Source organism: Arachis stenosperma, chromosome 2, assembly GCF_014773155.1.
Source record: "Arachis stenosperma cultivar V10309 chromosome 2, arast.V10309.gnm1.PFL2, whole genome shotgun sequence".
In the NCBI taxonomy this organism is placed as follows: Eukaryota; Viridiplantae; Streptophyta; class Magnoliopsida; order Fabales; family Fabaceae; genus Arachis; species Arachis stenosperma.
The window spans coordinates 112,543,531-112,615,619 of NC_080378.1; the positions used below are offsets into that span (position 1 = coordinate 112,543,531).

Consider the following 72,089-nt stretch of genomic DNA (forward strand, 5'->3'; position numbering starts at 1 on the left):
ACAAATTCTAAATACCAGAAATTGATTAACAATTTTATTAAATATCAAGGATATGAATATAATAAAAAATAATAAAAATAAAATACAATAAAAAACATAAAATAAATTAAACTTTTAAACTCTACGAATTTCGATAATTATCGTCTTTCTCGTGCATAAGCGGAGTAGGTAGGATTTGATTATGAAGTTATTGTTAAAGAATAGGTGTAGATGGTTGCAAGACTTTGCCATTCTTTCGCCACAGGTTTAGGAGGTCAAGGGTAAGGTTAATTTTATTTTCTGAATTTAGAGAGAGAGAGAGAGAGAGAGAGAGAGAGAGAGAGAGAGAGAGAGAGAGAGAGAGAGAGAGAGAGAGAGAGAGAGAGAGAGAGAGAGAGAGAGAGAGAGAGAGAGAGAGAGAGAGAGAGAGAGAGAGAGAGAGAGAGAGAGAGAGAGAGAGAGAGAGAGAGATATCTTTCAACACTTCTTTCACATAGTAGTTGTTTTTTTTTTTTTAGTTTTATCCAAACGGTATCCCCCAACCCGATAGGTTAAGGACTAATCCGTCGCAGATCTGAGCTCCATTTAAGGGTCTGCCGCTGGCCAATGAGTTGCTGCATGCACAAGGCGGGGTTCGAACTCCCAACACTTGCTTAAACGGACGAGTGAACTGACTACTCGACCAATTCAAATTGGTTTTTCACATAGTAGTTGTTGTTATTATTATTATTATTATTATTATTAGACGGGGACTAAGCCCAAAGAGGGAGAAGTCAGCATTCCAATCCATTTGATTAACACAACATAATACTTATCTGATTAATCTATTTTATCTGTTACAGTTTGCTGTTTTTACTTCTAGTCAGAGTTGCCGTTCTTTGGGAAACAACTTGACACATGCCCACCAACTAGTTTTTCCAGGTTGCTTCAGCATATAAGGAAAATTATTCCTTTCATCACCGTAGCACTGCCCAAAAAAATAATCAAAGTCCGCAATAAATCAATAATAAAATTTGTTTTTAATAATATTATAAATTTTTTTATAAAATATCAAATATATATTTTTAAACCTGATGATTACTTTTTTTAGTACAGGTTTTTATTATAAAATATTTAATAATAAACTTAAATTTGATTTCTAATCTTTTTAATATTTTTTATTAATTTAAAATATAATTATGAAATAAACTAATAAACTAATTTCTCAAAACATAAGATTTCTAAAAGAGTATTGTATTTAAAAAAGTAAAGTTAAAAATAAGGATAAAATTGGAGCAGTTAATATAGGTTAAACTTGTTTAATCAGTGTGTTTATCTAATTTGTTGGATTGAGTTCAAGTCCACAAAAGAGACTCGATCCACCAAATCCAATCCATCCTTAACAGATCTATTCCCAACTAAAAAAATTGTAGATAGGGGCAGCGGATTTTTGTTAAATAAATAAAATACAAATATAGATAATTTAATTTAGAACGTTTTTACTGATTTGTATTGCATTACTTATCTCGTTTACAGTATAAATGAAATAAGTGTATGCACATTGTAAATGAGATAAGACATGTTTACCGTTTTACGTATCACATTTGCACACGTGTTATGACATGTAACTTATCTCGTTTATAGTGTGTAACATGCATCTTGGGAATTCCCTCCCTGTTCTTCTCAACAGCAGCTAGCAATCATTGAGAAAATCGATTACCAACTGCCATTTGTGTCTGTGCCTCCTTGTTTTTCCTGACGAACAACTGTTGCAGCCTCTCGTAAGTGTATCGAACGATGGCTGAACTCAGTAAATACTACGTATCCTGTAGAATTGCATTCATGCACTCAAAGAGGTTAGTTGTCATGTGCCCAAATATGTGATCGCTATCACAATGTTGTAACCATATTTTCTTGTTGAATTTACCGGCCTAGTCTACCATCTAATACGATAAACCTCTCAAAGCATCCATGTACTACTTATACCCAGCCTTGCTTGGACTAATAAGAACATTCATGAGATATCGCTTTTCCTCAGCATATTTGAAACGAGACATAAAGTTCGCGGCCATGTTCCTGACACAATAAGCATGGTACGCTTTAGGAGGCTTCCAACCACTATCATCGGCTCTAAGGGCAGCTTTGATCGCCTGTGATCTATTAGATGTGATAAAAAATTCTTCTTGTGGTGTCACATGTCGTCTCAAGTTGGTAAGAAAGAACAATTAGGACTTCATAGTCTCAAACTCAACAATTACAAATGCCACATGAAGAATGTTACTGTTACCATCTTGTGGCACTATAATTAGCAACACACCACCTTATTTTTCATACAGATGCATGTCATCGACGGAGACGAAGGGATTGCAATGCTTGAAAGCCTATACACAGGGAAGAAAAGCCTAGAATACTTTATCAAATTGGCTGCAGTCGTGTACCACCAAGTGCCCATCATACTGCGATACCGCCCTGAAATCACATATTGTTTTGGGACAAATCTGCAATACTTGCAGCAACCTCGACACCTTATTATATGACTCCTCCCAATTACCGTATATTTGCACAATTGCCTTTTGCTTCGCTATTCAGACCTTTTTGTATGAGGATTTGAAGTGACAGCTTTGTCTAACTACACATTGTAGAACATGGATAGCGATTGATAGGTTGGACTATATGAGGGGCAGGATGACACTACAAATGAGGTTGCTATCTAACTGTCGATGGTCCTGGAATATGGTGGGGCTAAACAGGTGTGCGCACCGCCAAATTTATGCATCTTCCTAACGAAATAAAATATAATTGATATGCATTTATAACAAAAATAATGATGATAAATAAGAATATACACTACAATTAAACCTGGCCTTACTAATATCCGAGATTCTGTCGCAGGACAACACGGAGACTCCAAAGACATTCTGATGCAAATTTCCTGCAAGGCACATGATACTTTGATCGATTTGACTCCACAACTCGGTACTCAACACTTCTCCGAATGCTGTAATTCTTCACACCTTGCATGATTGTTTCTTTGCTTTTGAATCTGTGACCATTGACCAATGCAGAACCACACATCATCGTGTATGTTGTAATCGTTCCCACCCATATTAAAAAAATAGAGTTTTCTTGTACATCACAGACAAATCCAATGTATGATAGTGACTGGGTACAATCGATAAGGCTAGAATTGGCGGGATAGACAAGATATCGAACTGAAGAACCGACCGAAGTCTCTGGTACAAACTCTTCCTCCTCCTCCTCCTCATCATCATCATCACCATCACCATCACCATCACCATCACCATCACCATCACCATCATCATCATACTCCTCACTATCTACGTCCATGTATCCTACATCTCGTTTACTATATAAATGAAATAAGTGTGTGTATATGTCGTTTACACTATAAACACAAGCGTGATACATGGGAGAGAACGATCAATACATATCTGTAAACGAGATATATACACACTTATTTTGTTTATACGGTAAATGAGATAAGTAATACGATGCAAATTGATAAAAATGCGGTGAAAATTCAGGTGTAGTCGACTTAATGTGAAATTGATAGCTGATAGCCGTTAGATGAAAAATTTGTCAAATCAGTCAAATCATTTAACGGCTCTGAGTTATCAACTTTACGTGAAGTCAACTGCACCTGAATTTCTACCTAAAAATGCTCCAAATTAACTAAATTTATAAATAAAATATATTTTATTTATTTAAAAAAAATCCCAAGGCAGCCTGTCTTCTTTTTTTGTTTTTCTCTTTTTCTTAAAAAACATGAAAGAATTTCAAATTGCAGTTTAACCCAACCCAATATCTAGTCGGACTCGCACAAAAAGGATCATAGATTAACCCATAAACCCAATAATCCCTATCCAACAACAAAAAAAGAGATTTACCCAACCAAATAATGATCCGACCTGGTTCAATTTTACATTACTGACTAACTACTGACTACTGAGTGCTGGCTTCATTTAATTAATTCCCAATCTGACAAGAACTGCGCTGAATACCCGACTGAAACAGAGCTCCGCCTGAGTGAGGTCCGCTGGCCCGCCGTCGTCCGGTACTCTTCTTTCTCGTTGGCTCATCGCTCACTCTGCTGTGAATCCTTCTCGTCATTGCTGCGTTTTCTTCTCCACCGTCATCGCTCCCTGGCGCCGCCGCTTACTCCTCTCGCCGCTGGCCTGCTGCTGCCTCCTTCCCTCCGCCGCGCAGTGCTCACTGCCGACTGTAATCACTGCTTCTTCCTCGTCGTCCAGGAAAGTTTTTCCTTTTTTTTTTATATTTTCCTTCGATGGATGAAAGACTTTGGGATTGCATTGCTTGCTTGCTGCTCTGTGATCTATTTGCATGCTTTTTGTAATCTCTTTAAACGTTTACTTTTCACTTTGGTATTGCTTCTTGAGAGAACTGTGAATCTGTGATGTGATTTCTAACATTTTGTTAAAAGAGTGAGGTTTTTATAGTGAGTTAATATGATGACTTTGCCACTTTGGTTTGAGTCTTTGAGAGTTGAATGGAATCGAAATATGGAATCAGGTTCTCTTTGTTCAAAATTTTGGTCCAAAAGCTGTTTTGTTTAAACGAATGTCAGCGCTCCATTTATAGTTCATTTTTGGCAATTTGAGAAGCCAGCTCGGCTCGGCTCAGTTCCTCTCAGCTAAGCTCATATTCCTATATCGCTCTTCATCGTTTAGTTTCTGCTGCATCAATCAAATATCCATCCATGTTTGCTTCGGTGAGCGACAGCACTATCCTTGTTTTGCGCCACTGCCGCTTCTTACTTCCACGTCTCACCGTTTCCGTTTCCATTACCGTTACCGTTACCTCACCGTCTCCTCTCTTATTCTCTCCGTCTTCCTCCTCTTACTTTCCTCCAACAATGAACAACAAAAGCAAAAACCCCAATACCTCTTCCTTCTCCTCCTACGCTCACTCCTCTTCCAGGTTCTTCTCTCTCTCTCTCTCTCTCCAACAAACAATTATCCTTCTTTATAGCTATTATCGAATTAAAATTCGTTTCTTTTGCATCTTGCTGTTTAAGCTTGCTCAGAATCATTGCGTTTAGCTCAAATTTCCCAATTTTTGCTTCTTTATTGTTTTTTAATTCTTCTTCCTTTTACTTTTGTATGACAATGGTAGGTTTTTCTAGTGAATGAAGCAGAAAGTTTTATGCTTTTAACTGATGACATTTTTGGGCTTTTGAGTGGCAGTGGAGGAAGAGGGAGTTCTTTTGATATGAGGAACGACAGGGAAAGAACAAGAGGTCGTGGCAGTGGCCGCGGTGGTGGTGGCAGCTCCGGGAAGGATGAAATTGATGCTCTTGGTAGGCTCCTGTAAGCACCAATTCGCTTTGTGCTCATTATTTTCTCTCAATTTTTGTTTTTGTGGGATAGTTCTTGATTTCTTGTAATTGTAGTCCATCAAAACAAGTTTCGGAGAAAATTTTATGTACCTTGTTTGTCTTCCTAATAGAATGAACTATTTTATAAAGTGTAAACTATGTTGTGTAGAGCAACTGCTCATAGGAAATTAGTATGTATGGTTTATGCGATGTACTAACATTATATATCACCCATTTTCTTTCTAAGGTCAAAGTTAGTGATTTTTGTATGTTTCTCTGGTAATACCTGCAGGACGAGGATTTTGCGTCATATGGCATCTGAATTGAACTTAGATATGCGCAGTGATGGTTATGTCAAAGTTCATGATCTTCTAAAGCTGAATATGAAGACATTTGCTAATATTCCATTAAGATCCCACAATATTGATGATGTTAGGGAGGTCAGTTTAATTATTCATATATTTTTTGTTTTCTTGATTGTTATTTGTTATAATTGTCATTTCTATTGTAATTTGGATTATTGTGTTGCATTTTGGAGAAGCATTTGGCTTGGGGAAAATAGCAAAATAGAAAATAGTCACATCATAGATACAAGACAAAAACGACCACTTCTATTGTTGTTTAGCATACAAGATAAATACATTGTATTGTATTCTGTCTATCGACATTTTCAACTTGTTATTTTATTTAGCATTTTATTCCTGTATCCTCTGCATAGAATTTCCTTTTCTAAATCTTTTGTTGCAGAGTGATACTAGTTTGATCTTGTAAAAGCAGTCACAATATGGTTTTCAGAATTTCTTGATCCATCCCTTCTGCAACTAACAATAGTATAAATCAATAGTTGAATGAATCGGATAGGATTGACATGTTGATTGTAGCTGGTCAAGTGTATCCCACTCTTAATTCTTAACTTACTGCTACACAATATCTGTGGCTTATCTTTTTTTATGAATTGTTATTGTATTTATAACCACTTTTTTTCTGTAAACTGTATCTATATGCTATTTATTTGTGTTTATTTAGTCACTGAAGTAAAGATTTTAATGTCTTTCATTTTCATATGAAAGTATTAACTGGAGACCTTTTATTCTAAATGATCTCGTGTTTATTCTCAGGCCGTTCGAAAGGATAATAAGCAGCGCTTCAGCCTTATAGAAGAGAATGGGGAGCTACTTATACGAGTTAACCAAGGCCATACAATAACGGTAAACTATTCTGTTTTAGTTGAATGTGGAGACATTTAAATTGCTTTTGAAGTTTTTAAGAAAATCTTCAAACCTTAAGTAATTGGATCTGTACTCTGTTATGAATATTATGTAGACATTCTCATGTCATTTTATGTTAAATTGTTCATTTGTGGAGTAATTAAAATACATGATTAACTTTTGATCTGCAAACTGTTGAAACTGAAAGCTTGTTGAAACCAATCCTTTCAGCTGAAGAAGTTCCAGGTGAATAATCAATGGAGCTGTATTTCTGTTAACTTTGCTGTCTTTGCAAGTCATATTCTCCAAATGGTTATTTTTCTTCATCCCCACTTTCTATTTTTTGTTTTTTCTTGATTTTGCTACCATATGCAGTTTGCGTGCACAGAACCTACAGAAAGAACTTGGATTCAATTCTAGAATCCGGCCTCAAGTGCATGAAGAGATTGCATGTTCATTTCTCTTGTGGTTTACCAACAGATGGAGAAATAATAAGCGGTAATGTGATTAGCTATCAAAAATTCATTTGGATATCCACCCCCCCTATTTGTTTAGGCTTGGTCATTTTCCTCCTGCAGTATTAAGGCTGGCAGTTATGTTATACAATAGCAAAGGAATACAGATGTTTTGTCTATTGTGATTAACCACTTAAGCACTTTAACTTTGGAATTTGGATGTCTTTACTCTTTACTTGTACTTATTTACAAGAGCCTGGTATAGTATAATATAATCACTAAACGTGTTAACATGAAAGTAATTCAAATAATAATTAGTCAATGATCCATAGTCTGAATAAACTGGTTACTTGGAACAAAATGCCTGTAAACTTCACTTATTTATTAGTAAATCAATTAAATTGAGCCATTCAATATTACTCTCATAAGTACCATAACTAATAATGGTTTGCATTTTTAAGCATTTGTTTACCCTTGATCATTTGTTGGGGGTGGGGGTGGCAAATGATTGGAATTCTCTTTTTTTTTTTTTGGTCAGAATTGGAAATCTCTTCTTAGCAATCAGGGTAACATGAGATATTTTTATGGATATTAAAGTACTTGCTTGGACTATTTTACTCAATTTCTTGAGGATATCTTTTCTATTGAATAACTACATCTAGCATCCTTTTAGTTTTAGTTATTCTTCTTGTATGCAACCATTTTTAGTTAAGTTTAATTTACTTAGTTTTTGTCCTTGTTTCTTACCTAGTTTTCCATTTTGATTCCCAGGTATGAGGCGAGATGTAAATATTCTGATCTTTTTAGATGTTAGAAAAGCATTGGAGGGTATGATAATATTCCAATCACAATTCTTGAAATGCTGAACTTCTTAGTTGTTTGTTGTTAATAGTAACTAAAGATATATTCCTTTTGCAATCTTATTGCAGAAGGTATGAAGCTTTTCATTTCTGACAACAAGGTGATCTTGACAGAAGGTTTTGATGGTGTTGTTCCCCCCAAGTATTTCCAAAAGATAGAATCGTGGCCTGGTAGACAACTTATTCCTCTCCAAAATAATTAGTCATAGTTGTTTATTACTGGTTTAGGATTGCAGTGTGTGGATTACTGCTTGCCTGATTGGTTGTGTAAACAATGGCAGTCTTTTCAATCTTCACCACCATTATTTGAACTTTCTTATTAGAAATTCAATTAGTCCAGCTTGAGAAACTGTCATTGTTTCCTCAGCATGGATGCTTTATACACTTGTTGAATTTAAAACAAAATGGTTTTTCGGAAGTCTAACTCATCCTATGAATTGTTAATAAAGTTTTTCCGAAGTTTCTTTTTGCATGCTCTATATATTAGATTAGACCAAGAAAAATGTCTAATGTATGATTTCAGGTAGGTGGATGGTCCATAAACTTTCTATTTGAAAGCCCTACATGGTATTGGTTACCATTAAGATTTAGTTATTCGAGTGAGAAAACTGCATAATTTGAAAGGCAATGCTATAAGTGATAAAAAACATAATACATACATAAAAATATTTGAACTGGAAGACATACTCAGTTGAAAACAAAACAGAAGATGACTTTCATACAAAAAATTAGGGCAATCACATAAGAAAATGATTAAAAAAAACATCCTAATTTTTACCTATTGCAAATATTTCTTGATTCACAAGTTGGTGAATTGAAATACCATCAAAATGCCAAAGCAATGGTGAGTTTGAAAACAAAAGCTCATTGGCTATGTCCTGGATTGAAGGTATTGATTTTGGGTTGGGATGCAAGCATGCTAGTGCTAATGTTACAACAAGTACAATATTCCGCATGTCTTTTCGAAGAAAGGGCAATGGGATACGTGAATCCAATATATCTTTGAGCATGATCTTAGGAGCATATGGTTTTGACATATTGGAAAGCAGTTCCTTAGGATGTTCCCCCATTATTGTTTCCAAAGTCACCACTCCAAAGCTATAAACATCACATTTTGTTGTCACATTGATGCTATAAGCCAACTCTACAATATGTCCAAACATTAAATAGATTATCAGTAAATTTCAATAAATAAACCAAAGTTGAATACAAGACTTCAGTAATAAATCATATGGAAATTAGGATTGGGACTAATCATTTTTATGGGAAGGAAAAAGTTCACACTTTTACCTGGAGCAACATATCCACAAGTACCAACTAGTAGAGTTTGATTAGATGAATCAGGATTAAGGAGTTTAGCTGTACCAAAATCCGATAGACAAGCCTCTAAATTTGAACTCAACAAAACATTGGAACTAGTTACATCTCGATGGACAATGGGTGGGGAACAGTGATGGTGCATATGAGTGAGAACAAATGTAGTCCCTTTGATGATGTTTACTCTTTTGTTCCAATTCAACTCTTGAGCTTCTTCATCAATGGCTAGGTTATAGAACAGGCTTCCTTTTTTCATATACTCATATCAAAAATATGCACTTATTGTGCAAACAATAACCGTAAAGCCTAATGATGTTCCGGTGGCGTATTTCACTTAAGATCTTGACCTCATTTTTGAAACACTTGTAAAATAATGGGTTTTCAGATTCTGTTCTGTGAAGTTTCTTTAGTGCCACACTTTTGCCACTAGGAAGTTTTGCTTTGTAGACACTTCCATAAGCACCTGTTCCAATGCAATATCTCATACCAAAGTCTTCTGTTGCTTTGATTATGTCTTCAAATGCAATTTTACCATCATAGTTCCAAATTGAGAAGATATCTCCATTCCTTCTTTCCTCGTATTTGCCACATATGGACAAAAAACATGAATTCCCCAACATACAAAAATGAGTGAAATCCAGATTGACCCTAAGATTAGTACAGGTAAAGGAAGATAATTATAATCATGAGTAGAAGGGCAAGGGGGGACCTGGTATCTTATTACCGATCAATGAGTCTTTTGGAAAGCCACAATAGTTGTGATCCACAACAAAGGAATTGTAAGACATATTGAGGTAAGGTACAGAATGGAGTCCCTTAGGTATGTTTCCAGAGAGGTTATTATAACTGAGGTCTACAGAAAAAAGATTGCCAATTTGAGAAGGAATGCCACCACATAAAGAGTTGTTACTTAGTTGCACAACTCTGCAATGGTTTAGAATATCAAATGGAATTGGTCCCTCAAGGTTGTTGTTGGAAATATCTAAAGTTGAAAGCCTAGAGAGTTGTCCAATCTCATATGGTATGACACCAGAAATCTTGTTGTCAGAAAGGTCTAAAACTTCCAGATGGATCAAGTGCCCTAGTTCAATAGGGATAGGACCTTCTATATGGTTTGAACCAAAGGAGAGACATTTCAAGTTCTCCAGTTGTACCAGAGTGGGTGGTATTGAACCATTGAATGAATTATTTGAAAGAGTTAACTGCTTCAAACCTTTTAAATTCTTCAATTCTACAGGAATGGGGCCTTTAAATTTGTTTGAGTCAAGGGAGAGATGAAACAAATACTTAAAGTGATTAAAAGAGGAAGGGATCATACCACTAAGAAAATTGTTTGAAACATTAAAAATCCTAAGTTGAGTGAGACTTGAAAGTGAAGCAGGCAACTCACCTTCAAGATAGTTAGAGGAGAGATCAAGATACATAAGCTTTGTAAGAGAGCTTGTTTCAGTTGGAATGATACCCTTGAGTCCCAAACCACTAAGTTTGAGACGAATTAAATTGGGGAATGCAGTAAAATTGAAGTTCCTCAATTCAGATGAAGGAATAAAAAAATAACGCCTTGTTGAAATGTCAGTGACACTACCAGCTTCATTGCACACAATCCCAGTCCAATCGCAATGTTTTGAGATGTTGCGACCTTCCGTCCAGCTGCTACGGAGCAGGGCCTTTTGTTCCTCGTTCAAGGACGAGGAATTTGATGCTGCCACCATTATGTTGGCACTCATAACAGTTAGGAGGACTAATGGAAACAAAGTTTCAACAAACGTAAACCTCAATAATGCTAATGAACTGCAACCTGAGTTTGCCATATGTGTATCTTAATTTCACTGAATTGTGTTGTATACTATACACTCTATTGGTGCTGCACATATATTTATAAGAATTTAATCTTTATGTTTTGGTCTTCCTTGTGTGTACCACTTCATTATTTGCCGTTAGACTTACATTTGATTGATTGAAAGAAAGTGTGAGAATGTGACAGTATATAGAATCACTATGGCTAGAGAAGTTGCTAGGTTCCTTCAGCAATCACTTAAGAGACTGACTATGACTATTGACTAATAATAAATGCCTTTCTACTTGTTCAGCTCCATTACTAGGCCTAGAGATTGATGAATACATAGCAATGTTAGTTAATTATACTAGCTTTTGCGACATCATTAAGGATGTGTTTAGAGTTTTGATCTTGGAAGAGAAAAATGAGAAGGAAAAACTCTGGTTTAAATTGATGAGCACGCTTGCACAAAATGTAAAAAATTTATAGTTTGAGGTAACTACACTCACTATAACTCCAATTTGGGTAGTAAAAGAGCAAAATATACCAGAAGTTATAATAGGTTATAGCACTACATTGGAAATAGAATAAACAATAAAAGTTAAGAACTATCCTTTTCCTTTTCACTAATCCAACCAAACCTTAAGGACTATAATCGTAGAAAGGAAATAAAGTGGAACATGGAATTATAGTATCTCCACAATGGAATTCTCAAGTCGTTGGTGGAACATAAAATAAGCGTGTAAGTAGCGCAAATCAAATTCTGGCAAATATATAGTCATTATTGCCTAAGGTAAAATTAAAATTTAAAATAGAATTCAAGAAGATGACTTTTTATCCTTCCATCATCTTCTTGAAGTGTTCTTGGTCACCTTGTGAGGCTTATAATGAATGCTTAACTATTATCACCTTTCTTTATATATCATTCGAAAAATATTATTGAAAACCATGACTATTAAGTATTAACGATCTATCTATTTCTACTATATAAAAGTTGATGATTCTAATTCGAAATAAGTTTTAAAGTGGTCCCTGAAATTGCACTCGAGCCTCATAGTAGTCCCTGAACTTAATAGTTACTCATATTCGTCCTTGAAGTTACACTCCGGGACTCAGATTCGTCCTTCTGGCACATTCCGTCTACCTGGCACTATCGGAAAGTTGATCTGGATTCTTTCGTGACACGTTGGCCAGGTAACGGCTAGCTGACGTGGATTAGTAAACTTGTAGGGTAAAAAACACATATAAGCCAATGGCAGACTAAAATTACACAAATAAGCCAAAACGAAAACTGCTTCATGAATCTACTAATGCACGTTTATATGTAGTTCGAACCAGCTAAATTCGAACTCCATCTCTACATAATTCGAACCAGGTGGGTTCGAATTATATACAAACACACGCACACACTAATTCGAACCAGGTGGGTTCAAATTACACACACAGTAAATTAATAATTTATTAAAAAAATTTTATTAAAAAATTTATTAAAACAATTAATAATTTAAAAATTAAAAAATATATATTTTATTTCATACATCAAAAAAAACTAACAAAATATTTAATTACGATACTTTTTTAAAATATTTGTGATCTATCAATTCGAATTCCATACAATACTCTTTTGTCCATTTTTAATAGCTCATGAATATTTTTTAATAAATTTATTTAAATTATACTACAAAAAATATTTTATCCTATGCAAAACAATTTAAAAAAATGGCTTAAAAAATGTTAGGAGTACTATAAAAATTTGTAATATTCTAATAACTTAGGTAAATACATGCATGTACTTAAATTTTAAATAAAATACTCTACATAGTCAATAATAATTTAGAAATGAAAGAAATATTTTATTCCATATAAAATAATTAAAAAATATATTTTATTCTAATACAAAATAATTTTAAAAAAATGGCTTAAAGGATGTTATGAGTACTATAAAAGTTTGTAATATTCTAGTGATTTAGATAAATACATGATAAAAATATTTTTTCTTTAATTTCTAAATTATTATTGACTATGTAGAATATTTCTTTAATGTTCTAAGTCATTAGGATATTACAAATTTTTATGTAGAGTATAATTCGAATCACCATATTATTAATTTTTTTAATAAATTTTTTAATAAATTTTTTTTAATAAATTATTAATTTACTGTGTGTGTAATTTGAACCCTGCTAGTTCGAATTAGTGTGTGCGTGTGTTTGTATATAATTCGAACCCACCTGGTTCGAATTATGTAGAAATGGAGTTCGAATTTAGCTGGTTTGAACTACATATAAACGTACATTGGTGGATTCATGAAGCAGTTTTCGTTTTGACTTATTTGTGTAATTTTAGTCTACCATTGACTTATATGTGTTTTTTACCCAAATTTTTATGGTGCAATTTACTCTCCAAATCAAAATTAAAAATTTTAATCCCAAAATTTAATTATTATTCTCTTCTCTGTAGTAGTAACCCCTCTCTTTTCTTCTCTTCTCTTCTCTTCTCCATATGGATGTGAAAAAGACTACAAATTACAACTTCATTGAAAGCACGCATATATTTTGTTAATTAAAAGTCACATACTATGTCTTTGTATTTAACATTTTATGCACTCATTTAATTCTAGTTAATTAAAATATTTTACAAAATTCAATTTTATATTTTTATATGATTTTACAAAAATCTATCTCTTGTATTTACGGAATTAAAAAGTTACATCGTTATTATTATATATTACATTACATTTCCTTTCAAATCCTGTTCCAAAATAATCATGCATCATCCTAATTTAACTGTCATTCACATAGTATTAATATAAAGTGTTATATTATGGCATTTCAAATCGTATGACATCTCCATTAAAATGACGTGTCTAAGATTTTATTATAATTAAATAAGTATTTTAAATTAATTAAGGGTAATATTAGAAAAATAAAAAATAGCAAAAATTTACCTAATTTAATATTTATTATTTTAGTCTCTAATTAATAAAAAACTAATTAAGCAAAATAAATATAATTAACTAATTTAAGACACTAATTTGATCATATTAAAATATTAATCATATCATCTTTTTGTTTGCAAATGTCATGCTGACATTTTAACATTTTATATTAGCATTAGAGATGAGTTGAGATTCACAATTTATTAATTTAGGAATCAATTTAATCATTTTTTAAAGTCAACAAATTTTTTATGAACGTTCACAATTTTAGAAACTAAACTTTGCATTATTTCTTTAATTATATATATTACATAACTTTTTTTATGTTATAATCTCACCATCTTTCTTACAAAAAAAAGGGATAAAAGTGGTTAAACTTGTTCAAATAATGATTGTTAAGAAGACTCTAGTTGTTGTTATTGTTATAAGATACTTCAACTAAAAATAAACAAAAAGAAAAATCTTGTGAATTTGGGATATAAAGATCTATGCCTGTAGAGAAAAGAGGGATTACTGTAGAGAAGAGAATAATGATTAAATTTGGGAATTAAAATTTTTTATTTTGATTCAGGGACCAAATTGCACCATAAAAGTTTACTAATCTACGTCAGCTAGCCGTTACCTGGCTAGCGTGTCATGGAGGAGTCCAGATCAGCTTTCCGGTAGTGCCAGGTGGACGGAATGTGCCGGAAGAACGAATCTAAATCCCGGAGTGCAACTTTAGGGACGAATATGGGTAACTTTTAAGTTCATGGACTACTATGAGGCTCGAGTGCAACTTCAGGGACCACTTTGAAACTTATTTCATACTAACTCTTTGTACATTAGATTTAAGCCATATTTTTTTCTCTAATAATGTCACATCATCAATTTTAATTATTTGACAAAACTTAAAAATTAATCAATCAACTTTTAGTAAAATATTTTCAAAAAAATTAAAATCATAACTCCCATAATTAATTATTTTATTACATATTATTATTTAATGAAAATATAAAGAATTAATTAAATATAATAAACATTTACATTAAAAGTGTCATAATAATATTATCATAATAAATTTTAAATTATAAATTATTCAAATTTCATACTATTTGATATACTTATATATCATACATAAGCCTATTTACTTAAAAATGATTCTATTAGATGATTAGGTATAAAATAAAAATATTTATTATATTTTTAAAACAAATTTATGAAAAAAAAATTTATTAGTTTTATTATTTATATTTTTCTATTATTTTGTAATACTTTGCATATAATTATATTTTAATATCCTTATAATTATACTTATTTCGATATGCTATTTAAATCAAAGAATCAATTTTGATTATTTTTTAATATTATTTGAGTTTGTATCACTTGAGACATTGTCTGACAGAGTGGATTACAAAAAATATTAACAGATATTTTTACTTTATACTATTTAAATTATTCTTTTTAAAAATAACTTATTCAATATATATATATATATATATATATATATATATATATACACACACAATAAATATTGTAAAAAAATTTATTCTTACTATTATAAATGTCATTGAAAAGCTATATGCAATAGAAAAAGAAGAATAAATAGATGTGAAAGAAAAATTCACAAAAAATACAAAATGTAAAATTTTTGTGCTACAACATAACAATTATTACGGATTCGAATTATAAAAAACTTCATCAAAATTCATCAAATTATACTTTATCGTAAAAAAAATTCTATCAAATTATAAATTACTACCTCAATAATTATTATAGATTCAATTAAATTAAAAGTTTTAGATCAAAGTGTTACAACAACTTTTGTGTTATTTGATAGAGAAAGAAAAAATTATTAGGCACAACTATCTTAAATCTAATTACATTCCAAGACAGTAATGATACTGAAGTACCATCCCAATTGAAAAATTTATACAACCTCACACTTATATTTGAAGTCAAAGTAAATTATTTTAACTATGTTCTCAACAATACATTATTACTAAGACATTTGTCCCAACAAAAAAATATTGAAACTCAACCCCTTGTTACAACAAATAAAACAAGTAATACTACCAAAATTTTATTTATTCAAAACATCATTTATATTGCTCATCTATATTATTCATTGATTATAAAAAATTAGGAACCAACTTCACCAACACTAAAAAAAAAAATAACTCCAATACACAACCAAAAAAAGAACAAACACCACATAAAAGGTTAAGTCTGTCAATTAAAATAAATATAAAAATAAAAAAATAAATGAAGATGTAACTTCGTATAACTTCATTATAAAAAAAATTTGTATTATAAAATATTTTAAATAAAAAATTACATCAAATTTAATATTAGTTTAATTTATATATATGTTAATTAATTTTTAAATAAATAATATTTATTAAAATATACTATATACTATCATTAATTTACACTTGACGTATCATGTGGGTCTCATCCTAGTTAAGCACGAAAGAAATGTGGTCCCCCAAGCAGCTCAAGTTGACAAGATCTTAACCTCAGTGTACGTCTAGAGAGTAGAGAAGCTATGTAAGTTTCCATATTACAATTTTTCTTTTATCTTTTATTTTTTTTAAAAAAAAGGAACATTTAAATGACGTTTTAATGCTCCAAATATTTAGTATGGCTTAGTAAGTTAGTATAGATATATTAGTAAATAAATAAGAAGGAATATTTGTACATGAGCGAAGAGAATTTTGGTGTACGAGACTACGAGGTAGTTATTTTGAGACTATAGAATTAAGAAGTGTTAATATGACTATAAATAATGCTTTTCAAAATGGAAAAAAAAAAATTGTATTGTAAAACTGAGGACATCCAACTAAGCTGGGAGAAATGTTGAGGCTCCTTCAGTTGTTGAACTCTCTGGGTATTTTAGTTGGGTCAACGGTTCAGGAGTCTATTCAGATAGCCGAAAGAAATTTTTTTTGCCTTAAAAAATAATGTAAATCAAACAATTTGATCAATTTTAACTAAATTTGTTTTGAAACCATAGCGTTACCGTTAAAGGAATCTACACCACAATATTTTTCCTTTCTATATAATTAGAACATTGAGGGATGTCATAGTTATATGCTTAAAATTCAGTCTTGCATTATTTTGTGATTCACTAAAAGTTACAACCTTCAATCTTGCATTTATATGCTGATAAAATTCAATCATATGACATGTACTTGATATTGCATCAATTGGTAGATTGAGACATCATAGAAAGACAAATTCGTGGAAGCCTTGGAAGCTGAAAACTCATTAGCCACATCCTACATTGATGGTCTGGATTTTGGGTCAGAGGAGAGGCATGCTAATGCTAGCTTTACAACAAGCACAACATCTTGCATATCTTTCCGAGATTTCGGAAGTGGAATCCGCGGATCCAACACATCTTTCACCAATAATTGTTGAGTAGATGGTTTTGACATAGTGGACATGAATTCTCCTGGGTGATGACCCATCATTGTTTCTAATGCCACCACTCCGAAACTATAAACATCACATTTTGTAGTCACACTCATGGTGTATGCCAGTTCTACATCAAAAACAGCCATAGAGAGTTACATAAATGATGATGAGGACAGTGATTTATTCGGATAATTAGAATTAGAAATTACCTGGAGCAATATATCCATAAGTGCCAACTAAAAGAGTTTGGTTAGATGAATCAGGATCAAGAAGTCTCGCTGTGCCGAAATCTGAGACACAAGCTTCTAACTCTGAATTCAGCAGAACATTGTTGCTGCTGACATCTCTATGAACAATAGGAGAAGGACAGTGATGATGCATGTGAGCAAGAGCATAAGCGGTCCCTTTGATGATATTCACCCTCTTGCTCCACTTCAACTCTTGTGCTTCCATCTCATCGGCCAAGTTACAGAACAAGCTTCCTCTTTCCAAGTATTCATACACCAAAAACATGCATCTGTTATGCAAACAATAGCCATAAAGCCTAATGATGTTCCGGTGGCGAATCTCTGTCAAGACCTCAACTTCATTGCAGAAGCTCTTGTAATAGGATGGATTTTCTGATTCTGTTTTGTGAAGCTTCTTCAATGCAACAGTTTTGCCACTTGGAAGTCGCGCTTCGTAGACGCTACCATAAGCACCGGTTCCAATGCAATATCTGATGTCAAAGTCCTCTGTGGCTTCAATGATGTCCTCAAATGCAATTTTGCCATCATAGTTCCAAATTGAGAACAAATCTCCATTTTTTGCGGCCTTATTTTCAAGCTTGCCATGATGCCTGGCACGGAAAATGCATATTCCAATCCCAACAGAACCCAATGAAATGGTAACGCAGACCAGGATTATGACCAAAACCAGTGATCGGCCAAAATGCTTATTATGATGGTCGTTTAAATGATCATCGCATTCATAATAGTCAAGAAAGGGATTGTAATCCAGATAACAGAATGGAATAGCAAACTCAAGTTCCTGTCTATTTTTGATACAAAGATTATTGTAATGAAGGTCTAAATATGAAAGGTTTCCAATTTGAGAAGGAATGGTTCCACTTAAACTGTTATTGCTTAGGTCAATATAACTAGAGTGAATAAAGATAGCAGATGGGATAACACCAGAAATTGCATTACCAGACAGATCTAAAACTTTTAGATGCAACAAATGCTCTATTTCTTTGGGGATACAACCATCTATCCTGTTGGATCCGATGGTGAGCACTTCCAAACGGGTCAAGTACTCGATTTGTTCAGGAATTGGACCAGACAAGGAATTTGAACTCAGGTTTAAGGTTAATAAATTTGTTAATTTCCCTATTTCATCAGGAACTGGACCAGATAGGGAATTTGAACTCAGGTCTAATGTTAATAAATTTGTTAATTTCCCTATTTCATCAGGAATGAAACCACTAAGCAAATTTGAATGAAGGTGGAGACTTGTCAAACGCTTCAAGTACCCAATTTGCTCAGGAATTGGACCAGACAGGAAATTTGAACTCAGGTCTAAGGTTAATAAATTTGTTAATTTCCCTATTTCATCAGGAATGAAGCCACTAAGTTCGTTTTGGGAAAGGTCCAACACAAGAAGTTGAGTTAGATTTGCTAATGTGAAAGGAACCTCGCCAAATAGTAGATTGTTGGAAAGGTTCATGTGTGTGAGACTGCTCATTTGACCAAAAATCAATGAAATGCTTCCAAAGAACTTGTTGGCACTCAAGTCCAACACAAGAAGTTGAGTTAGATTTTCCAATAATGTAAAAGGAAGCTCACCTTCTAAATAGTTGTATGATAGGTTGAGATGTTGTAGCTTCTTGAGACCACTTAGTTTAGGGAACTCACATAACCCCATTTCACTGAGATCTAGATGGACTAGATTTTGAAACACTGAAAAGTTTAGTTTCAATAAGCAGAGTTGTGTTCTGAACTCGTGGGTGAAATAACTTGGAGTTGGAGGTGAAAGCAATGTTATACTTCCAGCTTTGTTGCAGTTGACTCCGGGCCAGTTGCAACGGTTTGAGACATTATTATGTTGGTTACTCCACAACTCTTTACTAATTGAAAGCAAAGCATTGGCTTCTTGATCCAAGGGTGACAATTTGTGAGTTCCAGCATCGGTGATGATGCCAACAAAGACAAGTGGCACTAACATCAAAATAATAATGCAAGTGCATGATATAGCCATTGGAATTACAAGTGTTTGATGAATTAATGATCAAGTTATGTATTTTTCAATTATTATTCCACAACTTAAATCCTCAGGGAGAGTGGAACAAGGCTACTAATGAGTGTCATTTTCTACAACTTGAAAGCCACGACAATCAAAGTGGAACATAGCACTCTGGTTTTTCCACAATGGAATTCTCAAGTCGTTGGTGGAACATAGAATGAACGTGTAAGTCGGGCAAATCAAGTTCTGCCAAATATATAGTCATAAAGGTATGACTAAAATAGAGTTCAAGAGGATGGAATGTATACATATATAAACCGTTGATTCTTCCATCATTTTCTTGATGAGAATTCTTGGTCACCTCATGAGCCTTATAAATCAAGGAATGGTTAACAAGATTGCCACCATTCACAATAAATCAATTTTGGAAAATATTATTGAAAACTACGACGACCCATTAAGCACGAAATGAGGGTCTTGCAAGTTGCAAGCATATCAAGATCTTAATGCTTCCAAATATAAAAAATCTTTAAAAGTAAAATAAAAAAATTTATTTAGAAGGAAGGTAATGTGATTAAGTGTAATTTATTTAGATGTAATTAGAAAATAATTGAATAACTATGTACCATAAAAAATTGATATAATTGAAGGATAAAATTAAAATTTATTTTTATGTATCGTTTTTGTCCCCAATATTTTCATCCTATTTACATTTCTAACATTTCAAAATCGTCTCAATTTTTTTCCGTCATCAATTCTATTAATAGATCCCTAACGGCAGGACAACATTGAACTAATTTTAAAACGTTAGGGTATTAAATAGAACGATTTAAACGTTAGAGACAATTTTAAAACTTATCCCAAACATTGGGAACAAAAATAATACTTTACTCCAATTCTCAACTAGCTCATAATTTTGCCAACTATGATTTCCCAATTCACCTCTCTTCTACACCAACAAATTAATTAAGGTTACAATGATGCCATTTATTTAGTGATAACTAGTATTTTTATTCGTAATAATATTACAGGGATATAAATTTTTTAAAATTACGGTCCACTTTATTCTGACAGTATAGATTATGCATGGCACAAAAGATTTATAAAATCAAATTACTTTTACAAAAAAAAGTCGTAGATTGACAAAAATCTCTGGCTAAGAAGACCAAGATATTTCTAGATAAAAAATCAAGTAATAAGATTTTTAGTTATTATTTTTATATAAAAAATCTAATTTTTTATTAATAATTAATTTTAACGTTCGTTATCTAAAATTCAAAATAATTTAACGTGTATACTTTTATATTTAATTAGGTGTTAACTGTTAAGTATGTTGCACAAATAAAAATAATTAATTTTTATACTTGCTATTTAAAAATAATATTTTTTCTCTCTATGTATATAAAAATATAATTAGATATTAGCATAAAAAAATTATACTGATAATTATAAAATTAACTCAAAATTATTTTTTTAAAACAATTGAATCTTGATTCTAATTTTTAATTATTATAACATTAGTATTCTCTCCAAATTATATATAATAAATATTTGAAAGAAGAGAAATAAAAATTTAAATTAGAAAGATAAACGGTGAAAATTTAAAACTAAATAAAAAGCTAAAAAACTATGTATATAATAACAATAATAATATTTTGTATTTAAATTATATTATTTTATTAATTTTATTTTCTATAGAAGAGAAAGATAGAAAAAATAGAGAATGAGAGAAAAAAGAGAGAAAGATAAAGATAAAGAATGAGAGTGAGGGTGAGAATGAAAGTTTGTTAATTTTGGAAGAAAAAAATTATTTTAATTTTAAAAAAATATCGGATGACATATTTTGATTTATCAAATTACTAACTTAAAATATAAATTATATATAGAGTAAAAATAGTAGAGAGAAATAGAAAAATGGATAGAGGTAGATGAGAAAATTTTGGAATGGAGTTTATTAATTTTGAAAAAAAATATTTTCTCTCAATTTTAATAAGAGAGTGTCAGATCATGTGACATATTTGATTATTAAATTAGATAGTAATATATGATATATAATATAGGTATATTTCAATTTCAATTTTAATATTTTAATTTTAATTTTAAAGCAATTAAAGAATGACATGTTGCACATTTTAGTTGTCAAATTAGTAATTAGTCATTAATATTGATAATCATATATAAAATAGAAGAGTGGTTGAAGAAATGAGAGAAATAGAGAAAGGAAGAGGGAGGATGGGAGAACTTTTTAATTTTAGAGGAAAAGATTTGATTTCAATTGCAATGAGGGAGTGACATGTGACATATTTTAGATATAAAATTATTAAGGAGGAGGGAAGAATTCTTTAACTTTAGAGAAAAAGATTTAATTTCAATTACAATAAAAGAGTGACATGTGGCATATTTTGGTTGTAAAATTAGTAAAGAGAAGAGGTGAATTCTTTAATTTTAGAAAAAAAAATTAATTTCAATTACAATGAAAAAATGACATATGACATATTTTGGTTGTAAAATTAGAAATATATAATAGATATAATAGAATATAATAGATGTAATGTAAGATTAATTTTCTTAAAAGTTTAATATAATTTCCATGTACTCAAAAAGATAAGTCACTAAATTAACTATTATATATTTATATAGTATTTATATATATTCTAATATATATTAAATATTTTAAAGAGTTTAATTTTAATACACTAATAGGAATAACACGTCTTATTCAATCATGCAAATTATTTTCATTTTTTTGGATACATATTCACGTGATTATTATAAAAAATAGTTATTTTTATTGATGTGATGTTATATTATTATATACACTTATAAACTTATTTTATGTTAACAATGTATTAAAATTAAATTTATATTTTAATATATATTTTATACAAATAATTAATTAGTTGCATGCTAATTTTTTATATTAATATAATATATAATATAATTGGATAATTTTATACTATTAGACAGTTTAATCAATTATTTTTAATGAGAATGAGGGAACTTACCCTTCTAACTGGTTCTAAGGGCGTTCTCTCCATTTACTATTCCCCGGAATACCTGCGTTATTCATCTGCACCAATATTATAAAGTCCATTGCCCAACATGCATGTACATTTTTCTAATTCATTCTTTGGTAATAAACAATTTCAAATCCAATATATGACTGTAATTAATCCTTCGCACGTCTATAAACACCATATTACTATCCATCTATTTTTATTATATAAATATTAATAAATACTAATACAAATTTATTATAAAATAAATTTATGTCATATTAATTTTTGAGATTATGCCATGTAAATAATTTTATATAGATGACAATACAATTTTGCAATATAAAAGATAATAGATTTTTACATTGTAATGACACAAAACTTTAATCCTCTTAAATAATTAAATTTAATACCCGTTGTTTACTCAATTAAATTAAAAAATAATGCTTAAATAAAATTAATGTCTAAAAAACTATAATAATAAATTAATAATAATAATTTTTAGTTATAAATATTTAAAGTATATACTATTTGGTCTACTTAAATATTTTTAATAACTCTTTTTGGTTGTATGAATTGTTGAACACATTTTTAAACACATCTAGTTTTGACACAATAATATTTGCTTACAAAGTATACATTCTAATATATTATTATTAATAAAATTTATTTATAATTTTATATTATATTTTTTATTTCATTCTTAATTTTTTTTTTAATCATCTCCAAATACACTAAAGAAAAAGATCAAAATTACATTATGGAGCACTATCTACCGAAAAGTATTAGCAAACAAATATAATTCACTTCTCAAAATCTGTTTAATCCTAATTTGTTTATGAAAAAAACCCACATCAACAAATGAAGAGAAACATATAGTCATAGAATTAATTACATTATATAATAAAATATATAAAAAAATTGTTCGTTATACAAAGATACTAAAATATACACACAGATCAATAATATTTAAAAAAGAGACCAACTTGACATTATTTTATTGTTGCATATTTTTCTCTTATTTTTTTGAATAATTATATAGAATTATATATAAATTATAAATATTTTTTACAAACCAGTTTTTAACTTTAACATTAATTTATATATTATCTAACTAATCCTTAAATGATATAATATTTTTAAATTTATATTATATAATATAATTAATTTAGTTTTCTGTACAATACACGAGTCTTCATCTAGTTAGAAATTTTATTAGATTGGCGTTAGATTTGTAATAATGTGTAACAGATATTAATATTATTTAAAAATAAGAGTATATATACTCAAATAGGCCTCTAAACAATTTTGTGTTAAACGTATTTGTTTTCAAAAAAATTTTATTAGATTAAGATTTTGAACTTTATAAAAATAAGACATATAAATCTCTATTTAATCAGATCATGTTAATTTTATTTGAAAAAATAAGTCCTTATAAGTATGATAGAATGACCTACATATATTTTATTTCTATGAAGTTCAAAAACCTCAACCTAATAAAAAGATTTTAGAAACAAAAATATCTGACATAAAATATTTTAAAGATCTATTGTGTATTTTAACATATTTTTATGAGAAGTCCTATTTATATCTCAAAATATTTTAAAAGAGATTAATATTATTTTATTATTCAATTTGACACAAATAATTAATCAAACAAGTGACATAAACATTAAGAATATTATTAGGTAAGTTATATATTCTTATTTTCGTATTAGAGTAAAATAAATAAAATCTTGTATTTTTTTTCCACAAAACTTCATATACTAGTAATTAATCATCAATACACTCTAGAACGAGTGAAAGAAAAAATTTTATATTGATAATTGTTGGTAGATTAATTTTTTGTGTGTTTATTGGTGGACCAATTTTTTTTTTTTTTTTGGTATAAAGGATCAATTTTATTTACGTTTGTGCTTTATACCAAACAATTTTTTTTAAATAAATTAGCAGTTAGCACCATTCTGTATTTCTGATGAAGGAATTAGTTTTCTGACCATCTGAAAGAAAACCGAATCCCCCACAACCGGACCCCGCCCGTTAATCTCCACCCCCTCCCTTCCGTCAATGTTCTTCGCAGCTGCTTCTCCCCGACCGAATCGGTGCCCCTCGCCTCCAGAACCTCCGACCGCTCTCTGTTGTGGCCGCTACTCTCTTCGCTTCTTAATTCTATTTCTACAGCTGCGATCACTATGCCAAACACAACGATCAGAACAAGAATCAACGCCGAATAGAGGATTTTGCTTCGAATGTAATTGCAGTTCTTGAGAGGATGCTCCCCATGCTATCCCTGATGACTGCTGCTGCACAACGTAGTTATATGATGTATTTGAAGAAACTATTTCAACAAGGTAATCTTCCACATTTCACTTACTTTACTATATATATTAGTTAGTTTAAAAGATACAGCTATTGCCTATTAGCAAGATTATAACCTTTTCTTTTCAAAAAATAAAAGTATTACATCTAACATATCTAACTACACTATTGCTGTATTTCATGCGTTATATACATATATGTTTGAATAATTGAATAAGGCCAATGTGTGTTGAATAAAATTAATAAGATTATCTAAAACTAAACGCTGTGACTCCTTCACTTGTTCAACTCTTTGCTATATGTGTGTTGAACTCTTTGTTTTCCTTTCTTACCGCTATTGAGGTTCCATTCCTTGCTATATGCTTTTAATTCTAATAATTAAGTTTGTGGGTGTAAAATCAACCAATAGTCAATTATTTTTCATGTTTCTCATACCTTTTCATTTTGTATTGTTATTCTTATTCATGCCAACTGTGCTTTAAGAATCTACCCAATATTTAATCCATTGAAATCAACATGACTAGTAAAGTAAGCATAGACTTGATTTTAGGAATTGAGCTGGAAATATATGATCCTTATCCCTTTGCTCCTCATTACAGCTTAATAGGCTAATTAGGCACATTTTTTCTTACGTTGCTCAAGAATTTTGTGCTCATCAGCTTTTTTCCCCTGCTTTAGAACAATTTAATTCTTCAACTATATTCTATCATAGAGAGGAGTTTACCATATGTGAATTTCTGGTAGCACAATAAACATGGAACAAAGTAGTTGAAGGTTCTTGAACATAGTTCTTTTCTTTTGAGTTTGATCATTGATGGCAAACTTTAATGTCAATTTTGATATTTTGAATATTTCTTTTGTTATTTGACTTTTGAATTTGTAGTTAGATGAGATTTTAATATTTTGGTTGAGATAATATTTTTAATTTGCATGACGTTTTAAGATTTATGTTAAAAAATAATTATATTTTTGTGTTTATTTATATTTTATTTATTATTTTATTTTAAAATAGTTATTTCGATTAAATCACGGTTGAACTGATTAAATTAATAAACTAGTAAACTAATAGAGCAGTTCAATGATTCATTCGGTTTTTCAAACCTTGCTCATGACAGTAAAAAATTAAAAAAATTAAAAATTAAAAATTAAAAGCAATTTGTTTACCTTTAGAAATAATGTAAACCAAACAATTTGATCATTTTAAACTAAATTTGTTTTGAAACCACAGCGTTCAACCCGTTAAAGGAATCTACAGTTCTACACACACTGACACAATATCTTTCCTGTCTATATAATTAGAATAGTGAGGGATTCATACTTATATGCTTAAACTTTTCAATCATGCATTGTTTTGTGGCTCACTATAACTCAAAACTTTCAATCTTGCATATATGTGCTACTAAAATACAATCATATGATATGTACTCGATATTGCATCAGTTGGTATATTGAGACATCGTAAAAGGAAAAATTCATTGAAGCCTTGGAAGCTGAAAGCTCATTAGCCACATCCTGCATTGATGGTCTGGATTTTGGGTCAGAGGAGAGGCATGCCAATGCTAGCTTTACAACAAGCACAACATCTTGCATATCTTTCCGAGATTTCGGAAGTGGAATTCGCGGATCCAACACATCTTTCACCAATAATTGTTAAGTAGATGGCTTTGACATAGTGGAAATGAATTCTCCTGGGTGATGACCCATCATTGTTTCTAATGCCACCACTCCGAAGCTATAAACATCACATTTTGTAGTCACACTCATGGTGTATGCCAATTCTACAACAAAAACAACCATAGAGAGTTATATAAATGATGAAGAGGACAGTGATTTATTTGGATAATTAGAACTAGAAATTACCTGGAGCAACATATCCATAAGTACCAACTAGAAGAGTTTGGTTAGATGAATCAGGATCAAGAAGTCTCGCTGTGCTGAAATCTGAGAACAAGCTTCTAACTCTGAATTCAGCAGAACATTGTTGCTGCTGACATCTCTATGAACAATAGGAGAAGGACAGTGATGATGCATGTGAGCAAGAGCATAAGCTGTCCCTTTGATGATGTTCACCCTCTTGCTCCACTTCAACTCTTGTGCTTCCATCTCGTCCGCCAAGTTACAGAACAAGCTTCCTCTTTCCAAGTATTCATACACCAAAAACATGCATCGGTTATGCAAACAATAGCCATAAAGCCTAATGATGTTGCGGTGGCAAATCTCTGTCAAGACCTCAACTTCATTGCAGAAGCTCTTGTAAAATGATGGATTTTCTGATTCTGTTTTATGAAGCTTCTTCAATGCAACAGTTTTGCCACTTGGAAGTTGCGCTTCGTAGACGCTACCATAAGCGCCGGTTCCAATGTAATATCTGATATCAAAGTCCTCTGTTGCTTCAATGATATCCTCAAATGCGATTTTGCCATCATAGTTCCAAATTGAGAACAAGTCTCCATTTTTTGTGGCCTTATTTTCAAGCTTGCCATGATGCCTGGCACGGAAAATGCATATTCCAATGCCAACAGAACCCAATGAAATGGTAATGCAGACCACAATTATGACCAAAACCAATGATCGACCAAAATGCTTATTATGATGGTCGTCTAAATGATCATCGCAGTCATAATATCCATCGTCAAGAAAAGGATTGCAAGATAGATAACAGAATGGAATAACAGACTCAAGTTCCTTTCTATTTTTGATACTGAGGTTATTGAAACGAAGGTCTAAATATGAAAGGTTTCCAATTTGAGAAGGAATGCTTCCACTTAATCTGTTATTGCTTAGGTCAATATAACTAGAGTGAATAAAGAGAGCAGATGGGATTACACCAGAAATTCCATTACTAGACAGATGTAAAAACTTTAGATGCAATAAATGCTCTATTTCTTTGGGGATACAACCGTCTATCATGTTGGATCCAATGGTGAGCCTTCCAAACGGGTCAAAAGTCCTATATTTGAAGGTATAGAACCACTAAGCAAATTTGAATGAAGGTGGAGACTTGTCAAACGCTTCAAGTACCCAATTTGCTCAGGAATTGGACCAGACAGGGAATTTGAACTCAGGTCTAAGGTTAATAAATTTGTTAATTTCCCTATTTCATGAGGAATGAAGCCACTAAGTTTGTTTTGGGAAAGGTCCAACACAAGAAGTTGAGTTACATTTGCCAGTGTGAAAGGAAGATCCCCATACAGGAGATTATTGGAAAGTTTCATGTGTGTGAGACTGCTCATTTGACCCAAGATCAATGGAATGCCTTCGCTGAACGCGTTGGCACTCAAGTCCAACGTGACAAGTCTCTCCAGTTTGCTTAGTTCTTGTGGAATTGGACCACTAATGTATTGGTTATTGGAAATGTTCAACACCACAAGTTGAGTTAGATTTGTCAATAATGTTAAAGGAGCCTCACCTGAAAAACGGTTGTATGATAGGTTGAGATGTTGTAGCTTCTTGAGACCCCTTAGTTTAGGGAATTCACATAACTCCATTTTCACTGAAATCTAGACGGACTAGATTTGGAAAAACTGAAAATTTTAGTTGCATATTGCATAGTTGTGGGAAGAAGTCAGAGCTGTAATTTCTTGGAGTTGGAGGTGAAAGCGTTGTTATGCTTCCAGCTTTGTTGCACTTGATTCCGAGCCAGTCGCAACGGTTTGAGACATTATCATATTGGATACCCCACAATTCACTGATTGAAAGCAGAGCATTGGCTTCTTGATCTAAGGGTGACAATTTGGATTTGTGAGTTCCAGCATTGGTAGTGATGCTGCCAACAAATACAAGTGACACTAATATCAAAACAATGCAAGTGAATGATGTGGCCATGGCAGCTAGTGTGTGATGAATGTAATGTATTCTTCACTAATTCCACAACTTAAAGCCTCAGGAGAAGTGGAAAAAGGCTTTTGGCTTTGTCAGCAAATTATTACAATATTACCTCAGAGAAGTTGCGAGGTTTCTTCAGCGATCATCAATAATTAATGTAATTTTCTACAAGGTCAAAGTCTCTCTTTTGGAGATGACCTATGACTTATAGGCCACGGAAATCATCAAAGGTAGGATGAAGTTATCTCTGTGAATTTCTGTCCCATTAAAGTGGAACGTAGAACTTTGGTCTTTCCACGATGGGATTCTCAATTCGTTGGTGGAACATAGAATGAACGTGTAAGTTGGGCATATTAAATTCTGCGAAATATATAGTCATTATACTACACACGCGTGCATGCACGCAGACACAGTGTGTGAGGGAGAGAGAGACATATATATCAAAGGGAAAAAGTCAATCGTAAGTCCTAACTAATATTTTTTTGTCATTATTTTTATTTATCAGTCTAATTTCTTTAATTTAATAATTCAATAACATATTTTTAATCTGTATTTTTAAATATTATTAATTAATTACTTTAACATTTTTCATATTTCGAGTTCTTAATCACCTAAGACTTATAATGAACTAGATTTAGACTAGCGTGAAAAACTAATGTTATTTTTATATATAATTTTTCTGACAAATTGCATACAATAATAACAGTTTTGTCCCACTTGATAAAGTTGACTACATGAATCAAACGATATCATTAAGTTTTGTCATATATTATGTCTATAAAAAAATTATTTACTTGTAGATCTCGTTTGACCACCTCATGGACGATCTTCTTAAATAATTTTAATTATTAAATTAGTCTCCAAACTTTCATTTTGTTAAACAAATGAGTTCTCACATCTTATTGTTTGTCTTTATAAAGGAACTAATCTAAAAATTTAAAATTATTTTAGGGATTGTATGTTATTTTTAATTAAATAATAATAAAGACTAATTTATCTAATTTTTTATTAAAATTTGACGTAAAAATTAATTTGTTTAACAAAATAAAAATCTAAAAGATCAGAGACTAATTTAGTAATTAAAATTTATTAAAAATTAAATAAAAATATTATTTGTACACCAAAGTCAGTCACTAAAATTAGCCACCAATGTATTTGTGTATAAATACATGTGTGGTTTAATTTATTTTTAATGTATATTTGTATTCTAACATGTATTTTATAGTGGTGGCTGACTTTAATGACTAATTTTAGTGTATATGTAAATTAAATTGTCCAACTAAAAATTTTTTAAGGACCGATTTAGAATATTACTTTAAAAACTGAAAAAAGATTATATTTGACATTACAAACTACACTATTGCTGTATTGCATGCATTATATATCTCATTGAATAAGGGTAAATCTTGTCTTGTTGAAGAAAATTAATAAGATTTTCTAAAACTATAAAAGAAAGAGTAATGACAGATTAATTCAACAAGTCAACTATAAAAGAAAGAGTAAAGCTTCTTATAAATTCAAATAAAACACAACTCTTTCTCTATATATAAAGTTTCTTATTGGCAATATTAAACATAAAAATCCCATTGACCCTAATCTACACATTGGTAGGAACAAGCTGGAACCACTGGCTTTGAGGATCATCAAGACACTGAGAATCATCGGTTATGCAAATACATTTTGATGTCACAATCGTTGATGAGTTAGGATCCTTATTCAAGCAAAGCGTTTTGCCACTCTTGTCATCAAATGTGGCCAAATGAAGCTTGGAAAGTGACACTTGTCTCCAAGAATTGTTCTTGCTTTTGCAATCATCAGAAACAGTTACTGGAAGGCCTTCACCTGAAGATGTTAAGCACTTATTGGTGCCATTCAGAATGATTTGAGAGCCACTGTTGTGGATCCATCTATTGTGGGGATTCTTCTCACAAGTACCAAGCTCAAGTTCATTCTTTTGATTCACTTTTGTACATTGACCACTTAGAGGGTAGTACATTATGTTAGCATTCCCTGCCTTGGAAGTAGGATCTGCATTCAAACATGATTTAATTTGTGTAGATCATTATAAACATCTTGAACACATTCTATGAATTTGGTGGAAAAAAAAATTTGAGAGAAAAAATTAGAAGAAAAATTGTAGTTTAATGTAATTTTTTTGGTATAACTTTTCCCTTTAAACGCAGTGCCTAGACTAAAAGAAAGCCTTGTTGATAAAAACAAATAAATAAAGTTACTAAAAAATCCAATAGTTATTCAATAAATATTATTGGTATAAAATATAATAAGATTTGTATCATTCAATTACTAGATGATGGACCATAATATATATATTTTTTTCAATGCCAAACAACAAAAGGGTTTGTAAATCACATAACTCCAATTGCTAAATAAATTAATTTATTTAATGACAAGAAAGAGAAAGCACTTTAATTACCTTGAATCTTCATCTGCAAAAGTTGAAACTTGTCAGTGAAATTAGGGTACCTCAAATGATTCCAATCTGAATTCAAAACCCCAAATGTCTCCTCAGCATGAACATCATCACCTCTAACATAGTAGCCACCTTGGAATGCCCACAAACCCCAATCCATGTCCCTTCCAGCAAGATATGTCTGAAGACATGTCAAGAACCTGTTATCTTGAATTGACACACCAGTTTGGTCAAAACCAAACTCAGTGAAGATCAATGGTGCTGCATTCTCTCCCATTGTAAGGAATCCAGCTCTAGAATCCAACCCTCTAATGCTCAATGCACAGATTCTGTTCAATGGTTGCTTGATCCAAATGTCTTTTAATTTCAGTGTTCCAATTCCAGCCCAAGAATACAAATGTGTCTCATACACAAGTTTGTTGCCTATGTTTATGTTCAATGGTTTTCTCCTCAAGAATTGGAGCTCAGTATCAAAGTTTAAACCTGAGATAAGGACTAACACATTTGGATTTTCTTTGTGGATTGCCATTGCTGCTTGGCTCATGTATTTGTACCAATCCGCTTCATTCTGCCTTGGACCATGCAATTCATTCCTTAAGCTTTGTGCTACAACCTATTAGCAAAACACAATAGTGTACACATTAATCAAAGTTTATATGCTATGCTAATTCATCAGGGATGTAGTGCTAGTTTGACTGATTTTTTTAGTGACAAAAAAAAAATTAAATAAAATATTTAGATATGTCTTTAAAAAAAATTACTTTTATTAAGAAAAAATAAATTATTTGTTTTTGCTAAAAGTTAGCCATATCTTGCTTTTAAAAAAAAAGTAAAAATAAAAGATATTTTTAATATTTAATTTTTTTTTAAAAAAGATATCTAAATATGAAATAATTTTTGTTGATTAAAAAATAATTTTTTTAAAAAAATAAAAAAATTAAGTATTTTTTAAAAGGCAATCGAAACTAACCCATATATTCTTAGATTTGAGACGGTTAATTCTTGACTTATTTAAAGTTACATGAAATCACTAATTAAATTACATATGCATATTGAACGTCCTAAATATATTGAAAAATATTATTTATATACTAAATAATTTTGACATTAGTATAAAAATAAGTTGTTACTAATTAATTATGTATTTAAATTTTTTTAATTAATAAAATAAAAAAATATATATAATTGTTAAAAGTAATGTTAAAACAAAAATTGTAGATGTGACAGAATTAAAATATATTTATCACATAAATATTATAAATATAGCATGCTGCCTAAATCCTCATACATATTTGTTAGGTGTTTTATATAACTATGAGTCTGTTACTCTGTTGGATTTGGGATATTGTGCAAAATAAAAAAAAAATTTGAGAAATAAAGAAGGAAAGAAAGAGTAAAAATAATTAAGAATATACATACAGCAGTGTTTCGAGAAAAGTGCTTAGCAGCAAGACTAAGTCCAAGAATCCATTCTTGAGGATCAAAGTGTCTATCAAAAAAGAATCCATTCTCATCATCATCTTGACAACACCACTTAGGCTCACTAACATGATTATCAAGAAGAACCTTCACATTCTGTCTTCCAAGCTCATTCACAACAGCTTCAAACACCTGAATGTGATTCATCCCCAAAACTTGAGGGTTGTTCTTGTAAATCCCTTCAATAACCTCAGGTACATCCAATTCTACAAGGGCATCATTGACATTCTCATTGGAATACCTTGTCCACATGTATATTGCATATGTGAGCCTCACACAGTTGAAATTGTGATCAACAAGCTCTGAAACAATGTCCTTCAATGGCTGCTTGTCAAGACCTTCAGGGATCATTGGCCTTAAGTGACCAGCCCAGTTTCCACACACAAGTTTGGATCTTTGGTTTGTGTGTTCATCAATGATCCATTTTTTGTGCGTTGAGAGAGGGTATGCATTGGATTTTGATGCAAAGAGAGAGAAGAAAAACAGAGAAAAAAGAAGAGCAAAGAGTGATTTTTTTGGTGAATGCATTTTGTAACTTTTTTTTTTTTTTGATGTGTGTGGAGAAGTTTGGAAGTGCATAAAATTATTGTGTCAAGAAAGAATGTTTATATAGAAGAATTCAACAATGAGATTTTTTTTTTTTTAAATTTGAATAATGAATATAAATGATAAAACTATACTCTGTTAATTAGTCATCTTTATCTTTATCTATTTTTTGAATTTTTAAACTATACAAAATTGAATTCAATATAGCGGTAATTATTGAATGTTTCTTTTTTTTTAATTTTCTGTTTTTCATAAAGAAGCAATGTGTAACTATTTTCACTGCTATTTTTTCGTTTAAAAAAATAATTTTCTTATCATTATCTCTATCCAAATTTTATCTTCTTTTTCGTTTTGTTCTAAAGAAACAAAAAGAAGTAATATAATGTGTAAGTTTAACTGATCTTATCATGATCACACATATATAAATTGTGATATTTAACATATTGCAAAAGATTATTATTGCATATTGCACTACTAATGACATTTTCAAATCTTTTTTTTTTAATAAACTTTAATAAAGTGATACGGTAAAATAAACAGATCTATATCCTTTTTTTATGGGTATTTGTCATTTGTGTTTTATATCAAGTAATATAAATGACTTTTTTTAGCATATTTTAAAATTTTGAAAGTGCTTGATGCTTCATTTGAAATTCAAAGTAAGATTTTCAATTATTTTAAAAATGATTCAAATAATCATATATTTTTTTAGTAACAATCCTTGAGAGAGTGATAATTCTTTTATTCATTTTCTTTTTATTAGTTGTGACTCAGTATAATATTATAAATTCCTTTGGAGGATATGATGACCCATTGTTTAGGTAATTTGCATTTATAATTATGGAATCACCCCTACTAATTTTTTCCAAGCTATGAACTTTTGATAGGTGTTAGAGATTTGACGGTATAACTGTATAAGCTAAGATATCATACTTCAATCCATGAGAGATGAAGATGATGAGAAGTTAGAGAATATTTCGTGTGATAATAATGACGGTAAAAACACATTAAAAACACATTAATTACTAAAGTATGTCCTTGTTTTATTAGTCTACATTATTCGTTATTTTTTTTTTACTAAAAATAGGAGATTCGAATCCACAACTTTTTAAATGAGTATAGAAAGATTATGCTATTTGAGTTATAACTTATTGGCTACATTATTCATTACTTGGTTGTGTACTTATTTCATATATTATATTTTATAAAGTGTACACTAAAAATTAATTATTTTTATATTTATCAATTGATTTTTTAAGACACATAATATTTTTGAAAAATAATACATATAGTTTTAACCACGCATCAATACATACATGAATTGAAAAACATTTTTAAAGAACGTGGGTGGCTGAGCAAGTAAGAATTTATGGATTAAGTGAGGTGGTTCCACTCAAAAGAGTTAGAAGCACATGAGAGAACTTGCATGGCCAGCAATTTCGATATGATCTTTATTATTATTATTATTATTATTAATTAAAAGTGAAAACTATTTTTGGGACTCATCAGGTCGACTACAGTCCACCAAGTGCAACAACGTTGTCTGGTTTCTCCAACTATTTTGTTAGGTAGATAATGATTTTTTGTAAATAATGTGAATAATAGATTTTAAAATTGACTCAATAAAATAAAAAAAAATTCTTTTAATTAAGTCTTTGCACCAACTAAAAAGAACCTAATTAAAAAAAAATAGTATAAGAACCCAATTAAAAGAAAAAAAATATAGGACCTAATTAAAAATTTCGCAAAACTATAGGGTCAACAGAGTAATTAAACCTAAAAAAAATAACCATCCAATTAGGAATAATAACATAATCATATGTATACCTATTGAATTGAATATTCGATGTATCTATTATTCACATTGTTTAATATTTTTATTGTCTCCCTTTACTTTTCTATTAAAATAATAACAATAACTTAATAAATCACTCTCACATGCATGTTAAGCATATATGCAAATTATTAGCTTAGTCGTCATCTTAATATTATTCTTCCCAACTTACTAATAACAACATATAGGGATAAGAGATTTATACTATCTTTTGCGACATCATTAAGGCTTAAGGATTGTTAGACTTTTAATTTGATGTTGGAAGAGAAAAATGAGAAGGAAAATTATGCTGTAAAGTGGTGATAGCTCTTAAGAAAAATATAAAATACACTGAAAATATAGGAGACTAATTTTTAATTAGTTAGTATTAATTAATCTTTTTACTTTTAAAAATTTTTATATTTTAAAAAATTTAAGATTTAAAATTTAAAATTTAATATAAATAAAATAATTTTTAAAAAATTTATTGAAGTTGGCATTAATATAGATTTACAAAATTATAATTGGATCTTTAGAGAAAAAAAAATAACTACTAATATAACAATATTAACACATATATAAAAACTATGTTCTTGAGATAAAAATAACATCTTAACAAATTAAGAGTAGCATACCCTGGCAGACAAAACAGAATGGAATTTCCAAAATATATCTATGAATTCTCACTCCTATGTTGAAATTATTGAATTCCTTAATTTCAAGATCATATATGTTAAATTATTAAAAAAATAAATATGAAAGTGTGAAAATATATTTAAATTTGTGAACATAATTAAAAGAATTTGATTTTTTTTTTTATCTTTTTCAACTAAAATCATTCGAATTCTTATTTGAAACTATATATATAGCAATTTTCTAATGAGGCAAGAGTTGCAAAATGACTTTGGTATATATTAAATACCAAAATTTCTAAAACTACTCTATTTATATTTGACTATTGATTTTCATTAAATCTTAAAATCCACAATAAAATAAAATATTTAGTTTTATTCTTATTTAAATTTAAATAAAAAATAATATTTATTCTATTTAACATTTATAACAATAAATAAAATTATTTATATAAGTCACATAACATAAAATAGCTAATATGATCATAAATTTATAATTAATTATATGCATTATTCATAAATAATTAAAAAATTATAATTTTCTAACATCCTAGTCATGATATCTAAATTATAATAAATGAATCTAAGCAAAAAACAAGAAAGCAGTCCAGATCCAAGTCACAAGCTATAAAAAAATAATAAAAAAAAGCAACACGGTTGAAATAGGCATAAGACTAGCTAAGACATATTTAGCATTTTAAAAAAAAAATAAAACATCTATTAGGTTTAAATAGAAAAAGAACATTAGCCTTGTTTATTTGAAAAACCAAAAAATGAATTGTCATTGATGGATATGATCCAACTTGTTGCAATTCCTCAAGAAGATCAAAATGTTGAAATTGTATGTGCTATTATAGCTATGTTCAAATTTATTCAAAGATGTGGAAGATACTAACTCTGTTCACAAAGCTGAATTGTTTCATCATGTTTTTGCAGCTGCAAGATGTCAACCATAAACAAACAACACTTACTAAAAATATAAAAAGTGAAGCTTAAATTGTAAGTAGAACAAATAAGTAAACAAATGTTAAAAAAAAACTTACCGTGAAGGTTTAATGCCACAGAAGGATATAAGAGAGCAAAAGCAAAATTATCGTGTCGAGATATATATAGTAAAAAATTAAAGAAGATTGGTTCTTTATGAAATAAGCTCTAACCATGCCAGCTAATAATGGTCTTAAGGCAGCTTTAAGTACATTGTACTACTCATCAATTATTAAGGACCTTATGTAATTAATTTGAAGTTATCCTATCTTAGCTTATATATTGATGTGAAGCATTTGAGTGGACAATAATGAATTTTTATGTTGTATCAAAATTCAAAAGGAAAAAACACATCTGTAAGGGAAGGGCATCAAAATGTATGTAGAAATAATACTTATTATTTATTAATACAAAACTTTCAGTAATTTAAAAATGAGCAACTTTCATATAGTTTTGCATGCCCTCAAGCCAATTACTATAGATCTATATATAGTTAGACAGAAGCATGTACGTGCTTCTTTTGGTTCTAACAAATACGGCTAAGGAATCTTTCTAAGTTTTGCATGCATGCGCTGCACTTTTTTTTTTTTTTTCTCTATACGTGATTAATGGATATTTTTCGTACTAATTATATTTTGGTAGTGAGTTTCTTATGTGCATACTCTCTGCAGATGAATCATTTTGTAATCAGTGAATTATTATTATTATTATTATTATTACACTTTTAAAGTTCAATGTAGAATGTTATATATATAGCATTTATATTACTCCTCTTTTATATATTTTGTACTTTTAGTATTAAGAAATAAATAGAAACAGACAAAATTTAAAAAACATTTGTCCCTGAAAAGAAAGTGTAGCAGTCATACTCACATGTTGTTTCCGTAAACCCTTAGATTTTATCCCTCCTCCTCGGTATCAGAAAGTATGGAGAAATATTGATAATTGTGAAAAACATATATAAATAATAGAATAAAAAAATTAAAATTAAAAATTAAATTATTAATTATTTAATTTTAAATTTAAAAATTTAAAAATTAAAATTAACAATTAAACACATTTATAGTACATATTTTTTACATTTTTAACTTACGTCAACACATGCGTTTTTTTTCCGTCATGCAGACCTCGCTGCTATCCCAACAAATAAGAAAATGGTTAAGTACGATTTTGGTTTCTAAGTTAGGGGCTGAAAATTTTTTTCGTCTCCAAACTTTTTTTGCTTACAAAATCGTCCCTAAGATTTAGTTTAGTTTTAAAATCGTCATTTTTACCAAAATTTTAATTTTTATTACCAAATTATTCCTAACTAAAAAAATATATAAAAAAAGGTAAAGAAAAAGGGGGAAGGGAATCAGGCTGTAGGAGTCTCTGCTCCTCATCGTTCGCATCATCGCCGCTGGATCTCGCCGTTATAGATCTTGTCGCTGCTCCTCTTCTTCGCTCAACGTCGACACCATCAGATCTGCGAAGGTGGACGTCGTGCGCCGCTCGCCGTTTCTGCTCCTCCTCCTCCAAGTTCGGTCACCGGTCGCCACTGTTTCTCGTCGGTCACCGTTACTCCTCGTCACCGCCGCTGTGCTTCGCGCGTCCTTGTCACTATACTTCAAAAAAATTATATTGTTGAATTTTTATATTTGTTAATTTTGTTAATTACATTATTTTTTATTATGATTCTATTATTGTTGTTAATTCTAATTCTATTGTTATTGTTGATTTTTTGGTTGTTCACCGCTTCTGTTTCTTTTGTTGGAGAAGAAGACAAGAAACTTCTTTGTTATCTTCTGTTTCTTCTGGTTCTCAATGTGTATTGTCTTGTTTATTTTCTGATTGTCTTGTTTATCTATTTTCATTATCCATGTGTATTACTTCTGCTTCTGTTTCTTATTTTGTTTATCTATTTTTGGTTGCTTTTGTTTCTATTTTTATTTTTGTGATGGAAAAGAAAAAAAAAGAAGAATAGAAAATGAGAATTTTGAAGAAGAAAGTAAAAAATATTTTAGTGTAAAAGATAATTTTAAAATCAAATTAAATTTTAGAGACGAATTTATAAGGAAAAAAACAATTGGAGTCGAAAATCGTACTTAGATTAAGAAAAACATCATTACGTCAACTTGATGCTTTGAACAGGATTTCCATCAATTTACTAATTTAAGAAACACTACCTTCATATATTTGTTTAGCTTTTAGTAATTTAAAAAAATACTAGAAATTTAGTAAAATTTATTGATTTAGATAATCGGTCACTCATTAATATTTAAAAATATGAACTAATTAAAAATATATTATTAAATTAAAAAAAATTAAATTAATAATTAAAAATAATAAAAAAAATTCTGATACTCTGAATATTTTTATTAATTAATCAAACAATTAAAGTTATTATAATTAATTAATTATGGGTAACATTAATACCGCACACAATATACTAATATAAACAGCGCGGATCCGATTAGAATCTTAATTTAATATTTTTAAAATTTTTTGATGTTATAATTTTTAATGAATCAATCAATTTTACAAAATTTATATTAAGTCTAATAATTTTATATTTAAAAAAAATTACATATTTAATTTATTTTTTTATTTTGCATAAAATTTTAATTTTCTCTGCCCGTAAATCTATGGGGCCTGATGGTCCACCCCAACTTTTTTTAATTATTAGTATGTGTAATAATATGTGTATTATATTATTAATCATTAATTTTATATATATTAGTATATCAGACGTAAAAAATATACACATGTAATTTACGTATGTATAATGCGTTGTAATATATCCATAGCAAGTAACGTGTAATAATAATAATAATAACAACAAAAGAGTATAAATGTATTATGTATGAATATAAAAATTTGGACTAATAAAACTAAGAAGAAGCTAGTTCATTTAAAAATTACCTAAATAAAATAAAATAAAATTATAATTTTTTATAATTTTTTTTATGTTTTTTTATGAACTTTTCATAAAAAAATTTAAAAGGAGAGATATGATTGGCAAAAGTAAAAAAGTTAAATTTTAAAGATAATTACTAAATATAATATTCATCTTATCACATTTCTCTATTTGATCAGATTAAATAATTTTTTTATTAGTTTAAATAATAATAATATCATAATATTCTAATTAATTTCTAGTTGCTCAGGAATTGGACCGGACAAGGAATTTGAACCGAGGTTTACGGTTAATAAATTGTTGATGTTCCTGTTTCAAGAGGAATGAAACGACTTATGCTATTGTAAATAATGTAAAAGAAAGAAGTTTACTTTAAAGGCAATTATTATTTAATCTTTAATTTAGACTTTTCAATTATAATATCTAAATATTTATTTTATTCAAACAAAATCACGAAAATTTTAAAAAATTCTACAAATGCAAAATATTATTAACAATCTGTTATAATTTTCAATTTGGACCAATGCTTGTTATCATTGAAAAACTATCCGATAAAGTAAATTGTGATAGCCTTAGTTTACTTTACTAGATTAGGGATGCTCGTATAAAGACGTATAAAATATTTTTTAATAATTAAAATTTAATACATATAATCATTTAAATTGTGTTATTTTTGTTAAAATTAGGTCAGACAAATTAATTTAACTGAAAAATAGTGAATCAAATTTTAAATCAGTCTAAATTAATATTATTTTTTATAAAAAATAACTACAATACTCCTATTATATAAAATGACTAGAATACTCTTATTATATATATTAATTTTGAGGATTCTAAATTCTAACCCTTTTTTCCTCTGTCATTATAGTGTTAGAATTTAAAGTTTTCAAAATTAATATATATATTAAATTTATAATAGAGGTATTGTAATAATTTTTTATAAAAAATATTAATTTATATCAGTTTAAAATTTAATTTATTAATTTTTTTTGCTAAACTGATTTGTCCGGTCTAATTTTAATAAAAATAATATAATTTAATTGATTATATGTATTAAATTTTAATTTTTAAAAAATATCTTAAAAAAAATATTTTTGACATCTTTATCTAAGTGGCTCTCTACTAGATTTTCTTGTATTTCTTCTAAAATTATATCTGAGCTATATTCTCATGGGGCTCCTCTTCTTGGAGTACTTTTCTTATCAGTCTGGTGGTTATTCTTTGACTCTTAAATTTTTGTAATTTAAAAGGATTAATTTTAGAGTAAAGTATCATTTTTATCTCTAATATTTGGGGTAAATTTTATTTGTATTTCTAACATTTAAATCGTCTTATTTATATTACTAATATTTATAAAAGTGATTTAATATTATCCTACATTCAATTATACTAATAAATCATATTGTATTTTTCAATTATTCTCATTTAATTATATTTATTCTCAATTAAGTCTAATTTATATGTGTTCAATTTTAATATATATTATACCCACTATTTATGTTTATGTCCCTAAAAAAGTGAATTATGTAAATATTATAAAGATTAATTTTAATTTTTAATGAGTTATTATCTGGAGTGGATATCAGTTCTGTCTCGAACATTTGTATTCTAATTTCAAGAAATTAAAAGATGTTCAAAGCTCCAACTAAAGTTCATGATATATAATTGATGATAGGATAATATTAAATTATTTTTACAAACGTTAAAAATATAAAAAAAATAATTTAAATGTTAAGAATACAAATAAAATTTATTCCAAATATTAAAAATAAAAATGATATTTTACGGATTAATCTTATTATATGTTGTAATATTAGGAGTATGAATGACTCCATCACGTAATTTAGGTGGCATATTTCACCTAATTAAGGAATAATAGGAAAATGATTGGACGAAGATTTAGAGAAAGGAAAAAAATTGTATCAACGGCAGATTTGAGTTTCACTTCCTATAGGCTTTTGGTAGTATGACGCTCATGAAAATGAGCCAATTATTATTTGCACAATCGTCATCTCACAGAAAAAATATTTGCTCCATACAATACAGAAAAATCTAAGATCTGATACTAACTTTGTCACATTCCAATTTAGATAGTAACCGGCGCTTAGGAACAAAATTTTCTAGTAAGTCTATCAACCATATATAGCTTAGTAAATAATAATTCTTTTCAAAATGCATCATTTCAAATATAATTTATTTTATATTACTGATATATGGAGCATAAAATAGAACTAAAAAATTTAACGGTATAATATAAATTATATCATCTTTAAAAATTAAAAGCTCAACCAAAAGTCAATTTCTACTCAGAGAAAATGATTAGGATTCTTATTTATATCTATATCTAAAAAATATAAAAAGATGACGGAGTAAATTTTGTAACTCAGTGAAAAAATAATATATTTATAATTTACATGAGAAAATAAAAAATATATTAAAATAAATCATAAATTCAATATCCATATAAAAAGAGAATTCTAGTTTAGAATTTAGTATTACATACTATAGGTGGTTCCACTTCTATAGATAACCTTTTTTACTAGTATATAAGAACAAATTAATAAATCTAATGCATGACTAACATGTCAGGTTAGTATCACTTCTATTAACTGAGATATATAAGTAAGATGCATTTGCAGCTAATGTTATCTTCATTAACTATATATTGTCTTCTAATTAAAATCTTTCAAAACACTCAAAATATAGAGTATTATTTAATGTCTATAAAATACCAAATTTAATAACAAATAAGCATGTATTAACTTTTGAATAAAACTTTCCTGGTATTTCAAGTGTTAAAATTAAAGGGTTGAAATAAGCAAAATGTTAATCATAAGAGTAGTCAATTAATAATTTTTTTTCAAAGTTCAAACCCTAAAACGGACACATAACTACACAATCTCAGATGTAACCCTTTTCTTTGCAACATCGAATTGCATCATCAACCATTTCCTCAAGTCCATACTTGAATACAAATCCAGCCTCTATGAGTTTCTTTGATGATAAATTTTGTAACTTGGCACCTTCAATTTGCTTCAACTGGCTACAATGCAAGAACATAAAACATACAAATTCAATTTATTTCAATGAAACCAAAGAAAAATCATTAACTAATTAAGTTATATATGTGCATGTCTATTTCTTGTTTAAAAAGAACATGATAGAGAAGTGTAACAAAACTCACTCTAGTGTTGACAACTGAAATTCCGGATATTTAGAAGAAACAACTTGAGAAATTGTTTCAACAGTAACCAAAGACGAAGAACAATTATACCTCCCTTTTGGATTAACATGTTCAAGTAAAAATATATGGGCTCTGGCCACGTCATCCACATGCACCATAGGTACCTGAAGGAGCGAAGCCAACGAACCAAATGGACCTTTGTTCCCTGCACAAAATTAAATTTATCCTAACAGAATAATCATTTTTTTATAATCAAATTTTATTGCAAATACTAAATATATATGTATTTTCATACTATAAGTAACTTTTGGTATTCATATAATATTGCATTACATTACTAAGGGTTTCATTGAGTGACATTTTAAGAAAAAAAATTTTTTGAGTTATTTTTTTAAATTTTATAAAAAAATAAAAATAATTTTATGTTTAGATATTTTATATAAAATATTTTTTATTTATTTATTATGTAAAAAGTATTTTTAAAAAAAAATTCTTTTAAAAAAAGATGTAAATTATAGTTTTTTTTTCTGATGCTTTTACTTTGACTATTAAAAATTTATTAAATACGCTAAAATTTTTTATCAATTTAATAGCATCCTAAAAAAACTAAAGATTATACAAAATCCAATAATGATAGAAATGATTGTTGACCTAATAATGTATGGTCAAAATGAGTGGTGAATCTATTATTATTTTGGAAAAATATATGGAACCATATCAGCCAAAAAGTAAACAAAACCGTTTAATTAGAATCACTTTTTGAATAATATGTTTGAAAACCGCTCCTGGGATCACGGAGCACAAACCAAAATCCGATTTTTCATGGAGCCCAAACACATTTTGACTGATTTTTTACTGATATGCTTTTGATTCCCTAGTTGTTCTCTATTATTTTTATAAGAAAATTTATCCTAATGACAAACTGGATGTAATATGTTCTAGATATTATGTAGGAATACAAGAAGAAAAAGGATTAAGTCCTTACCAAATGCGAAGGACAATGAAGCACGAACTGAACCAGGAAGCTTAGGACAAATAAAAGGTCCAACAACAAACGTTGGAACCAAACTCACAACATCCAATCCACTCTCTTCCCCAAATTCAAGCACTGCTTTTTCTGTGAGTGTCTTAGACACATAATAGAACCAACCATTTATCTTTGATGCTCTAAGGTAATCCACATCACTCCAAAAACTCTCATTCAACACAACTTCTTCATTATCATCTTTGCCACTGTTATGGTACAAAACAGCAGAGGAACTTGAAGTGTAGATTACTCTCTTCACAGTGTTGGAATTGAGACATGCCTTGAGAATTCCTACTGCTCCATCAGTGGTTCTTTTTATCATAACTTCTTCAGGTTCTTTTAATTCAAATTCCATTGGGCTTGCAACATGGAAAACTCCAATGCACCCTTCAATGGCTGCACTGAAGCTTTCTGGATTGCTGAGATCAGCACTCAGAATTTGAAGATTTTGTGATGCTCCAGGCAAATTAGTAAGAAAGCTAATGTCTCTCTTGTGTTCTGCTTTATTGTTTAAAAGATAAGCAAAGTTAATATTTTAGTCTAAAGCGAGTTAAATAAATTGCAAATAACATTCCTTGCTAAATACCTCTTATTATAACAAGAATTCTGATAAAGGTCTATTCAGCTTTAATTTTCATTGTCAATATTAGTACTTTCTATTTTTAAGATTTTATAAAAGAAAACATAGAAAATAAAATTAAAAACAAAATTTTATTGCTTTTACTTTTTAATTTATAACATCTTCAAAAGAGAAAATTTTTTTTGGTAATGAACATAGACTTCTGATTCAAAATATTTAGTAAAATAAAGTTTACAAAACAAGTAAATATTCTTAAAATCCTTGAAGGCTTCAAATTCAGATATCAGATCCTATGTAGTTTGTAGTAATTAAGAGTTTAATACCACAAATTAGATCATGAGAAAAACATAAGAAATATTGAAAGAAGATAGCATAGAGGAAATTTTGTTCTACTTTGTACCTGGGGTGGATCTGACAGTGGTATTAACAGAGTAACCATGTTGAAGGAGGTTGTTGATGATCCATGAACCTATAAACCCTGTGCCTCCAGTCACACACACTCTTCCTTTACTTTCTTCCATGTTCTCTATCTCACACTTTCTCTCTTGCATATGTAGATGGCTTAAAATCAAATGGATATGAAGGGGAAAAAAAAAGTAGTTGAGTACATAGGAAATAAATCCAGGTTCTTTGTACTTTTCTCTCTCACTTTCCATGTTAATTGGTGTTTAGTGGAAAAGCTAAGAAACTTATTGTCATGGTTAAAAAGGATCCTGTATAACTCAAAATTCTTTTTTCTTTTCTTTTTTGTTTTATAGTTTAATACTATAATTAATTCAGTAATAACAAAATACATTATTTAATTAAAAATGATACAGAAATTTTTAGTAATTGACACAAAAAATTATAAGTCCAAAAACTTAACTCATTTAACGAATAAAATACATTTAAATGTATTTTAACATAAAAAAATACATCAATTTATTGTAAATAATACAAAAAATAGTTAAACCTCTTATATATGAATTCAATATCATCCAACTAATTCAATGATAAAAAAAAGTACATCATTTAGTTGGAAATGACATAGTTAACGAATTTCTATGTCATATAGAAACTCAAATGAGATTGTTTGAGAAAAGAAGAAAGAAGAACAGAGAACAAAAGACCATAAAGTTGAAACGTGTACAGAGAGGAAGAACTCTTCTTCACCAGAAAAAAAACTAATCAACTATTATCTTTGAGTGCACTCAATACTTTGAGGAAGTCAATTACAAATCTCAACTAACCCACCAAGATAGGAGGTAAGGCTACTACTTATACTAAACAGCCTCAACAGAATTTTAACAAGAATTTGTTATTCTCAACGGTAAATCCTAACTCTCTTTATATTGCAGACTCTGTTTTTTTCCACTGCTTAGCAAGACTGATCCTCAATACCCCCCTCAAGCTCAAGGTGTGCTTTGGCACAACTCTGAGCTTGTTCTTGAGCTGTTTGAAACTAGCAGCAGATAATGGCTTTGTCAAAATGTCAGCGACTTGTTCTATTCCTGGTATGTGAACCATTTGGAGAGCCTTATTATTCACCTTCTCTCTAACAACTTGATTGTCAAGTTGAAAGTGCTTAGTTTTATCATGTAGTACAGAATTTGCTGTGAGCATAACGGTGCTCATGTTGTCACAAAAAATCATTGGAACAGTTGCCAAAGGAATCTTCAACTCATCAAGTAGATTTTTAACCCAAGTCACTTCTGCTTCACACGATGCTAGACTTTAAAATTCTGCCTCAGTAGATGACCTGCTTATAGTTGGTTGCTTCCTACAAGACCAATTAACCATATTAGTTCCTAAGTAAATGCAATAACCTGAAACAGACCTCCTGTCTTCTAAATCTGCTGCCCAATCTGAATCAGAAAAACCATACAACCTGTAATCCCTGCACTTATGTAGAAGTAAACCATGGTCTTTTGTCCCTTGTAGGTACCTGAGTATCCTCTTCACAGCCTTCCAGTGAGCCAAAAGAGGACTGTGCATAAACTGAGAGACCTTTTGAACAACAAAGCTTAGGTCCAGTCGAGTTATAGTAACATATTGTAGAGTTCCTACAACTGACCTGAAGAGTTTGGGATCCTCAAAACATTCTGATCCAGTAGACAATAATTGTAAGGATGAGATCATAGGAGTTGGCATAGGAGAAGCCTCACTCATCCCTAGTTTAGATAAGAGATCTTTAATGTACTTGGTTTGTGAAAGGTGCAGCTGCCCAGTTTTACTTCGCTGAACCTCAACACCAAGAAAATATGATAATTCACCAAGGTCTTTTAAAGTAAAGATTTTGTTTTAAGTTTTGAATCATAGCATTTATTTCAACGGAATCATTACCCGTTATTATAATATCATCAACATAACAAAGAATAAACATAACATAATGAGAACCATGCTTAATGAACAACGATGTATCTGATTTTGTGCTATAAAAACCAAACAGATTTAGAGTTTTGCTAAGCTTTAAGAACCACTCACGAGGGGCTTGTTTCAGACCATACAAGGACTTGTTTAACTTGCATACAATGTTGTCTGAATCATGAGAAAACCCAACTGGTTGATGCATGTAAATAGTTTCTTTTAGATCACTATTAAGAAAAGCATTATTAAAATCAAATTGTCTAATAATCCAGTCTTTTGATAAAGCAATACTCAACACTAATCTGATTGTAATTGGTCTAATAACAGGACTGAAAACTTGTTCAAAATCAAAGCCTTCAGATTGGTGGAAGCCTTGTGCCACCAATCTAGCTTTGTACTTTTGAATGGAACCATCAGGGAGTCTTTTGATGGTGTAGATTCATTTGCAGCCAATGATCTTAGCATTATCAGGTTTGGGGACAAGAGTCCAGGTTTGATTTTTAATCAACGCATTATATTCTTCTTGCATAGCATTCTTTCAATGTGAAATGGCTAATGCAGCAGAGGGATTCTTAGGTGGCTGTTCTACAGAGGCATCAGAAGGTGTCTTAGTGATATAGGTTTACGGTTTAGAATTTCCAGTTTTAGACCTTGTAAGCATGGGATGACGATTATCAGTTAAGCGTGGTGAGGTGTTAGCATGAGGGGATTTATGAAGTTAATTTGGATTGCCATTAGGATCAATGGGGGGGAGGCTTATCTGTGGTCCTGAGACAGAAGTGGTATTTAGTATATTAGATTGAAGATTATTAGAATTAGCAAGATCAGTATTAGAGACAACACTAGGGAAAGAATTGTTGGACAAAGAATTATTGGTGTGAAGTTGATTACTGCTGCTAACATGTATTGTATTGGACTTGTTAAGGTTAAAATCAGTAGAGAGAGAAGTAGAATTGGTATCGCGAGTATAATAGTGACTGGAAATAGTGGAGGGTATAACAGAACCTATACTAGGTATAGAAGTATCCGATGTAGTAGAAGAATGGAATGAAGGTGTAAAAAATAAGTCTTTGTAAGGGAAGGATGTTTTATCAAATTGAACGTTTCTTGTGATGTAAATCTTGCCACAAGGAAAAAGGCACTTATAGCCTTTTGAATTTGGAGCATATCCAATGAAAATACATCTATGAGATCGAAAATCAAGTTTTGTTTTGCTATAAGGTCTAAGAAGAGGGTAGCAAGTACTACCAAAGACTCTAAATTGATCATAGTCAGGTGTGGATTTGAATAGTGTTTCATATGGAGATTTCTTATCCAAAATTGGGGTGGAAATGTGATTAATGATATGAGTGGCTGTTAGCACAGCTTCATTCCAATATGTTAATGGCATAGAGGCTGTAGATAACATAGCAATGCTCATCTCAATGAGATGCCTATGTTTTCTTTCAGCCCTGCCATTTTGTTCAGGGGTGTATGGACAACTAAATCTTTGAATAATGCCCTATTCAGCCAGGAATTGAGTGAATTGGTTAGAGGTATACTCACCTCCATTATCAGACTGAAGAACCTTGATTTTATATCCTGTGAAATTCTCTATTTGTTGCTTAAAAAGTTTAAAAGCCTGAAATACTTGAGATTTAGTGACAAGAAGAAACAAATATGTATATCTAGAGAAAATATCAATAAACGTTACATAGCATCTAAAACCCAAATGAGAAATCACAGGTGTTGGACCCCAAACATCAAAATAAACAACTTGTAGAGGTGTAGTATAAACAGTAAGGGATGAAGTAAATGGCAATTTATGCATCTTGGCATTCATGCAATTCTCACACACTTTTGAATTCAAATTTTCTTTATTATGAACCAAGTTAGGATTACAATTTGAAAGAGCAGAAATTACAGTTTTCATGGCCGTGTGGCCCATTCTTTTATGCCACAAGTCTAAAGAAATCCTAGAAGCAGTAAAGACACATGGTTTTTGTAAAATAGAAGATGTGTTAGGGGCAGCAACATTATAGAATTTGTAGATTCCTCCTTTTCTATACCCTTGTAACAGCACCTTATCAGTCCACTGGCATTTAACAAACACACATGAGCATGAAATTGAAAGTACACATTATTATCTTCAGCAAATTTAGAAACGCTAATTAGATTTTTAGTGATTTCAGGTGAGTATATTAATGTCTGCAATTGAAAAAAAATATTTGAGTCATAAGCATATAGATAAGAACTTCCAACTTTAGATATATGCAAACCTGCACCATTACCAATTTGTATTTTGTCAGGACCAGTGTAATCTGAAGACGAAATGAAGTTTGATGAGTCTTGTGTAATGTGATGAGAAGCCCATGTTTCTGGATACCAAGAAGGATCTGCAATAGTTCCTAGGGCTGCTATGTATGATGTAGGATTATGGAATGATGGGGGAGGTGGTGGTGGTGGTGTGGTGGCTGAATTATGATTAGTTGTAGAAGAATTAGTATTTGTAGCATTTGAAAATTGTCCAGGTTGATTTTCTTGGAAGGTTTGTGACGGTGGAGGAATATTCTGATCAAAACAATTGAAACAATGTCAAGCAATGTGGCCAAAGCGTCCACAAATTTGGCATTGTGGTCTTGGTGAGGAATAAAAGGATTGGCCACCCCTTTATGACCTACCACCACGACCTCTTCGACCTCCAAAACCTCTGCCAATATTAGGGATTGATGGAAAAGAGGATTGGATGAAGTTAGCTTGTACCATAGGGTTTGTAGATCTGCGAAACTTGTCCAGCATATCATCATAAGACATGATGATGGTTTCAACTTCACATAGACTGTATAATTTTGGTTTTGTATTGACTGTAGTGAGAATCATTTGATATTCTTCACTCAATCCTTCAAGAAGAGCTTCTTTGTGTTCTTCTATGGTTAAAGGAGATCCTAGTGCAGCTAATGAATCAGCAATATTTTTTATTTTGAAAACATAATCAGTGGGGCTTTGACCTTGTTTCTTGATGGCCTTGAGTTGAGCCTTTAGCTGCTTCACTCGAAATCTTGTTGATTTAGCAAAGTACTCCTCAATTGTTCTCCAAATTTGATGACTAAGTGTGCAGCCAACCATTTTGTTCTTGAACACAGGATCAATAGAAGCAAGCAACCAGGATTGAAGGTTATAATCATCTTGGAGCCACTGTTGATAGGTAACAGATTCACAAAAATTTCGTTGATCTTTAGTGGAAGCATATTGAGGTGGAATACGATCTGGAAACAGGTGATCCTCTAATTTTTTACCTCTAATAGCTACTAATGCCTGCTGTTCCCAAGTCTTGTGATTCTTTTCTCCAAGCTTGTCACTAATGGGGTTGAAAGGTCTCGAATTTAGTAGATGTGATGGGAAAGAGAAATTGTTTGTAAGAACATTGTTGTTAGGGTTTGAATTTGCAGAATTGGAGGAATTTGAATTCCCAGGATTAGAGTTGACAGATGCATCTGTCATGATTGAAGACTCCAGAAGCTCTTGATACCATATAGAAACTCAAATGAGATTGTTTGAGAGAAGAAGAAAGAAGAACAGAGAACAAAAGACCATAAAGTTGAAACGTGTACAGAGAGGAAGAACTCTTCTTCATCAGAAAAAAACTAATCAACTATTATCTTTGAGTGTACTCAATACTTTGAGAAAGTCAATTACAAATCTCAACTAACCCACCAAGATAGGAGGTAAGGCTACTACTTATACTAAACAGGCTCAACAGAATTTTAACAAGAATTTGTTATTCTCAACGGTAAACCCTAACTCTCTTTATATTGCAGACTCTGTTTTTTTTTTCACTGCTTAGCAAGACTGATCCTCAATAACGATTAAGAAATTTTAGTGTCAAAATTAAGAAATTTTGTGTCACGGTTAAAAAATATCGATGTTATTTTTCTGATAAATTCTGCACAATTTAAAACAAATCATTCTCCTCCTCCTCCTCAAATCTATATCACGATTAAGAAATTTCGTTGTCAAAATTGAAAAACTTCTGTGTCACAATTAAAAAGTTTCGATGCTGTTTTCTAATGAATTCTGCATAGCTCAAAATACCTCCTTCTCCTCTTCCTCTCCATCTTCATTATCATTATCTTTTTCTTTTCTTATTCATTTTCTCTTTCTTGTTTTACCTTCTCATAATTCTTTTTGTTTTACTCTCTTAATAAGAATAAAAATAACAAAATAAAAAAAAAGAAATACATGATGCTACAAAATTACTAAAATAAGGAGGAGAAAAAGAAAAAACGACAGTAACAACAGCAGCAATAAAATAACGATAATGAAGAGAAAACACATAAAAAAAGAATATATTCAGAAAGAGTGCATGATACATTTATGTTAATAGAAAGTTGGAGCGTCTCTAGCACGCTCATACTAATAAAATTGATTTTTAAAAAATGAAAATTAGAGGGTTCAACTTTAATTTAAAAGACATTTTAATTTTTTTTAATTTTCAAAAACAAAAATCCAAGGAGCAATTCCAATTTTTAAAAACCGTAACTCGAAGAGTCTAATTTTTATTTTTTTAAATAAAAATGTTGGATACCATTTTAAATTTTTTTAAGAAAAATTAAAAAATGTATGTCGATGGATATTTCTACATTTAGCAAAGAAAATCAAAGGCACAAATTTTCTCAAGCCCATCGCAGTAAATATCACAACACTGCATTATCCTCTTGGCAATACACACATGGGAACATGTAAAACTCTTTTGCAGTTTCTATTTTTTTTAATTTAGACAATTTACATATTAACGATAAAAAATAATAATTTATCTTTTATTCTATTTTTTGCTAGATATATAAACTCTTCTATGAAAAAAATACTTATATTTGACATTAGTTTGTATAATTTGATATTCACCTGTCTTACATCGATGATAATTATTTGATTGAGACTATTTATTAGCTATACAGTCATCAAATAATATTGTAAAATGATGATAACCATTTGAATAAGACATCGTTTTGATGATTATGTAGGAACTACATAATTTTAATCAAATAATTAATTAATTATCATTCATGTAAGATTGATGATAATCAAGTCATACAAGTTATGTTACACATAAATATTTTTGGTCATCATTTGCCAAAAATTTTTACCGAAGAACTCATACGTCTAATAAAAACAAGATAAATACTTAAATAAGGTGAAAACTCAGGTGCAGTCGACTTCACGTGAAGTTGATAGCCGAAAGCCGTTAGATGAAAATTTAGTCAAATCAGTCAAATCATCTAACAGCTCTCAGTTATCAACTTCACATGAAATCGACTGTACATAAGTTTCCAGCCTTAAATAATTAATTGTCATTTTCTAATCGTTAAGAGACAAGTTATTTAAATTGAAAAATAGATAAGAATTGAAAAGGAGTTTTACTCTAAAAATAATAACAGAGAAAATGTTGAGGCGCTCTCAATTGTTGAACTCTTTTTTGACTCTTGAATTGGGTCTTTTAGCTGAAAACTCATTAGCCACATCCTGCATTGATGGTTGATCTGGATTTTGGATTAGAGCATAGGCATGCAAATGCTAGCTTTACAACAAGCACAACATCTTGCATATCCTTCCCAAGAGTTGCAAGTGGAATTCATGGATCCAACATATCTTTAACCAATGATTGTTGAGTAGATGGCTTTGACAGAGTAGAAAGGAATTCTCCTGGCTGATGTCCCATCACTGTTTCTAAAGCTACTACTACAAAAGGCAAATTCTATGGTGCCTGTAATTTTGGTATCGAAATTGTCAAACTTATCTTTTATAGTAAGTTTTAAATATTAAAAAATTATGAATCCTGCTAGGGAGCCAATGGGATAGTTATACAATATATATAATAAACAATTTATTTGCCCCAATTAAAGCTTAAATTAAAAATGGACCCTTTTTTTTTTAACTTACTATCACAACCCTTTAGTTTCACTTTAATCCTAACCATCTCATTCTAATTTCAAATTTTACCCAAATACCTTCTTTGTGAACCGACGGCAACCCTCTCAACCCTACCGTCACCACCTCCGATAACCATCTCATCGCAGCGGCGCCAACTGATCCCGCACCTTCCTCAGCGCCTTGCACCCGCCGATTGCTCACCCTTCTGCGCGAGCATCTTCGGTCGCCGACAGCAGCAAGGACGGTCCCCCCGGATGTTCTCCGTCGCAATACACGGGTGCAGTTCGCCGGCGAGCCTCAACGTCAGCTGGGTTGCGCCTCGCACGAAGCTGGGTGGCTGCTCGACTCGGCGCCAGTACTGGGACCCCTGTGTGTGCACCCGGCGGCCTCCATCCTCCATCCAAGCCCCTTACGTCAACGTCGTTGTTGCGACCCACGAGCACCTTGCGTTGTAGGGAATGTACGGAAGGTTAGTGGGTAGATTTCCTAATGCGATTATAACTATTTGTGTTGCTGCTAGTTGTACATGCAATGAATCTGCCAAGCTGTTTGATTTTTCATAAGGAAGAACTTCATTGTTGCAATTTCAAGGGACTGAAACATGTAGAATAAGTTGTTGTTGTATTTGTTTGCTGTTGATTTTATGTTGGCGCGCAAAGTTATTCAAAAGTTTGGTTTAAATAGTAGTGTAGTATTGTTCGTTCGCTTTGTGGACCTTTACATGTAACCTGACGTAAATTAGTTGACCATTGTTGTTTACATGACACTATTCGAATGGTTATTTTAGCATGTTCTTGGATGGTGTATATTATAAGGACTGATATTTTGTGTTACAAAGTTTTAGCATGTTTGAAGCCTGTGTCATTTGACACGTTTCTAGGTTATAAATAACTAAGCTTGGTATCTGATTAGTTTTAATTTTTTTTCTTCCAATAACTGTAAACGTGTATAGGATCATGTTGAGCTTTGGACTGAATAAGTGAATCAATTAAATATAAGTTTGCCGTCCTGTTTGGTGATAATTGAATTTAAACAAGTTGTTAGATGTATGGTTGCTTTTGGATTGGCTAATAATTCATTTTAATCATGAGGTTATACCATACAAATCGGATGGTTAGTTTAAGCAGGGTTTGGAAGGTTATTTTTCATGAGAGTGACCCCTCAGTATAATTTTCTGTAGGACTGAACTACACTTAAATCTTTTAAAATTAAAAATAATATTAATATGCAAAATACCGACTTGTTTATTTTTTGGAACATTAACCATTGATTTACTTGAAGAAGTTCAAGTTAGATATTTACTATCGCATATATGACTTACTTTAATTTTATTATGAACATATTACATAAAGAAATTAATTTTCTTATATGTGATGTTTAATTAGTTTATTTATATATAGAACATATATATAAGATGCTAGGTGTGAAGGGATCAAATTTTGTACTAGAAGAAAGGACAAGACATGGGTCCAGAATATTTTTTAATAAAGTCTTTTAATCCAAAAAAATTATGTTAAAACTAATCCAAATCAAACAAACATCAAAATTACAATGCAAATAATCATTGGCTTACCTAGTAAAATGAACATCCGGTCTATTTTAGTTTTTTTTTTTTTTTGTTTATATCAACACAACAAGGTAATAAATTATACTACAAATGGTATTACTCAAAATAATCATCCACTTTAGAATGAAAATAACCACCTGCAATTATAGTAAAATGAACATCTCCTTTAGTGACTCACAAAGAGCAGAACAGCACATATTGGAAGCTTTCCATTGAGACCCCAAATGGAGAAATCATGGTGTTGAATGGACAAGCTTATGAAAGCTGCTTGAATGGCTCCAAAGAAGATCATCAGGGCTGTGCTTGAGTATTGACATGGGAACCTCTTGCTTATGCTTAACTGTACTATGTACCAAGATGACCAAAACAGTGTTCCAAGAATCAAAGCCACAAGGGCTTTCCACTACTACTACTTGTTCCTGTCTTTTCTATAGAAGTTGCAGAAGCATAGTTAAACAAGGGCTTTCCTTTATAGATTGTCAACAACAATGCACCCCCTATGCACACCAATGTCCCAAGAATCTTTGCTCTCCCACTCTTGCACTTGATGTTCACACTCTCTAACCTGTAGTACAATGAAAGAATCAACATACAATGATTATTCAATAATATATACAAAGAAGTGAAGGTGACTGCATGACAGATTAAAGAAAACAAAGATAATATAACAAATATAATTATGTGTAATTAAGGTGACGTGTGCATATGTATATACCCAAATGGTAATGCCATAATGAATGTGATCACAGGCACCATGTTGATGAATGCACAAGCAAAGGTAGTAGAAGTATATTGGATCCCCAGCAGGAAGAAATATTGTGTCACTAATGCCCTACAAGCAAAACCATTCATTCATTCATTCACTCCAATCATGTTAAGAAATAGAATTTGATATATATTGATGACTAACCCCACAATGGCACTGAAGAAGATGTAACATAAGGAAACCAGCCACATCCACAATCTGTTGACATAAGCCTAATATTTAAAAATTTAACCATTGTGTACACAAGCATAGCAATCAAGTAATTCAGCCAAATTTTCCAATGACCAATCTAAACAATTTAAGAAAACAATCAGTAACCTGTGTGCAACTAACTATATGCTCAAGTGTTCAACAAACTCACAATCCATAGAAAATACGATGCAAAAAAAATCAATTACTTAGCATAAAAAAAAACAGAAATCTCTAGAATGAAAATCAACCATTCGTATACGTAGTAAAGTAATCATCCATATTGCCAGTGAGTGGAATGATTGCCGAAGGTAACGGTGGTGGTTTTAGGGGAAAGAGAATCCTTGGATGAACGGTGCCAATAAATTAGGGTTAGGTAACAACAAATGTGGAGAGAGAGGCAGAGGTAGTTTTTGAGTATGTTTAGGTAACTGATGGGAATTTTTTTGTTTTAAATTTTAAATTAAAAACTATTAAAAATTAATTAATTGGTTATAATTTAATTTTAATTTTAATTTAATTCTCATTGTATATATTGTATATTATATACATTGGTTCCTCATATTTTTCTAAAAATTATTTATCTGTATATTTTTTAATTTAAATATTAATTTTTATTTTTTTTTAGTAAATTAGGCAAGTATATATAGGCATTATAGTATCCACCACTACAAAAACATAGACGTCACATTTTACCGTTACACTTATGGTGTACGCAAATTTACTCTCAACAATCAATTTATATCACGTATTACTAAAGTGACTGTACAAGAATTATCATTTGCATGAAGAGACGTCAAGAATTTCCCCTTATTTTCGTCTACGCCATACAGAAGTTCTTCCAAGCGCAAAGCATATAGTGTCACCAAGCATATACATATCTGCGTTGTTCTTCACATGTTTCCAGCACTTTCATCCTCCTGAAATTGTTCTTCACCTAAATAGCAAGCAAAAAATAATAAAATAAGCACAAGCAAAACATAGGTGATCGTTATACATAACAATCAGCTTTCTATCTTAGCCTCAAACGTGTTGGAACAGAGAAGGTGTCTCATATAAAACTAGTAGAACAAATCGACATTGCTTTTCAGTTTTCAGGGAGTTTATACCCGCTTTCTGCAATAACTTGTTACGAGCATTCTCTTTTCTCCGCAACTTTTGATTCTAGACATGTTGTTCTTGGTAAATTTCCTGTTACCGAGCATGGCCTGAGTAAAAGTACGTGCTCTCAGCCATTCTTTGTGATAAAAAGTTTACTAAAAACTACATGCTTGAGAATCAAAAGAGGCTGAGATGAGACAAAGAAACCTCATAACAGGGAATTGAAAGAGAGCTCACTCTCCAAATTGGTGAAAATTTATATGCAATTGTCTTTCTATAAAGTTGGTAGTTAAAAACCGTTAGATAACAATTTAGTCAAACATGTCAAATTATCTTATAATTCTTAGCCATTATCTTATGATTCTTAGCCATCAACTGGACGTGAACACAACTCTAAACACAGGGAGAAGGAAAATTTGAGTGAAAAATCAAAGATAAGACGGATTTGGTGGGTGAAGCAGTGAGAAGCATGGTATATTTATACACATAACTTTACCCTGCAGTAACATCGAAAGTAATTACCATTGTCAGTTTTAATTAGAATCATGATTAACTATTGCTTAAAAATAATTATTTTTAGTCTTTGCCACTTGTCAACTAATCATTAGATAATCAATTTATACTTTGTAGTCACCATGGTGATTGAAAATGTAGCTATACTACACCTATATACACACTCACACACGAGATGCTTCGAACTTGGTTTGGGAAATTGTAGAAAAGAATAACAGTAAGAAGAGGAAAAATGAATAATAGCCAACCGATATCAGCATTTGGAACTTTAGTTATCCTTTTATATATATAGTTACCATACATTTTTTCGATATTACAAAGTTCTATGAATTATTTTTTATTTTGATTAGGAGTGCTACATCGAAAGATTTAGAAAATAGTCATATAACTTCAAAGGCATATATTAGTTAAATTAGTTAGTACAAAGAACAAGTTTTTAAGTAGTCACTATTAATCAACTTCTTGAAATAGGATTTAATGTTCTTAAAATGGATGGTCTCAAAATATTTGGACTATTAAATAGTTAAATAATAAAATATATTTTTAAAATTTTTTAATAATTTTTAAATAATTCTTATTTAATTTTAATTATAACTTAATCCTTTATATATTATTCAATTATAAATCCTATCCTTTATTTTATAAATTATTATTTTATTATTAATCTATGATCATTATTAATAATTAAAAACAAAAACAACAACAAAATAAATTATTTATTAATACGACTTCCATAAATATTTTGACAATAACTTGTTTATTAAGCTTAGCAAGATGAAAGATTTTATTTGTGTGACAAACCATATATAGGAAAACTCACCCTTCAAATGAGAGGGTATATGAATTTGTATATCATTTTCTCTGTAATCTCTATAGCATGTCTGTGTCATCTTCTATCTATGTTATCCTGTGGATTTGTAACTCCATGGGAATGCATTAACAGTAATTTCTAAGTTATACATCTAGTTAAATTAGATCTTCTAAGAACCTATAAGATGTGCGATTCATCAATCAAAAGATTCTTTAAGAATGGTTGCTAATATCTGACATGATCAACAAATCAGTAACAGAAATCAGAGTTCTGATCTCTACTTTTATTCTCATTTTCTCATGGTCCTCTCATCTTTACAACAAGGTGACGCCTCTTTTCTTCCAACTTCTCGCTCATCCTCTTTCGCAAATAGAGTGTTTGTGGTTGAAAGATGCTGGAAGTTCTTTCAAATCCTCAGTTTCTTGCATTATGTAAGTCTCCAGAAAAAGTGTTGACAGTTCGGGAGCACTAAAGTTTCTCGGAATGCTGCCTGCAACTTTGTATTAAGAACATCATCAATGGTGCTTTTAGGTTTCAAAAATACCAAAGAAGATACAAGATTGTGTTTTGCCGCAAATCCACTACTACTAGTAGTTCTTGTACGAATATAGGGATCCATGTTAGGAGTTTGATTCTGCGTGATAAGAATCCCTTCCAATTTCTGCTTATGTATGGTGATTGAAAATTTTTCGGTTCTTCTTTTTCTTCTTCTTCAACGACTCTAATAATTAATGGTTTTTCACTTATGAATTGCTATAAATTAAATAAAATATAAGTGTCATCATCAAATATATTTGAAATACAAAGATCAATAATGTAATTAATGTTTATTCAAATTGATTCCACCAATATTTACTGTACGCTGTGAGTCATTTTAATTCTAAAAATTAAAAGATTGACTTTTTTTTAGTTCACAAATTAAAAATCTTAATCACAATAATTATATATTGCCTTTTATAATTAACATTTATCTTGAATTCTTTATTAGTATACAAATAAGTAAATTGACAAACATTGTGAATGCAAGGCGCAACTCATATTTAATTAGGTGTTTGCTATGGTACGATGATAAATTTATACGTACCGATATGTTTAAAATATAGACAAATAACAATAAGACATGTGGAATTTATTTTTCACGTCAGCATTTAATTTTTTCTTTTTTAAATATATAGTATATCACTACTTTTACTAAAGAGTAAACTACCATTTCTATCCATGGAAATTGAAAATGCTGACAAAACTACCCATAAGAGAAGGAAACTACCAAATGTATCCATTAATCATGAGTTCCGTGGGACGAAACTAACCAATCTATATTTCGGCGTTGACTCCGTCAGTAACACTTCCTACGTGGCACTTCACGGCGTGACATGGCTTGGGAGGCTGCACACGTGGATATTATAATTATAATTAGTTAAAAAAATTGAATTTTGAATTTTTTTTGAAAAAAAAAGGGAAATTAGAAATGAACAGTTAGCAAAGGTTTTCCATTTTCGCGCGTTTCAGAAAACAAAGGGTACAGCCCTAGGAAGAAACCGTTCATCTTCAATAATCAAAGAAAACCTCTCAGGCCGACAATAATCTCCGTATTGAAGAGAGGGTGCTTGTTGGTGTGGACCGTTTGGGCGGGTAGAGTTGCGTGGTGTCATCCATAGGTAAATAGTAACCGTTCATCTCTATGTCATGGTTTTCTTGTTTTCGGTGCATGGTTGTGGAAACTGGGTTTTCATTTGGGTGTGCTTGTATTTGTTATGATTTGGTTGTTAATTAGGGTGTGTTTGTTTGCAGATGGCAACTATCCACATTACGTTAGTGATTAGTCACAGAGGAAAATTTCAAAAGGGTGATGATGGTAGAGTGGCATACGTTGGGGGTGAGAAAACAGAGATTGAACGAGTGAATGTCGATACCTTAAATAGGTTCTTCATGAATGACTTAGTAAAGGATATAGGGTACACTGATGTGAGCGAGCTTTACTGGCTTGAACTTGAGAAGGAGTTGGATGGTGGGTTGAGGTTGCTTGGACTTGACATGGATGTGGTGACTATGTACGAAGCAGCCATTGCTAATGGGAGGAGAGTTGAGGTGTTCACTGAGCATCCAGTTAACCTTCCTGTGTTTGTAGAAGAAAACAATGAACCTGAACCAGATCTTGAGATTTTAAATGTTACGAAGACCCCAGTGAAGCACAAAACCAAACTGTGTGTTAGGAGACCCCCAACACCAAAGAAGAAGCACAAGAAAGTGGTGAAGATCAGTGAGACTGAAGGAGGTATGCCTAGACACCGGATACCCAAACAGAACAACCAAAAGTAGGTAGTGACAAACCAAATCTCCCCACACACTCACCAAAGGTAACCTTCGAAGAGCCACCAAGGATCATTCAGACCCCAGATGCACCCACCGAACCCAATTTGCCTCCACATGAGCCGTTGGACAAGACTCCTCCAGAGCCTCAACAACCACGTGTGTCAGTTGAAAGTCAAGAAACTGGGCATCAAAATCCAATGTCTGCGGAGTCAGTGGCCCCCACAGTTGATAACGGGCCTGCGGAATCTAATGAGGTTTTCACACAATATATTCCACAACCTTGCAACGAACCAGAGTCTCAGGAGCAGACCATTCAGAATGAGAATGAAACACCTTGTGAAAAGAGTCAACCTAGCAGTTCACAGCCCGAACTGTCTACAAACCTAGATGTGGGTGGTGGTAGTCCAAAGAAGCGGAAGAGACGATCAACAGTCAGACCTCCTCCATCAGGGCAAACGTTCATACCTAACCAGGATCCAAACAAGCATCCTTCAATCTTTATACCTGTGGAGGGTGAAGATATGTCTGGGCCAAGTGCAGGGATGCATTGTTACGAGTCTGAAGAGCTGGATTCTGTTGCAAGTGATGATGAAGACAGTCAGCAAGCAGCATTTCCTCAAGCTAATCCCGATGCTCCAGTTAGGGAGGTAAGGCTGGAGGTTGGGATGGAATTTGAGAATCTGGAGCATTTCAAGAAGGCAGTTAGGAAGTTCAAAATCAACCTAGGGCGAAGCATATTCTTTCCAAGAATTGATTCAACTAGTTGCAAGGCCATATGTTATGACGAGGATTGCCCATGGCAAATTTATTGTGCAAAACGGTCGTTTCCATTAAGCTTCCAGGTGAAGACCTTTGTCAACGAACATACCTGCAGCAGAGTTAATAAGAACAAATCTGCAGATGGAAAATGGGTTGTTGAAGAGCTTGAGGACAAGATCCGTGACCATCCAGACATGACTCAAAGGCAGGCACAGGATGTTTTCAAGAAGGAGTTTGATGTGATTGTCAATGAGAGGAAGATATACCATGCAATGGTGAAGGCGAAAGAACTAATAGAAGGACCAGAGATAGCTCAGTATGCACTTCTACGGGATTATGCTAATGAAATAATAAGGACCAACCCTGGCTCCACCGTAAGGATTAGCACTGATTATGTCGAAGGGACTGGGTATAAATTCAAAAGAATTTACATATGCTTGGAAGGGTATAAGAAGGGCTTCTCGGTTGGCTGCAGGCCTTTTATCGGGTTAGATGGTACTTTTTTGAAGGGATACTACTCTGGGCAGTTGTTGACTGCGATCGGCCACGATGCCAATAACCATATATACCCTATAGCCTATGCTGTGGTGGAGTGCGAATGCAAGGATAGTTGGAAGTGGTTTCTCGAACTTCTCCAACAAGACTTAGGGGACGCAACTATCAATGGAATTAACTTTATGTCGAACATGCAGAAGGTAATGATCTCAATTCTTATTGTTCGTGTATGCCTTTATAATTATCAGTTTACAATGTTCTTTATATATTTACTGCTTTCCTAGATGAACAATTCTTCATAGGGGATAATGATTTACTTGCTTTACTTATCAGGATATTATGCCTGTCTTTGATGTTATTTTGGACCAGAAAATAAACAAGAATTGCAATTAGTACCAGATAATTTTTTCATGTTACATAACTTATAAGGCTACATCTGACATTAATTGCATACCATGTGTGCACAAATGACATATTTAGAATCGATCATGGGTATTTTTGTCAGGATCTTACACTAACAACTAATAAAGATCAAACCCTCCTAAGAATCAGATACATAGTGCACACAACATACAAACCACAGCTATTGATATCATCAGAAGCCAAAACCTAATTTTGCTACATTCAGCTTCAAAGCTCCCTAATCTGGTGAGCATCTTCACTTTAACCTCAGCCTCATCAACATCTTCCTGCATCTTTCTTTTTGACAGTGCTCTCCTCAAACCCTCACCCTCCCACTGTTCTTCCATTTCGTCTACCCATGCAAAGAAGTTACAGTCTGAGTTCTATCCATGGCAAAAAAAGTAAAATCAGATGCACATTCAACTCCCACAAAACAGGGTGTACAACAGGTTACCTTCCAATTGGGACAACGGAAGAACCACCTCCCAGGATTCATCGCTGTCCCGGACTGTAACAGCGTCACCCCCAACCCACAGAAACATCTGTCATTGAACTTTCTATCATGCACCCGTTTTGAAATTGAGCTTCCAGACACACTACCGCTGCCATTCGAAGGTGGAGTAAAGAGTCTTCGCCTCGACATTGGTATAATTTTGAAGATTATTGTGAATCTAGGGTTCGTGCTTTGGATGAAAGAATGTTTGAATTTGGGAAATTTTGGGGTTGAGGGTACATTATAACGGTCAGACATGTCAGCAATCCATGTGTGCAGCCCCCAAGCCATGTCACGCCGTGAAGTGCCACGTAGGGAGTGTTACTGACGGAGTCAACCCCGGAATATGGATTGGTTAGTTTCGTCCCACGGAACTCATGATTGATGGATACATTTGGTAGTTTCCGTATCTTGTGGGTAGTTTTGTCAGCGTTTTCAACTTCCATGGGTACAAATGGTAGTTTACTCTTTACTAAAACATCCTTTTAATTAAATAAAAATAAAAAACTTTTATTATTTAATTTTATAAAAAGACTTAAACATCCTTCTTTTATTTGATTAGACAAAAATACTCTTTTAAATTAATCAAATTTTAGAATTCAATTAATCCTAATTTTATAGTTTTTAATAATTAAAACAACAAAACAAAAACATACTAAAAAAACAAAAAATCAAAATTGTTCTTCATTTATGTTAAACATATTAAAAAAAAACTAAAATTGTTCTTCATCTGGTTTCAGAAATCGTTCACGCCTCTGAATTCTTCATCTTCTTCTCTCCTCTTCCTATCCTCTCTCTCCTCGATCTCTCTCATCTGTCTCACTGTGCGTCACACGAAAGATATCTCTCTCCTCTCTTATGTCGCAATCGAGGTCATTGTCGCGTCACAGAGCATCGCCATCTTGTGCGTTCCAGAGAGCGTCGCCTTCCTCCTGGTTCCAGAGAAGTTGCCTTCCTCTTGGTTCCGTCTTCGCCGCCGTCTTCTTTGCCGTCTTCCTCATTCTTCATCACTGTTGTCCCCCTTCCGGAAATTCCCTCCCTATGATTTCTGTGATTTGAATTATTATAGCATTGGTGTGATTTTTGTAATTAGGGTAATTTAGTTTGATTTATGTGATTTGATGTTAGTTGTTAATTTTGACAAATTGTTGAATTCTTGTTCCCCCTTCCCCATCGGAATCTTCAAAATCTTCAAAGTTCTTAACAGATTGTTGGGTTGGGATTGAGCTCAGGGCAGATATGGATTGGAGGAGGGAGCCATGAGTCTGATGAGCTTCCTGGGGAACAGATTGTTCAGGAGCTCAAGAAGCAGATCATCGATGGAAAGAACAGCAACATCACTTTTGAGGTAATTTATTACTTCAATCTCTGCATCTTTCTCTTTTAAATTTGATTTCTTCACATTTCGTCCCTGAAGAATGGCACGTCAATTTTATATACGTATTTCATGGTAATTTTCTTTGAATACTCGGGTATATATTTATAAATTTAGCTTTTTGTATGATAGGTTCTTCTCATATCTTTGAGATTTATCTCAAGGTTTTCACCATCAATTGGATTTGTTCAACTTAGTACTAGTCATTAGAACTTTTATAGAAAGGTTTTAGACTTTCAACCCTACAATTTTGTCTTAATTTGTTACTTAGTATTTTCATTCTGTGGCTTAATAGTGTGTGATAATTCATTTCACAGATGCGGTTGAGAGTCAGTCAAACCAATTTAAAAAATTGTGCTATAATTCATTTCACAGATACTGTTCAATAGTGTGTTATGCTTAAAAAATTTGTGTTATGTAAAAAGTATAAAAAGACTTGTATATATACTGTAAGTTCTTTAAATTGTGCTAGTGAGTACTAGAGTACATGTCATGGGTTTCATTTTGATAATAATTTTTATTGTAATTAAACCAATTTAATTAGATTTAATTGTTAAAAAAATTTATATACATAACATTACAGAAATGATTACAATTTAAATTCGTATCGATTTGATTTTTATTTTTTATTTAATCCAATTGAGTTGCGGTTAATTTATACTTAAACATGTTTATTTTCTATTTTTTAAAATATGATATATTTTAATTTATTAATTATTTAGCATTTCAATAATTAAATTTGACTATACGAATTTGCAAAAATCAGTAATTAGTAATAGATGTCCTTAACCATAATGAGCGGTGAGTAACACACGCACTCCTCTTTCAATTCGGTCATATCTTTAATTTTTGTTTATTCCAACTCTTAATTTATAGATATTTATTTGATTAAATTAAATTAAATTATTAATTTAAATTATATCTATCTAAATTTTATATAAAAATAAAATTTACACTTTTCTTTGTATATAAACAAAATTTTTAATTTTAATTAATACGAATCAAATAGTAACAAATTATATAAATTATATAAATTTTAAAAGGTTAATAGTCACATTCGTTTTTAAAAGATTATTCATTTTTCAAATTAATCGTCAAATGATTTTTTATATTAAGATAAAACATAAATCAAATTGATCTTTCAATTAGTTAGATGATGACGTGTCACGTAGCATGATGACATGGTAGTTTAATGTCACATGTCACAAGATGATTGGTTGACATGTCAAGTCAGTGATACCCGACATACCACATGTCATTTCATATGTCATCAATTTATTTATAATCAAATTAGTCCCTGAAAATACAAATATAAGTCAATTTCATCTTTAAAATTTTAAAAATTGATCAAATTAATCTTTATATAAATTTCTCTTTTTTATAATATTAAATTTTTAATATTTCTTAATTCTATTCATTTTAATCTTTTTCTTTACACATTAATAAAAAAAATTTCAAATAAAATAATAAAAATAATTAAATTATTACAAGTTATTTTCTCATATGTATTTTTAGATTTTTCATTTTCAAATTCTAATTTTTTTGTAGTGAAATTGTGTTATATAAATGATTTTATCAAACTATTATTAATTATATACTAAAAATTTTAATATTTTATATCTCATTTAATAAATATAGAAGTTATTTTAAATATTTTAATTTTTTAGATTTCACTAAATAAATATAGTAACTATTTAAAAAAAACCTATATTAAAATATTAAAATTCAATATAAGTGATCCCACAAATCGGTATTTTAATTATTGAATTTTACCATATAAATTATACAAAATAATAAAAATTATAATTTAAAAGATTTAAATTTAAAATAACTACTATATTATTTAGTGATATATTATTTAGTAGGATAACTACTATATTATTTATAACTACTATATTATTTAAAAAATAATATTAAAATTAGTAGTATCAAAAAATATTTTAAATTTAATATTGTAAAAAATATTATATAAGGATTAATTGATTCATTTTTAAAATTGTAGAAATGAAAATGACATACGTATGTATTTTTAGGGACTATTTTTATTATAAATAATTTTTTAACATATCGAGTGACATATGGTGTGTTAGGTATCTCTAATACGTCAACCAATCATCTTATAACACATAGTATTAATCTATCACGTTATTATATCATATAACACTTAACGTGATACATCATTACCTAATTGACGAAATGATTAATTTAACTTATATTTTATTTTCTAAGAACTAATATAACTAAAAAAATTATTTGATGACTAATTTAAAAATGAGTAATCTTATAAAAACAAATTTAACTATTAACCTAAATTTTAGAGGTAGTCATTTAAATTTGTACATATTTCAAAAGTTGTGGCTCCAAGATAAATAAACATATATTTAAGATGCAATAATACGTTTATTTTGATCAGCGTGTCACATCTTAATTAGATATAGGTTAATCTTTTCTGTATGCAATGTATCTGTCTGAGATGTGAAATGTGATTCAGTATTAACATCCGTAAATTTAAATTTATGCAGTATTACGTATATTGGTATTCAATATGACTTCTTATTATATTTATATTTTATAATATAATTTTGATGCACATACAATGGAACAACATTTTACATAGATTCAATAATTACATTTATCGCATAAATAAAATAATTAATTCAATAATCTATTTAAATAAATGTCAAATTAAAAGATACCATCAAAAACCAAAAACTTAAACTTTATCTTCTGTTAGGTTTAACAAAGAATTTAAAGAGTATATTATATTAAGAAGTCTTGCTGATATATATATACCTGGGTACAACTGATTCTTTTCATTAAATAAATTTTTTTTATTTTAAATTATTATGAAAGAAATTATGTTTTTATATATTATTTTTTAATTTCACAAGTAGTTTAATTTTACATGGTGGTGCCAGTAAAATTAAAGAAAATTGAAATTTGCAGTCATAAATTATAAAATTATAAACATTTTTTTTTACCTAAAATTCGCCTCCACTACCAGCAAAATTGAAAAATAACGTGTTTTATTTCAATTTTACAATTAATTAATGTCAGCAAAATTAAGGTAGAATATTTGTATAATAATGACTTTAAAGTAGGTCACCTTATAGAAAAAATTGTTTACAATTTTGCAGCTAGTGAATGCAAATTTGAGTTGTCTACGAAATTAAAATATAATATACATAAACATAATTTTGTCTACAATGATTTAAAATAAAAAATAATTTTTTATTTAAATTAAAAAAAAAACCACTTACAACTACCCGCTCCACAATGATTTAAAATAGAAAATAAATTTATTTATTTAAATTAAAAAAGACCGCTTACAACTTAACTACCCGCTCATTGTCGTTTTCCAGTTTGACGCATGTTCTTTTTCTTTAGCTTTCATGGTTTTCCCATAGCTTTTTGTAAGTTTCCACGATTTAATTTGATTGTTGGTTGGTGATTTCCGATTATTTAACTTGTTTAGGCCGTAAAAGTAAGTTGGACTTAAAAACCGAATCATTGTTGGACCGTTGAAGTTTCGGATGCCAGGTCCGAAACAAGTATTATTTTAAGAAGTCTTGCTGTTGATAATAATATATATCCCTAGGTACTGTTGTAAAATAAAAGATATATATAAAATAAAGATGTATAAATAGAAGATTCTAGTATTAAAATAATTAGCTTAATAATAATTTATATATATATAATAATATTATATGTTGTAATGTGTATATATATACAAAGATAGAAAGAAGTATTAAAAGTAAAGAGAGAGAGAATTGCATATGTTTATTGTTACTATCTCAATATAATAAAGATGATTAATATTGCTATTAATATTATATGTAAAGAGTAATAGAAAAGAGAATTTAGAATACTAATAAAATAAAAGAAGAGAAAGAATTGTAGAAAAAATATAAAGAGAAGAGTATTTGATTGCAACATAAAGAGAGAATTGATCTTTATTTTTGTATTATTGTGTGTTGTACGTAAAGGCTATGAAGCCTTATTTATAGTAGTACAAAATCAATCTTCATTAAAGGTTGGTCTTCAAATTTCTTCCTTGAAAATAAATCTCTTTGCATGGGAAAGATTATTAGCCGCCCAATTGATAAATGGGCATTCATTTCATGTTTATCCCAACACTCCCCTTGAATGCCTATTAAGGATTATGCCTCGTTAAAATTTTACTAAAGAAAACCCAGTAGGAAAAAACCTTAGTGAAGGAAAAAGAGTACAATATCCTTTAGTGATGGGGACTGCCTCATTAAAAACCTTGTCAAGAAAAACCCAATGGGAAAAAACCTGACCAAGGGAAAAAGAGTACAGTCTCCCCCTCTTGCCGACATCATTTAATGTCTCGAAATCGGCGCATTCCAATCTCATGTACCAATCTTTCAAAGGAGGATTTTGGGAGTGACTTTGTAAATAAATCTGTCAGATTGTCATTTGAACGGATCTGTTAGACATCAATTGTCCCTTGATTTTGAAGGTCATGAGTGAAGAAGAATTTAGGAGAAATATACTTTGTTCTATCACCTTTGATGTATCCACCCTTAAGTTGAGTAATGCATGCTGTATTATCTTCAAACAGGACAGTTGGAGCTATCTTATGATCAATCAGTCCACATGATGATAGAATATATTGAATCAGACTCCTCAGCCAAAAACACTCGCGACTAGCTTCATGAATCGCCAGTATTTCAGCATGATTAGAGGATGTTGTAGCAATCGTCTGTTTCGTGGACCTCCAAGATATAGCTGTACCACCATATGTGAACAGGTATCCTGTTTGAGATCTCCCTTTATGTGGATCAGACAAGTATCTGGCATCTGCATAGCCAACTAGTTGTGACTTGGATCCATAGGGATAAAACAATCCCATATCAACCGTCCCATGAAGATATCGAAAGATTTGTTTGATTCCACTCCAATGTCTTCTGGTTGGAGAGGAACTATATCTTGCTAGTAAATTCACAACAAATGATATATCAGGTCGCGTATTATTAGCAAGATACATTAGCGCTCCAATGGCACTAAGATATGGTACTTCAGGACCAAGGATATCTTCATTTTCTTCTTTAGGACGGAATTGATCCTTTTTCACATCCAAAGATCTTACGATCATTGGTATACTTAATGGATGTGACTTATCCATATAAAATCTTTTCAAGATCCTTTGTGTGTATGTTGTTTGATGAATAAAGATCCCACCTTTTATATGCTCGATCTGCAGGCCGAGACAAAACTTAGTCTTTCCAAGATCTTTCATCTCAAACTCTTCTTTTAGAGTTTTTATAATTGTTGGAATCTCTTCAGGAATCCCAATGATATTTAAATCATCAACGTACACAGCAATTATAATGAACTCAGATGTAGTTTTCTTTATGAAAACACATGGGCAGATATCATCATTTTTGAATCCATTTTTGGCCAGATACTCAGTAAGACGATTATACCACATTCGTCCATATTGCTTTAGACCATATAAAGATCTTTGCAATTTGACTGAGTATAACCCTTGCGAATATTCATTGGATGGTTTAGATATCTTTAGTCCTTCAGGGACTTTCATATAGATATCCCGATCTAATGAGCCGTACAAATAGGCTGTTACCACATCCATTAAATGCATATGCAATTTATGATATGCAGATAAACTGACCAAATAGCGCAATATTATCGCATCCACTACAGGGGAATACGTTTTTTCATAATCTATACCAGGCCTTTGTGAAAAACCTTGTGCCACAAGTCGGGCTTTGTAGCGCATAACTTCATTTTTCTCATTTCGTTTTCTCACAAATACCCACTTATATCCGACAGGTTTTACATCTTCAGGTGTACGGACTACAGGTCCAAAGACTTCACGTTTTGCAAGTGAGTCTAATTCAGCCTTCATGGCTTCTTTCCATTTTGGCCAATCATTCCTTTGTCGACATTCTTCGACTGATCTTGGCTCAAGATCCTTACTTTCATGCATGATATCTAATGCCACATTATATGCAAATATTTCATTGACAATTGTCTTATTTCGGTCCCATTTCTCTCCTGTAAAGACATAATTTATCGAGATCTCGTTATTTTCACAATTTTCAGGTACCTGAACGTCTTCTGGCGTTATATCAGAATTTTGGACAACAGTCGGTGTCTTTACTATGTCTTTTTCAACAGGAATCGTATTTACCTCTTTTCTCTTTCGAGGATTTTTATCTTTGGAACCGACAGGCCTGCCACGCTTCTGGCGTGTATTTGCTTCCGTGGCTATTTGTCCTACTGGGACATCAATTTGAATTGGGGCATTTTTCGCCCTGCCACGCTTCTGGCGTGAATTTGCTTCAGTGGCTACTTGTCCTACTAGGACGTCAATTCGAATTGAGGCATTTTCCGCTGGTATGTAAGATTTGGTTATCCTCTTTGTATCGGAAAATGCATCAGGCAATTCATTTGCTATTCTTTGTAAATGTATAATCTTTTGAACTTCTAGTTCACATTGCCCTGATCGAGGATCTAAATGCATCAACAATGATGCATTCCAATTAAGTTCCTTTTCAGTAAGCTTATTCTCTCCCCCTAATGTTGGAAATTTTGATTCATCAAAATGACAATCCGCAAACCGGGCTTTAAACACATCACCAGTTTGTATCTCAAGATACCTCACTATAGAGGGAGAATCATATCCAACATATATCCCCAATTTTCTTTGGGGTCTCATTTTGGTGCGATTAGGTGGTGCAATGGGAACATATATCGCACACCCAAATATTCTTAAATGGGAAACATTTGGCTGGCCCAAAGCTAATTGTATAGGAGAGAATTGATGATAACTCGTTGGCCTCAAACGAATAAGTGCTGCGGCATGTAAAATAGCATGCCCCCAAACCGAGGTTGGGAGATTTGTTCTCATAAGCATGGGTCTAGCAATTAATTGGAAGCGCTTAATAAGTGATTCTGCTAACCCATTTGTGTGTGAACATAAGCTACTGGATGTTCAACACTTATTCCATTAGCCATACAATAAGCATCAAAAGCTTGGGAAGTAAATTCACCAGCATTATCAAGACGAATTGCTTTAATTGGATTTTCTGAAAATTGTGCTTTTAACGAATAAGCCAGTAATCTCGCAAACGCCAGATTGCGAGAAGATAATAAGCACACATGTGACCATCTCGAAGATGCGTCTATCAGGACCATAAAAAATCTAAAAGATCCACATGGTGGATGAATAGGTCCACATATATCACCTTGAATCCTTTCTAGGAATTCAGGGGACTCAAATCCAATCTTTACTGGTGATGGCCTTAAAATTAACTTCCCTCGAGAACATGCAGCACAACAAAATTCACTAGTTTTAAGAATCTTCTGGTTCTTTAGTCAATGTCCATGAGAGTTTTCAATAATTCTTCCCATCATGGTTGTTCCCGGATGACCCAAACAGTCGTGCCAAGTTATGAATTCATTTGGGCTAGTAAACTTATGGTTTACAGTGGCATGTGATTCAATTGCACTAATCTTAGTATAATACAACCCATATGAAAGAGAGGGTAATTTTTCTACTATAACTTTCTTATTTGAATCATGAGTTGTGATATATAAATACTCATGATTTCCCTCATTCATAGTCTCAATATGATATCCATTTCGTCGAATATCTTTAAAGCTCAATAAGTTTCTTTGAGACTTGGTAGACAACAGTGCATTATTTATTATAAATTTTGTTCCTCCAGGAAACAAAATTATAGCTCTTCCGGAGCCTTCAATCACATTGCCTGAGCCAATAATAGTATTAACATATTCCTCTTTTGGCACAAGATGGGTAAAATATATATCACTTTTGAGAATAGTGTGCGAACTTGCACTATCCGCAAGGCATACATCTTCATTACATATCCTTGCCATTCTCTTCAAAAACAAATAATAATAAAATGAGTAGTATGCACAGTTAAATTGAATACTTGATCAGAATTATTTTTCTAAGAAACACTATACATAAAATAATGTCATATACTGAAATTTTATTTTAAAATTTGACACATTTAATAATTTCAGAATTCATAAACATTAATATTTCATTATTTATGTACATCACATTTGAAACTTAAATACATAGAAAATAAAACTTAACAATAAGTTCTTTATATTATTTATTTACATATATACTTCACAATCCCACATATTAAACTATTCCATCATTGATTAAATGACCAATATTTCCTTCAGAATCCTCAAAGAAATCAGATACATCATAATGAGTGGTGGAGTTCTCAGCATCATTTGAAACAAAATTTGTTTCCTTTCCTTTGTCGTTCTTTTTCAAAGATGCCTGGTAAAGATCGACTAGGTGCCTTGGGGTACGACAGGTACGTGACCAATGGCCCTTTCCACCACAGCGGAAACACTTCTCCTCGATTGATTTATTCTGCCCGATATTCCTTTCTTTATCCCACTTCTGGTGAGATCCTCTCTTAGCTTTTGAACATAATTCTTTTTCCTTCCATAATTTTTCTTATTATTAAAACCTTGCCATTTACCTCTTCTGGGGTAATTTGCCACATTTGCTTCAGGAAATGGGGCAGCGCCAGTTGGGCGCGCTTCATGATTTTTCAATAACAACTCATTGTTGCGTTCAGCAACAAGAAGGCAAGAAATTAACTCAAAATATTTTTTAAACCCTTTCTCTCGATACTGCTGCTGCAGGAGCACATTCGAGGCATGGAAGGTTGAGAACGTTTTCTCCAACATATCATGATCAGTTATTTTTTCCCCACACAATTTCATTCGTGAGGTGATTCGAAACATTGCAGAATTATATTCATTTATAGATTTAAAATATTGTAAACGCAAATGCGTCCATTCATATCGGG

The 72,089-nt window shown here is 31.0% G+C and overlaps 8 protein-coding genes and 2 pseudogenes across 10 annotated transcripts in view; 2 read left to right on the forward strand and 8 right to left on the reverse strand.

Annotated features, from left to right (window-relative positions):
- The first annotated feature begins 3,926 nt into the window (after positions 1 to 3,926).
- Positions 3,927 to 8,416, forward strand: LOC130960672 (uncharacterized). Its single transcript, XM_057886122.1, has 8 exons — positions 3,927 to 4,917; positions 5,184 to 5,306; positions 5,607 to 5,754; positions 6,433 to 6,521; positions 6,713 to 6,768; positions 6,898 to 7,020; positions 7,749 to 7,805; positions 7,907 to 8,416. Exons 1-8 carry the CDS (start codon positions 4,697 to 4,699, stop codon positions 8,038 to 8,040), a joined length of 951 nt encoding a protein of 316 aa, XP_057742105.1. The 5' UTR covers positions 3,927 to 4,696; the 3' UTR covers positions 8,041 to 8,416.
- Positions 8,417 to 8,604: 188 nt separating this feature from the next.
- Positions 8,605 to 9,890, reverse strand: LOC130963460 (MDIS1-interacting receptor like kinase 2-like; annotated as a pseudogene).
- LOC130963461 (probable leucine-rich repeat receptor-like protein kinase At2g33170) lies at positions 9,838 to 10,965 on the reverse strand. The gene has a single exon (XM_057889572.1). The coding sequence runs from the start codon at positions 10,963 to 10,965 to the stop codon at positions 9,838 to 9,840; it is 1,128 nt and encodes a 375-aa protein (XP_057745555.1).
- Positions 10,966 to 16,888: 5,923 nt separating this feature from the next.
- Positions 16,889 to 19,686, reverse strand: LOC130960810 (MDIS1-interacting receptor like kinase 2-like). The gene is made up of 2 exons (XM_057886284.1): positions 17,475 to 19,686; positions 16,889 to 17,392 (listed from the first exon to the last, which is right to left on the reverse strand). The coding sequence occupies exons 1-2, from the start codon at positions 19,498 to 19,500 to the stop codon at positions 17,127 to 17,129; spliced, it is 2,292 nt and encodes a 763-aa protein (XP_057742267.1). The 5' UTR covers positions 19,501 to 19,686; the 3' UTR covers positions 16,889 to 17,126.
- A 6,343-nt stretch (positions 19,687 to 26,029) lies between these two features.
- Positions 26,030 to 28,325, reverse strand: LOC130960878 (MDIS1-interacting receptor like kinase 2-like; annotated as a pseudogene).
- LOC130963463 (LRR receptor-like serine/threonine-protein kinase ERECTA) lies at positions 27,713 to 28,288 on the reverse strand (the record flags this gene model as incomplete). Its single annotated transcript, XM_057889573.1, has 1 exon — positions 27,713 to 28,288. A coding segment is annotated over exon 1 (576 nt), but the record flags the coding sequence as incomplete, so codon positions are not given.
- A 1,897-nt stretch (positions 28,326 to 30,222) lies between the features above and the next one.
- LOC130963464 (glycosyl hydrolase 5 family protein-like) lies at positions 30,223 to 33,003 on the reverse strand (the record flags this gene model as incomplete). The annotated part of the gene is made up of 3 exons (XM_057889574.1): positions 30,223 to 30,653; positions 31,060 to 31,669; positions 32,476 to 33,003. Coding segments are annotated over 3 exons (1,569 nt in total), but the record flags the coding sequence as incomplete, so codon positions are not given.
- A 9,197-nt stretch (positions 33,004 to 42,200) lies between these two features.
- On the reverse strand, positions 42,201 to 44,818 carry LOC130962120 (vestitone reductase-like). 3 transcript variants are annotated; one of them, XM_057888217.1, is made up of 4 exons: positions 44,598 to 44,818; positions 43,576 to 44,118; positions 42,681 to 42,795; positions 42,201 to 42,449 (listed from the first exon to the last, which is right to left on the reverse strand). In XM_057888217.1, exons 1-4 carry the CDS (start codon positions 44,746 to 44,748, stop codon positions 42,308 to 42,310), a joined length of 951 nt encoding a protein of 316 aa, XP_057744200.1. In that variant the 5' UTR covers positions 44,749 to 44,818; the 3' UTR covers positions 42,201 to 42,307. The 3 variants fall into 3 exon arrangements, with proteins under 3 accessions (XP_057744200.1, XP_057744198.1, XP_057744199.1); XM_057888215.1 differs by having other exon boundaries at positions 42,591 to 42,795; XM_057888216.1 differs by having other exon boundaries at positions 42,591 to 42,795; positions 43,576 to 44,115; positions 44,598 to 44,759.
- Positions 44,819 to 61,512: 16,694 nt separating this feature from the next.
- LOC130963465 (uncharacterized protein At1g43920, Chloroplastic-like) lies at positions 61,513 to 62,009 on the reverse strand. The gene is made up of 2 exons (XM_057889576.1): positions 61,821 to 62,009; positions 61,513 to 61,749 (listed from the first exon to the last, which is right to left on the reverse strand). Exons 1-2 carry the CDS (start codon positions 62,007 to 62,009, stop codon positions 61,513 to 61,515), a joined length of 426 nt encoding a protein of 141 aa, XP_057745559.1.
- A 585-nt stretch (positions 62,010 to 62,594) lies between these two features.
- Positions 62,595 to 72,089, forward strand: part of LOC130961992 (ribonuclease S-7-like) — a 12,172-nt gene continuing 2,677 nt past the window's right edge. The window contains exon 1 of the mRNA XM_057888050.1: positions 62,595 to 63,207. Within this exon, the coding sequence (XP_057744033.1) occupies positions 63,119 to 63,207 (89 nt within the window). The 5' untranslated portion in view covers positions 62,595 to 63,118. The remainder of the gene's footprint in view (positions 63,208 to 72,089) is intronic.

What these genes read in the sequence shown, in the direction of transcription:
- LOC130960672 (XM_057886122.1), top strand. Translation starts at nt 4,697, where the DNA reads ATGTTTGCTTCGGTGAGCGACAGCACTATCCTTGTTTTGCGCCACTGC. An exon ending in TACGCTCACTCCTCTTCCAG is followed by an intron (nt 4,918 to 5,183) that starts GTTCTTCTCTCT and finishes TTTGAGTGGCAG; the next exon opens with TGGAGGAAGAGGGAGTTCTT. An exon ending in GATGCTCTTGGTAGGCTCCT is followed by an intron (nt 5,307 to 5,606) that starts GTAAGCACCAAT and finishes TAATACCTGCAG; the next exon opens with GACGAGGATTTTGCGTCATA.
- LOC130963461 (XM_057889572.1), bottom strand. Translation starts at nt 10,965, where the DNA reads ATGGCAAACTCAGGTTGCAGTTCATTAGCATTATTGAGGTTTACGTTT.
- LOC130960810 (XM_057886284.1), bottom strand. Translation starts at nt 19,500, where the DNA reads ATGGCTATATCATGCACTTGCATTATTATTTTGATGTTAGTGCCACTT. An exon ending in TTATGGATATATTGCTCCAG is followed by an intron (nt 17,393 to 17,474) that starts GTAATTTCTAAT and finishes TTTTTGATGTAG; the next exon opens with AACTGGCATACACCATGAGT.
- LOC130962120 (XM_057888215.1), bottom strand. Translation starts at nt 44,748, where the DNA reads ATGCAAGAGAGAAAGTGTGAGATAGAGAACATGGAAGAAAGTAAAGGA. An exon ending in CACTGTCAGATCCACCCCAG is followed by an intron (nt 44,119 to 44,597) that starts GTACAAAGTAGA and finishes TAAACAATAAAG; the next exon opens with CAGAACACAAGAGAGACATT. An exon ending in TTTCAGTTGTCAACACTAGA is followed by an intron (nt 42,450 to 42,590) that starts GTGAGTTTTGTT and finishes CTTGCATTGTAG; the next exon opens with CCAGTTGAAGCAAATTGAAG.
- LOC130963465 (XM_057889576.1), bottom strand. Translation starts at nt 62,009, where the DNA reads ATGTCGAGGCGAAGACTCTTTACTCCACCTTCGAATGGCAGCGGTAGT. An exon ending in TCCGTTGTCCCAATTGGAAG is followed by an intron (nt 61,750 to 61,820) that starts GTAACCTGTTGT and finishes TGCCATGGATAG; the next exon opens with AACTCAGACTGTAACTTCTT.